Genomic DNA, 64,831 nt, shown 5'->3' on the forward strand with positions numbered 1-64,831 from the left:
GCCATGATATCAAATGTGTGCCAAAGATGATAGGATTTGGTGTGCACCCTATGGACTATTTTAAATATATATATATATTTATGTGGCAGGGTGACATAAAATTCTGGGTAAAACAGCACAATCATTTATCGGCTAATCAAAGCTAAGGGGGAGATTCAGACATATATATTGCAACTGCCTTCCTATTGGCCATCTGTACTCCAGGATCCCACCAACCATGTGAATGAGTAAAGTAAGGCAGCTGGTGGGGAAGAAAGACCAAGGCCTTTTTCTTTAATGGCGCAGAACTGTCAAATGTTGGTATACACAAAATCCGGGGTGTAACTACAGAGGAAGCAGACCCTGTGGTTGCCAAGGAGTGCAGAGGGCCCAGTAACTCCCTAATTAATTAGCAATCTCATTATATCTTGGTAGAATAGGGCAACTTACCAATATTTTTGGCCCCTAAATTGAATCTGCTGTGGGGCCCAGTGACACCTAGTTACGCCACTGCACAAAATACAGCATTTCATTCAGGATTTAAGAGAAATCCTATCATCTTTGGCACACATTTGATATCATGGCTACGATTCTCTTAAATACTGAATGAAATGCTGTATTTTGTTCAGTGGCATAACTAGGTGTCACTGGGCAACCTAAAGTTGAACAACCCCTTTAGTTTTAGCTGATATTCCTTCCATATGGGAGATCCAATTTTTTGTTCTTTATCATGTTCTTTATCATTAGTCTTTGAGACTAAAAAGGTCATTTATGGCTGCAATGAGATGAGTTAAGTGCAATTTTCAGTGCAATCACCCCCCCCCCCCCCCCCAGAATTCCCGTATTGTTGCGGCTGCAAGAGAACACTACACCTAATGCAATTGCTGGCACTATACCAAACCAATGCAACTGCACTTACACTTTGCCATAAATTGGCACAATTGCGCTGAGAGTTCAAGTGGCATAATTTCCAATGTTCAGGGTGATGCTTGTGTCCTGTTCTTAAGGTGAAAGTATGCTGTGCCTTTTGGCGCAGGGTTCTCAGGGAATCCTGGGGCTATGGCCTGTGGCTCCAGGGTTCCCCTACGTCAGTAGACAACTGCACGCTATTCAGAACAGTGAGCAGTAAGGACTGAATGGTGCCCAGTGCAGCTATACCGAAGTGCACATTCTGACACAAGTGCCTTTAATTAATGGAGTTTTACGTGCAACTGATTGCGGGGAAATTTGCACTAAGACAACAGTGCTTGTGGCCATAAATGACCTCTTACATTTTGGTCCGCATTCTAACCCTTTAGGCAACAGAGGTTTGGTTGGTTTATGGTTTTCATAGCTGATTCTGAGGACACAGGCACACACTGGATTTACACCTGCGGCTTTCCTTCCCCTTGGCATCTCTCCCAGTCATTTCAGTTGTCTGTCGCTACCTGGTAATTACTGTTTGTAGATTTCTTCACAACAAGCAGGGAACATCTTCTGTCGATCATAATATATTGTTTGTTTGTTCAGTTGCATTCCGCGCCCTGCATCACTCCACAAGCATATTCTAATTAAGCCATTCCCAGTAACTTGACAATTTAATAGCCATTTCATGCAGATAGTCTATTTCTGATGGTAGGAAAACACCTGCATTACAATACACAGCCACAGGAATGTCGATAGGTACAGCAGTATTTCTTTTGCACTGAAAACATATAGAGAAGAGTTATTTAAATATAATAAGACAGCGCAAGTTAAAGCAGTCCTGCTAGTCAGATCTCAGTTGCTGCCATAATCTCTATCAGTTAGATCCTGTCATGCTATGCATATATGCATTTTTCAGCAATGTCAGTAGTTTCCATACGTGAACTGAACTGAACACTCCCCCACTGCCCTCACTGCCCTCCTTCTCTAATTAAGGGAAATGTAAATATAAGGTGTGTGCATAGGGTGTGCAGGCAGGCGGCATGGGCCCAGTGGGGGTGTGGGAGCCCCTGGGTTATCAGCCCTGGTGAGCCAGGCACACCCCAGTCCTGTTATATTACTTTTTCACATAAAATCCATGCATGTCTGTTTGTCAGCTTATGTTTTGTTAGTCCCTATATGTCCACTGGGTGCTCATAAACCTCTAACCTGTGCAAAGGTTGCCATCAGGGGCCCTGATTATTTAGCTGTTTACATTCCAAAATGTTTCATGATTGCCCTGCAGCCTTCTAGATAGAATCTATGGTCACCTCTGGATCACCCCCATCCACACTCTTCAGTTGGAGCCTCCTCCTGGGCACTACTATCTCTGCTGACAGGGGGAACAGTTATACAAGCAGCAACTAAATCAGGGATCCCTAACCACAACACAAGCATGGAAAAAGTTCCTGGGGGTGCACATAAGAGCTAAAATTGGCTACTTAATAGCCCCTGTGTGGACTGGCAGCCTACAGGAGGCTCTGTTTGGCATTATACTTGGTTTTTATTCAACCAAAACTTGCCCCAAGCCAGAAATTCAAAAATGAGCAACAGCTTTGAGGCAATATCCAAGGGGTTGGTGAGCAACATGTTGCTCACAAACCACTGGTTGGGAAACACTGACCTAAGTACTGCAAGGCTCAACCAAAAGGGGAAGATGGTTGGAAAAAATGAAATGGGGAAAAGGGGAGGATGCTGAACTGAATACTGAGTATATATTTAATACATGTTCCTGACTCAATACTGCAGATGATGGAAGTAAATATAAGGACTCTTCAAAAGTAGAAACAGTAGTGGTAAGTTGGCAAGATGGGGTGTGTTGCCGAGCGCCAGTAATAAAACAATTTACACAAATCGAACAATTAATGCAAAATATAAAGACCGTAGAACCAGTTGAGCTTGTTATAGCTGGGTTTAGCCACCAAATGTAAAGTGGAACAGTTGGTTAAAGGGAAACATATTTTGGGGCTGTGCAACATGCAGCATTTACTAAAAATAACATCTAATATTCAGTACATGCTCAAAGGTTGGTATAGCTATACAGAGGAAAGAGCAGTCTAGCAGCCCCTTCCATGCCCCTCACCAAGTCCCCAGACAGAGGCAGTGTCGGACTGGCCCACCAGGATACCAGGAAACCTCCCAGTGGACCCAGGTGTCCGTGGGCCCTCCTTCTGATCATTAGGCCTGTTTCATGGTCATTCCCTATTTCTGAATGGGGAACAAAGAGGATGGAAGAATAGATGCTAGCATGTAAATAAAAGAGACTAGGAGAATAAAGAGGTTGGGTGGGGAAAGGAGGAAAAATAGTTTGAAGAGTGGGCCTAGGGTCTAAAGTTTTCTTTTGGGCCCCTGAGGGCCCAGTCCGACACTGGACAGAGGCCTATACACGATATCCTCTCTAAAGCTGCTTCCCTCTGCTTGCTATTTGTGGGAATCCTGTCATCAGTCTTACATGGACCCAGTATTCTTAAACATTTTCCTTGGCCAAAGCAAAAAAATCCAACTTAAAAGTGCACTCTTCATTCACGACTTCATTATGATGCATGGAACAGACAGTCCATCTTGGCTCCCCATATAATACACATATACAAAGGTATAACAGCAAGGAAGTGGCCACTACCAGTTACATATGGGTGTCCTGTTTATGATCTCCCATAATGTGCATAAGCCAAATTTATTGTACTTTTATTCTACTTTTGACACTAAATACCTAAAATTCTAAATTACACATTTATAAAGGTGAGTAGGAAAAATGGCTTTCAAATAAAAGTTAAACTGCCACATTAAGGCAACCATGCAGCATTAAAAATTCCATGTAGATATAAAGCTTTATATTGACTTTTTATAGTTGGAATAGCTGAGGGTAACAGCTGGAGTAAAAAAAAAACAGTGTAAAACTAAAAATTTTATGTTTTTGAGGGGACCAGAAACAAAAATGGTGCAAAATCCAGGAAAATGTAAAATCGGGGAAGTTTATTATGTGTTATATATTAGTGGGACCACAAAACAATGGTGTAAAATGCAGGAAAACTTAAAACATTAAAAATACAACATGCAGCATTTACAAAAAATAACATCTAATATTCAGTACCTGCTCAAAGGTTGGTATAGCTATACAGAGGAAAGAGCAGTCTAGCAGCCCCTTCCATGCCCCTCACCAAGTCCCCAGACAGAGGCAGTGTCGGACTGGCCCACCAGGATACCAGGAAAACTCCCGGTGGGCCCAGGTGTCCGTGGGCCGTCCTTCTGATCATTAGGCCTGTTGGACATTCCCTATTTCTGAATGGGGAGTAAAAAAAACCAGTGTAAAACTAAAAATTTTATGTTTTTGAGGGGACCAGAAACAAAAATGGTGCAAAATCCAGGAAAATGTAAAATCGGGGAAGTTTATTATGTGTTATATATTAGTGGGACCACAAAACAATGGTGTAAAATGCTGGAAAACTTAAAATCAGTCCAGTGAGGAATCCACCAAAGGGTTTTAGGTTAAGTTCTATTATCTGGAAACCTATAATCCTGGGAGCTCAAAAATATGTGGGCAAAGAATTCTTCCCTTTGATACTGATTTGATTTTTCCTTGATGGTAACCAAGCTGCATAAATCCATGCTGATGGCAATAGACAATTCTATTTGGTTTTTAATGATTAAATGTTTAGTAGCCTTAAGGAATGGTGTCCTACAAATCTGCCAAAAAGACTATATGATACCAATATTTAAAAAGGGAATAAGACTGCACCTGGGAAATGAGTCTTAGGATAAGAAGTCCCTTCTATGACATAAGTGGTTGCCCCCAAGAAGTAGAAAGCCAGCATGCATATTAATATTACATTGGTAGAAAGAAATGGATACTATTCAGAAATGTATGCACTGCAGGATTACAGAGTGCCAGGGTGGGTTTAAGAGAATTTTTCATGCATATTAATTTCATTCGTTTCTGTGGTGAGGTAAATCGTGAACTAGATCAAGACAAGGCCTTGACGTATAGATATACCTGTATATAGATATTTCATACTATTCTATATACCTCATTCATGCATAATCTTGGGGCCAAGGACTAGGGAAGAGGAACTGTCTTTTGGGTAGAAACTGGATAATTAAGTCAAAGCAGAGAGTCGTTATAAAAGAACATAGGGGACCATTGACTAACACTCTGATTTTTTAGTGCTAAAAGTCAGAGAAAAAAAGGCAACTACTACTGCTTTCCCACCTTTAGAATGGTAAGGAAAAGTGCCAATATTAGGGCAATCGGGCAACCCAGGTCTTTGGTGTCTAATTATTTTAGATTTTCGCACCTAAGCATAACACGATAACGCCAATATTTGGTTGGGCAATGGACACCATCACCTTGGATGCAGAGCGATCCTAATCAGAGCGCTCCGGACAGCCTTGAACTGCCAGATCCACCCATTTGGCAACCCTGCCAAATCTGGGCCCGATATGGGGCCACAGTTCTGTGGCATGAGGACTGCATCAACATATCAAATCAAACCAATTGATATGTGGTTGGTTTTTGGCCAGCTATTGGTCAGGTAGACTCATCATTAAGCTCCATATACGGACCAATAAGTTGGCCTGAAGGGACGAGTCAGCAGCTTTTATCAGCCTGTGTATGGCCATAATAAGGCTAATGCCACATGGGGCTGTTTTTTGGCTTGTGGAAAAATGCAGGGCAAGGATCAGCCCCTACTGCCTTCCTTGCCTGCACCCAGAGCCATTGCATCTGCCTGGGTGCAGGCACACATGGTGGATTTTGACTTGGATATGCATACTCACGTGTTTCCACGCTGAAATCCACCATGTTTGCCTGCACCCAGGCCAAAGCAATGCTTCCAGATGCAGTTAAAAGGCTGATACCAGTCTAGGGGCAGATTCTTAGCCTGTGTTTATCCACAGGCTGAAAATTTGCCCCGTCTGGCACTAGCTGAAGTTTCTAAATAGCATCTGCCAAAACTTGTACACAGTGTACCAACAGGGACATTAGTTTTGAATTAAGTAAATGATGCACACCCTTTTCTTTTTGGATTTGAATCAATTACAGAGTCAATAAGGGCATCACTTGGCACAGGTCCGTTGTAGCTATGAAACCAGGCCACTATAGAACCCTGGCATCACCACCAGATTCCAAAGTTCTTTTGTGTCCATGTACACAATCCATTAGAGGAGGCTAATGAGAGAACTGTCGCTCCCCACAAGTCACTGAGGAGCCATGGGCAGAAAAGTGCCCCTTGTGCCATTAGCTTTGGAGAGTTTATGTACAAAGTGACCCATTGCTCAGACAGTGACTTGAAACAGGAATGAAAGGGTTTTTAGAATCAGAAACAAACTTTTACATTAGAATTCTCTATTATGAGGTGATGTTATTTCACTAGATAATAAAAATGATTGTATGACCTTTTAGCAAGTATGGGCATATTGTACATACTTGTGTTTTGTGCAGTGAGCTATAGCACTGCTATTTGTGGTTTAGGGAGGAAATGACTGCAGGCCTGCTCTGAAATTATTACTTTGTAGTGGGTTTTGGAGAGGTGGAATGTTAATGGTTTATGTCTTTTTTAAAACTCATTTACAATACAACTGCCCTGACCCCTCTACATTCCTACCCTCGTTAGGCATCTTAATTAAAATGTTATGTTACTTTAAAGGATGAAACATTATACAAAACTGGAAGAGTCACAGTCATTATCTTATTAAGGCAATTACTGTTATTAAACAAAGTAATCTGTTTATACCTTGAAAACATAATTGTTTTTATTTCTATATCTGCTGCTACTTAATATTTATGTTGCTAAACCTATATCGGGCACACCTTTGCTAGGCGAAATACCATCGTGGTTAGGCACTAAAGTAATACGCCCACTCGCAACAGAATAAAAAGGGAGATCTGGGTCCACTGAACTCAAAGCCTACTGCCGACTCCTAGAGGTAAGTTCCTCCTTGTATCTGAGCCCTGGGTGCCTATACATGTACAGCCATGCAATGCTTAGCAGGCTTTCAACCTGATGGAACCATATTATGTTTTTTTTTAGGTTGAGTAGTATTGTGTGCAGTGATTTTTATGTCTATCATTGTGTACAGTGATTTTTATTTCTATAATTATGTACAGTGATTTTTATTTCTATTATTGCGTACAGTGATTTTTATTCTATTATTGTGTACAGTGATTTTTATTTCTATTATTGCATACAGTGATTTTTATGTCTATTTGTCTGGTCTGGTGAATTTCCCATAATAGTGATTTTTAGCATTTAGTGTACAAATCTATGGAACTTTGCACTGGGGCTTTTCTGTATAATGGAGCCTTTTCAAGCCCATATTGCCAAATTGCCAGTGAATTGTTTGAATGGCAGACTAGAGTTATTTTTTCATTGTTGTTTTAAATAGTTTTAAGATGGTACTTTGTAAGTCCTTCTATAATTTGACATTCCAGCCTCTAACCAGATCATTTGGTGGACAACCAGACTGTAGTGTTAAACTAAACATGTTCTGTCATTATATTGTACACAGACGACCATTATTATGGCCTTGGTTAGACAAGAATGGGCTAGGTGATTTAGGCCAGACTCCAAGCCTTATATGTGTGTTGCCAATCCTACTGCACTGAAGGAGTCAATGTCTTTTGTCTGATATCAGGCAACTGCAAAAATAGTCCAGGTAATTGATAATGTTAGCAAGGCTATAAGTTCAATATTGCTATATGCCAAAAAACCTTTCAGGTTTGGGCCTATCCCCTCTAATTGTTCATCGGTGGACAGCACTTGATATCCAACCACCTTTACTGACTTATGTTTATGAAGCACATACTGATATTATGCACAGACAAGCTTGACTGTAGCGATATAGTGTGGGACCAACAGCTCTGTGATTTCCCACATTTTGAATCCTTCCCCCGCATATATGTAATGGACTCCTATTCCAAAATATAAAGATAATTGAGTTAATTCTTGAGCTTTGCAACCTATATAAAACCAGGAGAACATTATATATCTCAAGAGAAAATGTATTCTTAAATCCAATATAAAGAATATAAGAGTTGATCAAGTACTATTTAACAGGAACTCAAGTGGCAGCCATTTGCCTTGATATGGTTAATGAATTACCTGATTTTATGCATTAAAGGGGTGGTCCACCTTTAAATATGTTATAGAATGTCCTATTCCTTACAAGTTTGCATTTGGTCTTCATTATTTATTTTTTATAGTTTTTGAATTATTTGCCTTCCTCTTCTACATCTTTCCAGTTTTCAAATGAGATTCACTGACCCCCAACTATTATTCTGTGAGGCTACAATTGTTATTGTTATTGTTACTTTTTATTACTTATATTTATCTTTAGACCCTGTCCTATTCATAGTCTAATATAATTTAAATTACTGCCTGGTTGCTAAGGTCAACATGAGCCTAGCAACTAGATAGCTGCTGAAATACCAGTACAAGTGGAGAGCTGTTAAACAAAAATAATTGAAAAATCACAAAAATTAAAAAAATTAAATTCAACTGCAAACTGTCTCAGAATATCAAAGTTTACATCATTAAGATAAAGGTGAATAACTCCCAAAGGTGAACTTTTCCAAACATTATATATATCATATTTATAAGTAGGGATGTGACAGATCCAAGATTCAGTTGGAGACTGACTGCAGTTTTTGTGCCTCTTGGATTGAGCTAAATTCTCATCACTTTGGAGAATAAAATCTGAACACTAACAGCAAACAAATGTTGACAGGGAAATACATGCAGTTCCATCATAGTAAAAGATAAGGGGTGCAGGGGGGTCAGAAGAAGATGGAAAGCTGCACCTGTTACATAAGGAAAAGTAGTTGAAGAGGATTAATATCTGTTCTGTATTAACAAAATTATATTTAATATCTACTTTGCACACTACATCAGACCAATGTGATTAAAAAAAGCTGATGACATAAGGATCAATTATAGTAAAGTATGGAGCAGGTACGTGAGAAACCAGACACCCATTTTTAGATGAAAAGCCAGATAATTAGCAGTGGCTCTGTAAACTGTCTGTTTTCTTCATTAAATTCAATTAAATACACGATCATACACAGCAGCATCAAACAGATGATTGGACAGACCTTTCTGTGCAATATTGGCCATAGTGTAGGGCTGGAGTGGCCATCTCCCTAGTGACCAGCAGTTAACTGTACATAATGTATATCTCTTGTAAAAAAAATATGAATGAAGTGAGTTGCATTATTTGTAGTGTCACTTTTCAAAGAATGGTATACTATTACTATCAATGATATTTATTTATAATGCACCAAATTGATAAATTAGACATATAAGGTGGTATATCCCATTTGATGCAGGACTCCAATGAACACATGGCGCCTATAACACAGTGTACCTGTAAACAGGGCTGTCTTTTTTTTGTCTAAAAATTAGAAGTTGTCATAAGTCACCCAAATGTTGGGGATCCCAAAACAGTCTGAAGTGGAAAAACTGTAAGAAAGCTCTATAAAGAACCCCATACTTGTCCTGCTGTAGTTAGACAGCAACTATAGTAGGGAGAAATGTTGCCTATAGTAGCAGTGGGGGGATAATAGCCTCTGGGAATGGACTGTGGCTGTGGGATAGCAGGTATAGTAGGGAGAGATGGTGCCTATAGTAGCAGTGGGGATAATAGCCTCTGGGAAGGGACTGTGGCTGTGGGATAGCAGGTATAGTAGGGAGAGATGGTGCCTATAGTAGCAGTGGGGGGGATAATAGCCTCTGGGAAGGGACTGGGGCTGTGGGATAGCAGGTATAGTAGGGAGAGATGGTGCCTATAGTAGCAGTGGGGATAATAGCCTCTGGGAAGGGACTGTGGCTGTGGGATAGCAGGTATAGTAGGGAGAGATGGTGCCTATAGTAGCAGTGGGGATAATAGCCTCTGGGAAGGGACTGGGGCTGTGGGATAGCAGGTATAGTAGGGAGAGATGGTGCCTATAGTAGCAGTGGGATAATAGACTCTGGGAAGGGACTGTGGCTGTGGGATAGCAGGTATAGTAGGGAGAGATGGTGCCTATAGTAGCAGTGGGGATAATAGCCTCTGGGAAGGGACTGTGGCTGTGGATAGCAGGTATAGTAGGGAGAGATGGTGCCTATAGTAGCAGTGGGAATAATAGCCTCTGGGAAGGGACTGTGGCTGTGGGATAGCTGGTATAGTAGGGAGAGATGGTGCCTATAGTAGCAGTGGGATAATAGCCTCTGGGAAGGGACTGTGGCTGTGGGATAGCAGGTATAGTAGGGAGAGATGGTGCCTATAGTAGCAGTGGGATAATAGCCTCTGGGAAGGGACTGGGGCTGTGGGAGAGCAGGTATAGTAGGGAGAGATGGTGCCTATAGTAGCAGTGGGGGGATAATAGCCTCTGAGAAGGGACTGTGGCTGTGGGATAGCAGGTATAGTAGGGAGAGATGGTGCCTATAGTAGCAGTGGGGGGATAATAGCCTCTGAGAAGGGACTGTGGCTGTGGGATAGCAGGTATAGTAGGGAGAGATGGTGCCTATAGTAGCAGTGGGATAATAGCCTCTGGGAAGGGACTGGGGCTGTGGGATAGCAGGTATAGTAGGGAGAGATGGTGCCTATAGTAGCAGTGGGATAATAGCCTCTGGGAAGGGACTGTGGCTGTGGAATAGCAGGTATAGTAGGGAGAGATGGTGCCTATAGTAGCAGTGGGATAATAGCCTCTGGGAAGGGACTGGGGCTGTGGGATAGCAGGTATAGTAGGGAGAGATGGTGCCTATAGTAGCAGTGGGATAATAGCCTCTGGGAAGGGACTGTGGCTGTGGAATAGCAGGTATAGTAGGGAGAGATGGTGCCTATAGTAGCAGTGGGATAATAGCCTCTGGGAAGGGACTGGGGCTGTGGGATAGCAGGTATAGTAGGGAGAGATGGTGCCTATAGTAGCAGTGGGATAATAGCCTCTGGGAAGGGACTGTGGCTGTGGAATAGCAGGTATAGTAGGGAGAGATGGTGCCTATAGTAGCAGTGGGATAATAGCCTCTGGGAAGGGACTGTGGCTGTGGGATAGCAGGTATAGTAGGGAGAGATGGTGCCTATAGTAGCAGTGGGATAATAGCCTCTGGGAAGGGACTGTGGCTTTGGGATAGCAGGTATAGTAGGGAGAGATGGTGCCTATAGTAGCAGTGGGATAATAGCCTCTGGGAAGGGACTGTGGCTGTGGAATAGCAGGTATAGTAGGGAGAGATGGTGCCTATAGTAGCAGTGGGATAATAGCCTCTGGGAAGGGACTGGGGCTGTGGGATAGCAGGTATAGTAGGGAGAGATGGTGCCTATAGTAGCAGTGGGATAATAGCCTCTGGGAAGGGACTGTGGCTGTGGAATAGCAGGTATAGTAGGGAGAGATGGTGCCTATAGTAGCAGTGGGATAATAGCCTCTGGGAAGGGACTGTGGCTGTGGGATAGCAGGTATAGTAGGGAGAGATGGTGCCTATAGTAGCAGTGGGATAATAGCCTCTGGGAAGGGACTGTGGCTTTGGGATAGCAGGTATAGTAGGGAGAGATGGTGCCTGTATAAGTGGCTAAGTCTCCATTTGGGGCTGTGGGATAGCAGGTACAGTTTAAAATGAGGCTATAATAAAGTTTTATTCGTTCCATGAATGGTGACTTATACAATAAGAAAAACTCTCAAAAGAATCAAAAGCATGGCTTACTTTTATAAACATTTCACTATATACAGTGTGTTCTCCTGCATGTTTTATAAATATTTTACTGTAGAAAAAAGCACCATTGTTTTGTAAACACCTTAATTTGTAGCCTTAAATGCAAACTTTGTTTTCTTTTGTCCTCAGGTCTATATTCTCTGCTCTATTGTAAAGAAACCCAAACCCAACCTCAAAAATGGAAGGAGGTAAAAATCAGTTTGTTGCTTTTATCTGAATCTAATATAACATTGCAGTGATTTGTTTAGGTTTCATTTTTTTCCAATATTATCATTTAAACATATATATATTTACTTTGCAGCCCCAACTTCCTCCAAGAAGGTAAGATGATTTTTATGAATATCAGTAATTAATTTTTACTTTTCTCTAGCTGCAACCACATATGAAATTCAAACATTTGAAGCTGGTGGTGGGCAGCTGCCAGTGTAATCCCTGAGGCCTACTGATATATCTGCCCCTACAGTGCTACTGGCAGCAATATGGCACCTAAGCTGGGCACACATGGGCCATGCAGAGGATTATCTGACTGTATTTGAAGTTGTGTGTTGGGGGTGTAACACCTTTTGCAGCTTTAGGTTCTAGTGTCCTCATAGGTTCCAGAACTGGGGGGGGGGGGGGGGGGGGGTTCTATTTTAAACACTCTGGGCAAAAGCATCTTTTACTACCTATGTGGTTGCACCAATCATGCAACACTAGTTCATTAAAATTTGTATACTCAGTATACTCAGTATTCAGTCAATGGTGTTTAGAAAATCAAAGGTTTATAATTTTAGAGATGCACAAAGCAGATACTTGGTGAATTATACCAGTACTACAGATGGGTAATGCTTGTATATATTTGTTTTTGGTTTTTAGCCTTCCGGCAACAAGCAAGTCGTGGTAAGTACAAACACGCACAAAACACAAGTCCAAGGTTGTTTCTTTAGGGGCTGCAGGAGGGATATCTGTACGATATCAGTAACTAGCACAAAGAGCAGGTTACAATTTACCCTTGGCCTTCATATTGACTAATAATATGTTAAGATCTTTACTGCTTTCCAATCAATATATGATTAATTGCATTCTATAAATATCCATTAAAGCAGATGTTCAGGGAAAACATGCCTAAAAGATCTGTAGATACTGATAAAAAGACTCACACATTTTAATAATATGGTATATACTTGTATATATATCAGATCTACTCTTTCTTCTTTATGCGTGGCTATCTATAACAGGTTACAATATAAATGGATTCAAGTGTTCAGGCTATTACACCCATATAAGATACTTTGCTCTGTATTATCGAAGTGCAAATGATGTGCTGCTTGTTTTTTGGAGTGTAATCCTCTATTTGTTTTTTATTTACAGAGCCCACCAGCACAAGAGGTGAAGCCCCCAAAGGGACATGAACATCACAAAGAGGAAAAGCATCACCATGAAGAAAAGCATCAGCAACAAACACAAAGTCAAACTAGTGGCCAGCAGTCCCAGGGCACTGGGGTTTCAAGTGTTAGCCAGCAGCAAGGACAGGGAAGTGGATGTGGTATTCAAGTAACTGGACAGCAGCAAACCAGTGGGCAGCAGTCCCAAGTTAGAAGTCAAACCACTAGTCAACAGCAGAGCAGCGGTCAGACCCAGAGCAGTGGTCAGACCCAGAGCAGTGGTCAGACCCAGAGCAGCGGTCAGACCCAGAGCAGCGGTCAGCAGAGCCAATGCGGTGTCTCTCAGCAGTCAGGGGCTGGGCAAGTGCAAACTCGAGCACAACAAAGCCAGAGCTATGGTCAGACCCAGAGCAGTGGTCAGACCCAGAGCAGTGGTCAGACCCAGAGCAGTGGTCAGACCCAGAGCAGTGGTCAGACCCAGAGCAGTGGTCAGACCCAGAGCAGTGGTCAGACCCAGAGCACCGGTCAGCAGAGCCAATGCGGTGTCCCTCAGCAGTCAGGGGCTGGGCAAACCACTAGCCAACAAACCAGCACCACTCAGAGCCAGGGGAGTACCACCTCATATTCCTATAAACAGGGAAAAGACAAATATTAAAGATGTCCATTATCTGAAAATCTCTCTACTTTGTTGATTGTCACCTACTGTGCTGTATAATCCACACCTCTTTGTGGAAGTATTTGTAACCCCCTCCTCCTAATAAAATCATACTGTCATTTCTGCATGAGAACCGTTGTAAGTCTGTGGTTTTTATACATTAAAAAAACAAAACAGTTCTTGAATGGGAATAAACAGCAGGTGTGGCAGAAGGCGACAACATCTGCAAGACCTCTTCTAGAAGACATACAAGCAGGTCTAGACTGAGATCCAAAATAGGCCCTGGCATTTCAAGTACACAGAGGCCCAAACAGCCCCCCCACCAGCCCAATAAATAGTGAGTGTCTATGGCATCTTACAGCAGCCCCTCTGGCATTTGCCAGAACCAGCAGATTGCCAGTCTGGGCCTGCATACAAGTATGGAGGCACCCAATCCTGTATTTGGTGTGGGATAAGGCAGAATCCTAGCATTTTGTGCAGGATTCAGATTTAGCCTAAACCTAAGTGTTTAAAGGAATACTGTCATGGGAAACAATGTGTTTTTTCAAAACATATCAGTTAATAGAGCTTCTCCAGCAGAATCCTGCATTGAAATTTTTCTAAAACACAGATTTTTTTATATTTAATTTTGAAATTTCACATAGGGCTAGCCATATTCTTCATTTCCAAGGGGGCCACAAACATGTGACCTGTGCTCTGATAAACTTCAGTCACACTTTACTGCTGCGCTGCAAGTTGGAGTGATATCACCCCCCCCCTCCCCAGCAGCCGATGAGCAGAACAATGGGAAGGGAGCAAGATAGCAGCTCCCAGTAGGTATCAGAATAGCACTCAATAGTAAGAAATCCAAGTCCGGCTTGGGACTCCTCCAGTTACATGGGAGTAGGAGAAACAATAAGTTACCTGAAAGCAGTTCTAATGTGTAGCACTGGCTCCTTCTGAAAGCTCAGACTCAGACACAATGCACTGAGATGGCGCCTACACACCAATATTACAGCTAAAAAAAATACATTTGTTGGTTCAAGAATAAAATGTTAAATGGTAGAGTGAATTATTTACTATATAAACATTGTAATTTAGAAATAAAAAGTATCCCATACAAATCAAGACAGTATCTCTTTAATCAAACTAGTGCCAAACCCTTAAAGTCATGTGACTTTGAAGCTCTGGCTCACTGGATAAGACAATTTTTCATGATGCAAATATGTAAATATCCTCAAATTTGATAAAGACTTATTTTTGATTCAGTATTTGACCGTATCTTATGGGGAGGATTCATTATTTGGCTGATTGGATTATGGATTGTGGTGTCATACTTATTTCTTTACATCTGGCAGTGGGAGGTGTAGTTTAACAACAACATCCAAACATATCTTCCACAGAATATAGTAGCTAGTAGCAAGAAAGCTACTGTTAGAGATAATAGGGTCACTATATACCTAACCAGTTGCATTAGCGCCACTAGCCTGTCATTCCAGCAGACTAACAGCACTATCCTTACTGATGACAGCGGGTACAGACAGGCAGCCTGGGCATTGAGCCTCTGACCCTGTATGTAGGCACTGAGTAGGGAAGAGGGGCCACAGCCAGGGACATTCAGCAGCCTCTCTCTGCTTCAGTATGGCGTGTCAGGGAGGGTGTATGTGATATACAGGAGATTGTACTCTAAGGGGGGCTCCAGAGAAGGGGCTATGAAGGCAGCTATTTGATGAACTTGCTGACAGACAGGTGGAAACAATTGCAACAGCAAATTGCAGAGTGACTCCAGGGATCAGGAGCTGGCTGGCCCTATTTGAGGGCAAAATTACATGGGGCCTGCCCCTCTTAGCGGACGCCCATGGATAGAGCTACATATACATGCCTATAATTATAGTAATAATCCCCACAGCCCACTCCCTGCCCTCCTACCAACTCCTAAGGGCTCTGCTAGACTCCTGCTAGTGCTGTGGGCTTGAAGTCAAAGTCATCTGTGATTGGCTGCATTATTCTCACTGCGGGCTCCTATTGGAGGCTAGAGCTCTGTCTCTGTGGGGAGCTTGCAAGTGAAGGCTTCAGGCGGACTAGTCCTTCCCTGCCGTGCGATTAGCTATTGGTTCATTGTAATATAGTCCAGACGGTGAGTTCTGCGCATGCTCTGTGCATCATTCCTCTCTAGCAGGGCTGAGCAGCGCAGCCAGTAGCATCCGGACATCATTTCAGGCTCGGAAGCGCAGCGGCTTCCCCCCCCCCCCCCCCCCAGCGTTAGTCGGCAGGCTGGATACGGCTGGATACGGTTCAGCACCACTGCAGGCTGGACAGCTCCCAGCAGCAGGGAAATCTGGCAGGAGTCCGACCCTTCCTGGCTGCCCAGCTCCTGCCTTCTCATTCCTCGAAGACATTGAAAGGGCTGCCAAGCTGCTTGCCCTCCTTGTTCCCTCTGTTGGAATAAAGCTTCAGCCTGATCATCATGAACAAGCGCCATTGCATCGCAGAACAAACTGCAGGCAGCAGTGCAGGAGGCACCCAAAGGGAGACACCAAGGTAGCCAAGAGACACCCTATATTTGCATGAATCACCCCCCTGCCCACAGCTGATCAGTGCCGTGTGTTGTCTTCCATTCCACATCTCCTCCATGTGTGGATCATCTTCCCCCCATGCATTCTATTATATTCTATTATTATATGTATCAATAAACAGCTCTATTCCTTTTGCTTTCATCCCTGCCTGTGTTCTTTATGTGCAACCCATCTTGTAGCTTCCAACATTAATCAATGTTTCCATTACCTGTGTGTCCTGTTCCATTCATATTCAGCAGGTCAAGTAGGCAGCTGCCAATAAACCAAGCTCTTAGGAGCTAAAAAGGGGACAACAGTCTGTTATTTATATATGAAACAATAATAGCAGAGTTATCTGCCTGTGGGCTATCAGTTATATAGGGCCTCGACTTGTAGCATGCTAATACACAATATCAGGGAATGCTGGGAGTTGTAGTATAATATTAGGGAGGCTGCAGTTTGGACCACCCACCCTTCAACTGAATGCTTCAATAAACTTTCCATACGTAAAATTGAAGTTGGCAATGTTTGTGTGATTATATATCCCCTAAGCATTATAAATCCCCTAACCATAATAGGAAGAAGGGGAAGTTCAGCTTTTCATTAATGTTTAGCATGTTATTGATGGACCGATTATGAGCAGCCTTCCAAATGATCTTCATTATTTCTTTTATGTGGTTATTGATTTATTAGTGTTACTATTCTGCCTTCAGACTGCAGGGGGAAATGCTATATGCTATACAGTTGTCATCATTGGCCCCAGCTAACAAGACCTAGACTGACTGTGCAGCTTCACTTGTGTTATTAATCTTCATTTCTGTTCCTTATCAGTGTATGATTCATCTTCTATTTTAATTTAATCGGTTGCTAGAGTAATTAACCCTGAGCACCCAGAGAACAGTTTCAATTCCATGCCTGAAAAAAATGGAAATAATTAAAAACCACAAACAATAAAAAATTTGATTAGAGAGATTTGGCACAACAATGACTTTATTTTATTGGCTGCGTGACAAAAACAAGGGTATTTCCATGTACAGGAGGTGTTAATTTTGAATTTACTGCTTGGTAAATTCAAACAAGATTCAGTGCTCTCATTGACAGAAGCAGCCCCCAGGGTTAATGTACACAATCATGCATTTGCCAGCAGCTTATAAAAACTAAACAGTCTAATGGATTATATACTTTCATAAATGCTATAGATTAGTAATTCCCTGCATATATGTAGGAATATGTTGGGTGAGTATTTATTCACAACAGTGGAGTAAAGAAAAACTGGACTAAGAAATATTAATGGAGTAACGTCATATTCACGAAACCTGACTCTAGTTCAGTGCTGGCCCCAGTGTAAATGGCACCCAAGGAAAGCATCCTGCCCTTGATTGGGCGGTGGGGGAGCTTGTTACCATTGTGTATTGTATCCATTGCACATTGCATCACCAGGCAGCTTTAGTTAGAGAAAGTAGAACTGGGGGTAGGGTGAAGGGGTATGCACCCAGTGTTCCCTCTCTGTTGTGCCCTTAGAAACATGCCAGTTTGGCACTGATTGGTGTTAAAAACTGAAACAAAAAGTAAATTTGGTCTCAGATGTTAGGTTGGGTTGAAAAAAGCAACTGTCCATCACGTTTCTTATGTGGGTCATAGATGCTTGTGTGAGTAAGCCCTCCTTCTGGCCACCCTTCCCAACTGCATTACAGGACTCTAAAGGGGTCCTCACTCCCCCTGTAACTGGGCTCAAAATGTACAATTGTGCAGCTTTGGGGGAGGCTACAGTGTCTCCATCCTCACCCCTCAAGCTTGGGAATGGGGTTCCATTTTGCGAACATGGTACAACAGTTGGGATGGGTGACCAATGTGAGACCCCTCTTGTGTAAATTAGGGATTGTGTCTCCTTAAATGCCTTTAAGAGGACCTTGGTTTAGATGGTGTGATGCCAGATACTGTAACTACCAATCTTGCTGCACAATTTTATATTTCAGGCCCAAGTACAGGGGAGCAAGGATCCCTTTATAGGGAGTCATATCAAGTCATTAGGGAGAGTGGCTAATGTGTGGGCTTACTTGTATAAAATAGGGGTTATTTCTGCTTAAAGAAAATCTACCATCTCAGCATCATGCGAAGCATACCATAGACTCATGTCCTTCATGTGAAGAACCATTTGCCTTGTTTCAGCTCAAAATGCTTCTCCTTCATTCTTAACGGCTGGCCTCTTTTCCTTTCTTCATATATATGGTATGTGAAAAGACCCCCAGTTGTTTGACTATAACACCCTCTCATATATTTGTAAAGAGTTATTATGTCCCACTGTGAGAGCTGTATAGCCCCCAACACTGAATGTCATTTACATCAGGTGCATTAAAATGGAAACAATTGTGCAAATCGCAAATCGAGTGCAAGTTGTGTCTAACAATCTGGTGTTTGCATCCAATTCACTGGTGGCAAGTCAGTTATTGATGCAACTTATTGGGGGAACCCGGAGCTGCCTCCAGGTGAAGGTGGGTGGTAGTTCAGCCCCGGACTAACAACCTGTGGATTCTGGCAAATGCCAGAGGGGCTGCTGTAAGATGCCATAGACACTCACTATTTATTGTGCCTGTGAGGGGCTGTTTGGGTCTCTGAGTACTTGTAATGCCAGGGCCTATTTTGAATCCCAGTCCAGGTTGCCGGTAGCTCCAGGTTCCCTTCCTGTCAGTAGGTGCAGTTCTACACCATCATCAGAAGAGGCTGAGTAAATTCATTGGCAGCCATGCAGAAGAGCATCTTTGAACACAAGCAACTTAATGAATTGTGTCAATATTGTACTCTCCATTGCATCTATTTTTGAGCACCAACGTATACATTTATAAATAACCCATGACATGGCATGGTACAAACCTCAGTGATCAGCGTTTACTTCCCATTAACTGGCTTTCTGTTTTAACCCTTTAAAACCATTAGACTATTTGTTAATTTTCCCCACCTTCTATCAGTTATATAAATTATATCACCAGGGGTGTTTCTGGGGTCTTTGCCGCCCTAAGGTGGCTTTTTCGCTTATCTTACCTTTACACTTTATACTTTACACTGTAAGTTACCAGGAGAGGTTTTTGCTGCCCCTTTAACTTGCTGGTTGCTGCCGCCTGGGGTCAGTTTCTCGCCTCGCCTCATGGAAGCAGCATCCCTGTATATCCCTGTATGGTATGCATAAAGACATATATCATGCTGGGCATGATAAACCTGGAATTTAAGACATGGTGACACACATCCTACAAGGTCAGAAACCACCAGTCATATCCGGCTTAGTCCATTTATATCAGTTCTGTTCAGTTCTGCCAAGCATTTATGGCCTTGCCAGTAAAGAAAGGATTACTATCTGATGCAATATGTCAAAAATAAAAGGATAATAATAGTTCCAGATTTGTTAACGGAATACTTTAATAATCTCTACCCATAAAATCGCCCATCTGTAAAACTGTAATAAATGCCTGTCATATTTAATAAAAACAAATATCCTATTAGATACGTAAAAAGCTCTTTTAGATGAAGAACATTTTTTGCAACCTGCTCTGACAAGCAAGTATATTATTCTGGATAAGTATTACTAGGAAATGCATATTTGGCTATGTATTGTGTTTATACATATGCCCCGATGGACACACTTAGAACCTCAAATGCAAGAAATGAGGACTATGGGTAGAAATTAGTGGGAATGAGATTAAGATACAGGTGCCCACTAGGTACACAGATCTTTGGAGGAAAGATATGATAGGCTATGTCCAAAAGTTTAGGGGGAACTCCAGCTAAACACAATTAAAGCTTTTCTAAATGAAAACATAATTTCAAACAACTTTGCAATATACACCAATTAAAAAATAGGTAGCCTTTTTATGATTTTTAATGTAATAATATGGTTTGGAACAATTACTTAAGCTCCGCCCCCTGTTCTCCTGTTGATCTGGCTGACTACTTTGACACTCAAATAAAATGTAAAAGTAGTTGACTGTCCTCAGTCTGCCTTTAGCCTGCATCCTCCCAATCCCACAATTCCCTGCACACATGATGTCAATAAGGAAAGGAACATTGCAGTGCAATGCATTGTGGGTTATATTGTTGCTGCATGCTGTCTGTAAGCTGTAGAGAAGAAGTTACAATGTTTAACATTAGTGTTTTAGTTCCTCCTCCACTGCCAGAATTTCAAATGATGCAGAAAGAGAACTGTTTTGCAGCTGGATTTCAACATAGAAAAATAGTATTTATTTATACAGTTTGAAGGATCAGTGTACAGTGATGGGTATATTAGGGATTTTTGTTTGGTGTGGGGCTCTTGTTTTGGCTTGGAAGCTGGAGTTCCCCTTTAATCCAATGGCAGCTGTTGAATATACTCTATTTATAACATGATAATATACCTGATTATTTATAATGGATATAAGCATGTGCATACCGCAGACAAGCAGAATATAAACTCTTCTTCACTAAAGGCACTGACAGTGTTGGACTGGGACCACAGGGGCCCACCAGAAAACATTAGACTATAGGCCCACACTCCAACTACCTCCTCTACCTCTTTATTCTCCTAGTTTCTTTTATTTACATGTTAGCATCTATTCTTCCATCTATTTCTCCTCTTTTTCCCATACAGAAATAGGGAATGACTATAAAGCAGGCCTAATGGTCAGGAGCAGGAGGGCCCACTGACACCTGGGCCCACCGGGAGTTTTCTTGGTATCCTGGTGGGTCAGTCCAACACTGGGCACTGATAAAGTTCTAATGTGATATTAAATCATTATTTGCCTTTATTGATTTGTCTTGAACCTTTACAATTCCAAAACAGACTGAGTGTGTCTGTATTTGGGCTCTGGGCACTGGCACTGCTGCTGCCCCTAAATAAGCTAGTACTGTATATTTGAAGCTGCTGCAGTTGTACATGGATAAAACTGCATACAGCCATCTCACTGGGTCTGAGTTCTACATCTATACAGAGAAAGCCTTCTTACTCATGTGGCTTATGCTACACACCACAACTGAGCCCTGCAAGTGATTCTTGTATGTCCTTGTGGGCCTTTATGATTACTTACAGTTCTGGCAAGATTACCCAGATGATAATTTACCTTCCTACTCATTGATTCCAGATACTGAAAAAGCAGACTTAAAAACAAAAACGTTTCTATGAGTGAAATATACACCAGGGTTTCCCTCTGAGGGGGATATATTTCAATTTAATGTGGTGGATGAAATTGAGGTGTGAGCAACTGTACAGTATAGGGCTAGCAATGCGTTTGAGGGCAAGAGGGACACGCGCGCAGAATAGAGTTTTACTGGCGTCCAGTTTGGTTTTCCCATAGTGAGTCAGGGAAAGATGTTTGGCCAGTGGCATAACTTTATGCAGACCAAGGGGTGGTGGTGTCATCATGGGGGTTTCTTTTGATTTTTTTTGTAAATTATCAGTTTACACAAACTGCTGTGGATGTTGCAGACAAAGGTCCCTATCACATAACAAACACACTAGGGTGAGTTTTATCAGGAGCCAATTAATCTGCCTCTATGTTTACTGGAGTGTGGAGGGAACCCAGAGGAAACCTATGCAGATACAGGAAGAAAATACAGCCTATGCCCTAAGCCTCCAGCCAGGGCTCTATATTCTTTATAGGCACCCAAGGGCCCATGCCTAGGGTAGAAGCTTTAGGGACATCTCTCAGGTGCCTATTAGAATAACCACCAGGACAGCCTGGTCAAAACTGCCTGCCAGGTTTCCAAATTAGGAAATCCAGACAGGGCTCTCCCTGAATGACACAGTGATTGGTCAATCACCAATTACCTCATCATAGCCCGCCCTCTGATGTCACCCACCCACAACATCCCCCCATTCCCACCCCCCTACGTCACCTTCCCCGTCTCTGCACCCGGACTTAGCTAAATAAAAAGATGGCAACCCTAGTTCCCACCACAAGCTATTTTCTTTAAAATCTGAAGGGGGCATACCCCCCTCTGTGATCTGATTGCAGCACCTACATTTATTACATAGACCTGGGTCCTGGCTCCTATACCCCAGTGCTGTAATACAGCAGTGCTTATCACTATGCCACCATGCCGACCACTCTATTTTTACAATACCTTTCCCTATATTTGTAGAAAACCTTTGGTTTTACCAGTTTGCCCACATATAGACAAGCACAGGAACATGACCAATGAAGGCACTAGCCAGCCATTTGCAGGACAATGGGAGTAAGTGCATTACACATACTCAGCGTATAGTAAGGAGACAAAGTGTCTGCTTACAAGGAAGGACTGTGAGTCACTGTACATTGTTCCATCCATTTATGCATCTTGTGAACTGTAAAAAATGAAATAAAGCCATTTAAATCCAATGAAAGCATCATAATGCTTATTTAATGTTTTTCTCCCTAGTAATTCAAACCTTTAATTTTCCAAAATGATGTACATTTAGAGCTCAATATAGCTTCTGTTCTGTAAGCTATGTTTATCTTGGTCCGCAGGAAGGATCCTGATTACACTGTTCACACATGTCTGGTTAAATGAGCCAGGCACATAAAGCGTTGCTAGGCACTTTGTTGCCTTGCTTCAATTTAGCTTGTAATTCTAAAAAGGACTTCAGTTTTTCTACAGAGCATTTTTAAAGGCAAAGAGCCTTAAAAACTAACAGCAGTTCCGTTATTCTGTGTAGGCTCCCTTTCTTGGGATTCAAAATAGGCCCTGACATTTCAAGTACACAGTGACCCCAACCACCCCCACCAGCCCCAATAAATAGTTACTTATAGAGTTTATACTTATAGAAACCAATAAGTGAGTAGCATGTACTGGTCAGCTGTTTTAAAATGAATATAGATTGCTATGGGTTACTAGACCTTTGTAATCTTTGTGCCTTTTTGGGGAGTGATGGTGGCTGGATGGTGGGTGCCCCAGTCCGACTCTGGGCAAGACTCAAACAAGAATAAGTGGTGGGGTCAGTGTTTTAGCAGTACCCACTAGTATAGTACTTTATTGGATACACATAGTGGTTAGAATATGACTTACCCTGAAGACTTAGATTGCAGGGACAGAGAATTTACCTTTAGAGATCCCAAGCAATGCTGCTAAATATATATATATATATACACGCACAGAAGAAGGTTGGTACTCGTATGCACAGAGTCATCATGCAGGTTCAAAATGTAGCATAAATAATCTCAGAGAGGAATCTGCACTTCTCAGGTCTTATGTGCAATATCAAAGAATTTACTGAAGGGAGACTGACGTTTCAACCCACCTAGGGTCGACTTTGAAAATCAATAAATTTTTTGATATTGCACATAAGACCTGAGAAGTGTGGATTCCTCTCTAAGGTTATATATATATATATTTATATATACCTTGTATATTTCTCCCGATGAAGGTCCCTGTGTGGGACAGAAACATTGAGTCTTTACCTTAAATAAAGCTGTCTAATTTTGCATTTTTAAAAAATCCTGTGAGAGTGCTGACATATTTTTACTTATCTATCTATCTATCTATCTATCTATCTATCTATCTATCTATCTATCTATCTATCATCTATCTAAGGTAAAGCTTTGGTGTTAAACTGCCCTAATAGTTCTCCTGTCTACAACACCAAATGAAAAGCAAATTTTTTTTTACTGAGAAAGCTCATTCATTCTGACTTAGCAAGAAAGCTTTGTCTCCATATGTGATCTACCTATAACTAAATTATGCACTTATTCACATTTATACAGGTATAGGATGTGTTATCAGGAAACACGTTATCCAGAAAGCTCAAAATTACAAAAAGCCCATCTCCCATAGACTCCATTTTAAACAAATATTTCTAATTTTTAAAAGTGATTTTCTTTTTCTCTGTAGAAATAAAATGGTACCTCGTACTAAACTGTATGAATCCATATTGGTGGCAACACAATCCTATTGGCTTCTTTTCATGTTTAATTGATTTTTTGCAGACATAAGGTCTGGTGATCCAGATTACAGAAAGATCCCTTATCTAGAAAACCCCTGGTCCTGAGCATTCTGCATAACAGATCCTATACCTGTATAGGTGAAATGATCCTTCTAATGATCCAGGATCCATGAAGGCATAGCAAGCTAAGGAGCAAGGGACCCCTGTTCATTATTACTGCCATTAACTAGAAAGTGTGCCCAGGCAAACAAGCGCCAACTACTGGACATGTAAGGTAATGATGCTCACACATGATGCCCATAATGAACTTGGGCATCAACTTGTGCAACCTTTACAAACAAGCACCAACCTTACGCCCCGTTCTAGCATTGGCTTAACTCTAGCAACAAGCATGACATATTGTTTCAACTTGCAGCAAAGCAAATGTGCTAGAATTCTGCAAAAATTAATTGTTTAAATATATGGCAAATTGCATTAATTTTTCCTTACTTTGTAATTATATTACTTACCACAATGAGTTACTGAGTGCAGCTCATTTAATCTTAAAGTACATTCCCTATAGGACAGCCTAGCTTGCAAAAAATGGTTTCCAGAATCTTGGACAGAATTCAGGCTAAAGAACTGAGAGAATTACACGGATATTAATGCATAGAAGTCGCGGCTTTGCTGTCATTGAGCAGAGAGGATTTTCTAAACAGTTTGTTTCCAAACCAGCAGATTAAAAGCTGGGCATTGGTGCCAGATAAAAATCCCAAGAACTAACGGATGTTAAATTCCCTTTTCGTTAATGACTAAAAACATGAATTCTTTGAAGATTTTGTCTGCCTGTGCTTTAAGACTGGATGTACTGCCCCAGGGAAAGGGATTATACTGTTTCTACATTTGTTCAGTGTCGGTGACACCCTCTGTTTGTACTCGGCCTGCTAATGAAGGAACACAGATTCCAAGCTGATATCATGCCATTAAGCTGATGGCTTAGCAAGACAAATTCCAGCTACGTGCCAGTAGGAGAGCGTTTGGCTTTCCCATGCTAAAACTGCATCTGAAATGTTGGTTTTACTTTGTTACTGTTACATTTTGTGCACAGTTTATCAGGAGTTTGCAAAGACTTAAGCCACCTGGATGTAATAAATAAGTGCACTTAACAGTCTCATTTATAAAGAATTTGCTTTCTGCCTAATTGCTTAGTGTGTTTTTCCACCCTAATCGCATATACGTTACACACATCTTGGATTTAGTGTAGATGTATAGGACAAATATTATAATCCTATGGCCTGGAACCAAGGTTGGGTCCTTGTGCTGTTTAGAATGGATCATCAGCTTGAATATATTGAAGGTTTCTTCTCGAGCATATTTAATATAAAGAAAATTTAAATTTAACAAGTGAATAGTAAAACATCATTAATTATAAACCAAAACCTTTGCTAGATAGCTGGCTCACACATTTTATCTGGGTCCCATTTGTTAGCAGCATGGCACATACCCAGTATCGGGCTGGGGTATCCGGGGCCCACAGGGGCTGCCACCTTTAAAGAGTTGGTTCACCTTTATGTTAACTTTTAGTATGTTATAGAATTACCAGTCCTAAGCAATTTTTCATTTGGTCTTTATTTTTTCATTATTTGCCTTCCACTAACTCTTTGCAGCTTTTAAATGGGGGTCACTGACCCCAGCAGCCAAAAAACTATTGCTTTGTGAGGCTACAATTGTATTGATTTTATTACTTTTACTTTTTTACTTTCACTAACTTATTTTTAGGTTCTCTCCTATTCATATACTTGTCTCACTCAAACCACTGCCTGGTTGCTAAGGTAATTTGGACCCTATTAACCAGATAGCTGCTGAAACTCCGAACTGGAAATCTGCTGAACAAAAATTGTAATAATGAAAAAGCTACAAATAATAAATGGTGAAATTTAAAATTGTCTCAGAATATTACTCTCTAGGTCATACTAAAAGTTAACTCACAGTGAACAACCCCTTTAAACTTCCTAACAGGATTTTCTGCTTATGGCCCCCTGGATCATAGGAAGATTTGTTTCAGGGTCAGAAATGGCTGGATACGGTGTGTGCCTGAGGCCATTTCTGCCCCAATTTTTGCTTTCCCATACCAAGCTAATTTCACTGTGTGCATGTATATGATGTGCCCTTACAGGCTGCTCGTAGATGGTGAACATTGTGTGGATTATGATCAAAGTTCAGGAATTGTGCAGGAGGCTCAGCATAACTTGCTGCAAGAGTCACCGAGCTTTGTGCGAGACAAACTGCCTTCATCTACTTTCTGCCACCAACTGACTTTGAAACGATCCAATGGAGAGGTGGCGCCTCACTCAGGGGACATATGCCAGAATCCAAAGTGTTGCCAATGTAACCATCAAGAGTGCAAAACAAACTACCTTACTCCTCAACTGCCAGGTCACGAAGAGAGAGCAACATTGTGCTCCCAGCACTCCAGTGGAAGTGCTCCTTCTGAAACTTTCCATCAAACTACAGAATGTCTATGGAAGCCTTGGGGCAGCGAGCAGAGAACTGGTCAGCCAATGCAACACCATGTTGTCTCTGTCAGGTACTTTTTCCTTTTTTCCGTAAGACATGATTCATACATACATAGGCTAATGTCTCACAAATGTGATAGATCTCTGCTACAGTGGGCGACCAACCTCTCTGGAATGCCTTTCCACTGGCAACAAAGGAATCACTGGTGGAAAGGCCTACATGTCATTCTGAATGTATATGTGTGATTAGTATTATAAATACATCTAATTGTATAGCAATTCTGATAAATAAATACAGGTATAGGACCTGTTATACAGAATGTTCAGAAGCTAGGGTTTTCCATATAAGGGAATTTTTACATAATTTTTATCTCCATACTATAAATCTACTATAAAGTCATGTAAACATTAATTAAACCCAATAGGATTGTTTTGTTCCCAATAAGGATTTATTATATCTCAGCTGGAGTCAAATACAAAGTACTGTTTTATTATTATGGAGAAAATGAGAATCATATTTAATTATTTGATTATAATGGAGTCTATGGGAGATGGTCTTCCCATAATTTGAAGGTTTCTGGATAAGGGGTTTTCGGATAATGGATCCTATCCATAACATTTCAACAAGGTAGCAGCAAAGACAGACAAAAGACTCCCATGCTAAAGTTGACCTTGCACTGGCTGACACTAGCTGCCCAATCAGCCCCTTTATATTAAATCTGGAGCTTTTTTAACCTGTGTATGGGAGCAAAGAGACAACCTGCCTGACTGATATCTGGTTAAGGCACATATAAAGATTCCAAAGTATGAGGACTGCATTGGTCTATTAATGTAGTCCCCTCCCAACCAGCTTGCATAGTACCTCATTATAATCTAATAGTTGGCCCTGAGACCAATCGGTTAGCATAATATGGCCAACCATGTGGGTGGTGAAATCAGGGAAAGATATGCTCATTTTTTGCCCCTACCAATAATAGGGCCATATTATGATCCAATAGTTTGGCCGGGAGCCAACCCGTCAGGAAAGTCTGTTATGGCCGACCATGTTGGTGGGGAAATAAGGGAAAGATATGCTCATTTTGTGGCCTTACTAAGCAAGCAGATATATTTGTGTACATCCATTCATTACATTATGAAGAGACAAAGCCAATCAAAGCTGCTTCAAAGGCTAAAATGCATTTATTATTTCCTATATGTATTTCATTGTCGCACTTCATATCTCTGATTTATATCATGTTACAAATGAAAGCAGAAACATATGTGAGTGGGCAGAGGATTTTTCTTTGTACACCATATGGACAGGGATTTATGATTAAAGGCAATAGCTGATTAATACCTTTGACACACTTTCCTACAAAGTACTAATGATTGTTTCATTTCTTGTGCCAAGCGACAGTAAATGCCTGAAGATGCCACAAAGGTACAGTATGTAATTATCCTGTTCTGCCAATGAAAGCAATCTTAACACATCGTTCAAATACCAATACAGCCTACATTTCGTAAATGCTTATGTAATCATTGTGTTCTGCCAAGGAAACCAATCTTATATATGCAAAACTAAGAGATCAAACATGTTACAAATTTTCAGTGCATCACTTAGTAGGGAATATTGGCACCTATATTGGCATGCCTTTCTTCCTAAATGATTTTTTAATAAATCCATCTTTACTCTTGGGTTGGATAAAACAAAAAGTTCTAAAGTTTGACTTAAATAATAAGTAATATTTAACCAAGAAGAGAACCCCCAATAGTTTTTAGACGTGTCCATAGTAACTACCATGTTAGTTTCTAACCAACTTTTAGGGCTTGATCAACTAGTATCCAACACATTAGAACTAGACTAGACTTAATTTGAGCCCTAAAGCATTCATAATTCAGAGGTTACAACAGCAAGATCTAGGTGTGAAACACCTCAATACAAAACGATGCTCATACACCCAGCTTCACACCAATTAAGCCGTAAAATAAAGTCAGAATAATCGCCCATGGACTCCTATGAAAAAGGAGGCAAACAAGACAGGGCCAAATCCAAGACATGCCCAGTAATTTAACAGGCTTAGTCTTGTCAGTTATACAAGGAGAAGTAGAAAAGACTGTCCTAACCCGAGGCAACTGTGCCAAATTAAAGACCACAGGGGTTCCTGAAGCCTATGTTGTTTAAAGGACAAGAGAAGTGAAATTCATTGGGTGATTGCCAAACAGGCACCCTCAGTAAATGCCATTGCTTAATTTCATTGCTGTTCCTCCTATTCTATAACAAATTTAGCATTTGGGGTACTTTCCTTTGGAATATTGCAATCTTCACCACCTTCCCAGGGATCCCTTACAGAGGGATCCATGTAGAGGGAAAGTACCCAGGGCCAGTGCATTTTTTTACCGTAGGGGAGCACTGGCCCCCAGGGATACCGCTTGTATTCACTGCTGAACACATCGGCATACCTCTTTTATGTATGTTCTAATGGTGGTCATAGAAAGGTCACATGATGATTAATAATAATAATAATAATAATAAACTAAATGTGAAAGCTGGCATAAAAACATATAGAAAATATCTAGGGGGGGGAATTTGGAATCCCTATGTAGACACCTGCCGCCTGTACCCCAGCAGTGGGTATAATGCTTGCCATTTACTTGGGGTAATAGGCCTGTATACAGCAAATCAATAGGAAACAGCACAGTAGTAAGTTAAAAAATAAGACATAATTCTGTTTAGCCATTGCAAAGCCCTATTTGTTTATTCATAAGGCAAAGAGTCCCCCAGGAGGTTAGCTGCCCAAATAGCATCAAGGCAGTAAGGGAATATCCTTCCTGACCTCAAAATGTCAATCAGATAACTCTATGCCTAACTCCATCCCTAGATATATACCTAAAGCCTTCACTTTTAGCAGTGATGAGTTCTGAAGGATTTGGTTGGAGGCCCTCTAATTACTGGGCTCCCAATAACAAAGAATGACTCCTCGAAGCAGCAAACAGTTTAGTGAGATTGCTTTGGGCAACTCATGCATTTTAACACCCAAAGAGTCTCTGAGATAATTCCCTCTAATACTCAGACAGGGCATAAAATAAAAAATGCTCCGATAAACGTTTTCTTCCCCAGCTTATAGGTTTTACATTGTACCAACGGATGAGAATAGAAATGTTAATAAACACCCTTTTATATAAAGGCATTAGATTTTTAATGTAATTATATACAGATCAATAGGGAGTGTCAAGGTTGCCAGATTAGTGACTGACTCATGATTACTTAATGCAAAGTCATTGCTGCGCCCATCGATTTTGCATGAGGTACAGACATATACATTTGGCATCTCTGATAAATGGAAAGGGCCTAGAACTGTCAACTAGTGAAAAAACCTGTCTGATTATAATACTTAAAATGCTTGCCTAATGGCATACGCTGGCATTTACAATTAGGCGTTATGCCAAGGAGTTTTCTTCCACATGGTCTAGACTTGAAATGCTTGAAATTCAGGTACATGTGAGTGTATCTCGTATGGGTATGGAACCTGTTATCCAGAATGCTCAGGACCTGCGGTTTTCCAGATAAGAGAATTTGGATCACCACACCTTAAATCTACTAAAAATTTAAAAACTAATTAAACCCAATAGTATATTTTTGCCTCCAATAAGAATTAATTATATCTTAGTTGGGATCAAGTACAAGGTAAAATGGAATTATTATTATAGAGAAAATGGAAATCATTTTTAAAAATGTGAATTATTTGATTAAAATGGAGTCTATGAGAGATGGCCATCCGATAATTTGGAGCTTTCTGGATAATGGGTTTCCAGATAATGGATCCCATACCCTCTATAAGTGTATAGATAAATATTAATCTCTAAGCTTCATTCTTTGTAGTTATTCTCAGCTGATCACTGAATGGCCACTACCAGTCCTGGCAATCTGTTTGCTTCTAATAATCATGTGTACTCTGTCTGGGCTCCTGGTCGGACAAATGCCAGACTTCTCAGAACCTCTGATGGTGAGTTTTCCATGGCTGAATTAACCACACACACATATTGTAAAGAGACTGAAATGAAATTACTTGTTGGAATTTGTTGTGCTTGTACATATGGTGGGGTTCATTTATAAACACTGGGCAAATTTGCACCTGGGCAGAAAATCATAGTGACCAATCATTGGTTAGCTTTTTTCAGCCAGCTGCAAGTTAAACAATGAAAACAAACATCTGACTGGTTGCCATGGGTTGCTGCCCATGTGCAAATGACCTCCATGGTATACAGGAGGGATCATTACTGACTGATATGCAGTCTCTTAATTATAAACTAGCCTAATCATCAATATTGGTCATTATATAGAGTGTCCAATGTTTAATAATAAAATCCATCTCCCTGTACAATTAGGGCTCTGACACACGGGGACACACGGGGAGATTAGTCGCCCGCGACAAAACTCCCTGTTCGCGGGCGACTAATCTCCCCGAGTTGTCATGACCCGCCATCCCACCGGCGAACATGCACGCTCGCGAGTCTTTTTCGTCGATTTCGGGAAATCGCGCCTCCGCGTGTGCCATCCCGGCGGCGACTTGCATGTTCGCCGGTGGGATGGCGGGTCATGACAACTTGGGGAGATTAGTCGCCAGCGAACAGGGAGTTTTGTCGCGGGCGACTAATCTCCCCATGTGTCAGAGCCCTAAGTGTGTGATGCGGCACAGATTAAACATCCCCAGATGTTAGTCCTGTTGATTTTTTGGGCAGATATTGAACACATACTCATGAAGCTCATACAATGCACTATGGAACAGAAGTCCCAGAGATAATTTAGACATTCTCTTTCTCCTGTTTATATTGTAAGGATGAGGACAGCACCTTCATGCAGATTCACTGCTTTATGTTTGTATGACTTTACTGTTAAATTCCTTTGGCCAGCGAATACCAGCCTGGAAAATTTGACAAATGCCTGGAGGGCATCTTATTGAGAAATTATGGCCCTATAAGTGTAGTAGGAACTAGTGATGCCCAGGTCAGACCAAACCCTTGGGACCCACTGGGCTTTCTGCTGGTAGGGTGGGTTTGGGACGCTAATTTTCTCCAGAGGTGAGTTGTGGATGGGTGCCACCAGCCCAATCAAGCCCCTAATGACATTGTAGCTCTTCTTAAATACTCGCCATGCAACTCTCCAGTGACATCAGAGATGGGGCTGGTTGGTTGGGGAATGTAAATCAGAGAAGCATGGTGGGCTGGGTTGGTCATGGGTAGGGTCAGGGTGGTTTAGTGTTACCGAAAAATCACCAATACCAACCTATGTTTTTGCTTGAAGGCCCCCAACTACTGGTACAAATAAGAAAGAACTACTCTTCGAAGCAGATAGCAGATTTTGTGAGATTGCTTTGAGCAACTAAAGCATTTAAACACCCATACAGTCACTGAGATAATTCACTCTAATTTCACATACTCTCCTTCTTCATCCGTCTGATCAACACAGAACATGCAGGGCATTGTGGAAATTAAACTCTTCACTGGAGGGGAGCTGATTAGTGAAATATTGTTTAAATAGTACGTGTAGGCGGAAGGAGGCATAGAGAGAATAGCAAAGAACAGACAAATGCTGTTTTTAGTAATTATTGCATTTACAAATAACTTTATAAGCCATTGAACATTTTTTATTAATGCATATTGGAAAACTACTTAGACAACCCCTTGATATACCAAAGGAAAACACTTTTCAGTAGCACTAGGTAGGAGTAATTTGTATGTCAATGCAAATGAATTATGGTTTATGTGAATTCTGCTGAGCGAGTAAATTACTATAGTACAGACAAGAGCTATTATTTCATTGTTGAAACAGGATAATTAATAATACATCGGGACGGATTTATTATACACAGACACGGGGAATCCAGAAATAGGCTGGCAGCTCAATCTATTGCAAGGAAACCACCACTAGCTTTTTGATTAGCTGTACTAATCGATAATGCTTGCAAAAAATATTGATGACTAATAAATTAGACTATACTGTATATTAACATATTTCATTTTATATTGTAACCCAATACTAAAACAAAGTCACAAGGTGTAAAACTTGTCTTTCTTGTACAAGTCAGAGTACATTAGTATTGGCATTGTATGTGCAAGCACCTACTGGACATCTACAATATTTCCATTCCAAATTGGGCACTGCTGCACCTATTGACCATTGGGAACCCTGGAACCTGTGCTTACTGCAACCTCCTGACCAGGTGATAGCTCCAGGATTCCCTCAGCACCCAGTCTTAACTTAATCAGACGCAACATCTGCTTGTGGCTGCAGTGATGCCTGCATTCTGGGAAAAAAGCTGTAGGAAAAAACATGGCAACTGTGTTCAAATGTGCTTACTGTGTCTGTGAACGTATATAAGCCCTTTAGTGCCTTGGGCTAGTCCAGCAACAATATATTGTTGCCATTATAGTTCATCCTTCTTCTTCCCAGGCATCTGTCCTTAATGACCAATCCTGTTTTCAGAAGACCATTAAATATTCATTGAGTCACTTAGAAATTTAACAAAAACACGGGAGCACTTACCGCTCAAAAAATCGTGTGCTGCACGCCGATCCTCTCCCCATGGGACCCAAATTGTATATAGCTGAACACAACAAAAATAGTGGAGCACCACGGGATAAAAAATATAAAAATCAATCTTTATTGCATCCTCAATAATAGGCACGAATACATCCCTCAGGACCTACGCTTGATGCGTTTCGTGGCATCCCGCCACTTCCTCAGAAGCAACATGATGCTTCTGAGGAAGTGGCGGGATGCCACGAAACGCGTCAAGTGTAGGTCCTGAGGGATGTATTCGTGCCTATTATTGAGGATGCAATAAAGATTGATTTTTATATTTTTTATCCCGTGGTGCTCCGCTATTTTTGTTGTGTTCAGTCACTTAGAAATTGCCTGAAGTTGGTTATATAAGTCTCTGCTGCCCCCTAAAAGGTCTCATGGGTAATAAGAACAACAAATTGTTCCTCACTGTTTCTAGTCCTGGGCTTGTTTATCACACTAAACCTCTGATTTGGTACTTAATTTTACTGTTCCTGTGTTTCAGGGATTTGAGCCTAGAGATACAGAAATCGGGAGAAAGTTAATAACTTGGGGGAACATGCAGACCAACACCGGATACAAGAAAACACTGTCTGTCTATCCTCACAGTGAGAAGAGCAGGTAGGGGATTACAGTTTCTACAGTTATTTCCCCATCAATTTGCACTCACTCATGTGATGAAATAAATCTCCTGCACCATTTGGTAGCCATTTCATAACAAAGAATAGAATTCACATGCAAATGCTGGATGAAGGGTAGCATGGGCCATAGAAGTCACAAACAAAAAATAAATAACAATCTCAAGTGAATTGCTTTTTAATTACATATAATGGGCCAGATTAAATTCCAGGAGATATTTATGAGTAAGATTCAATTGAGGTGAAAAACTTTTCTCCTAATTCTATTCCAGTTTGTATCCATATACTTCAATAAAGTGAAATAAGTTTTTCGCATTTAGAATTAAATTAGGATATCAGTCTTTGTCACCTAATTGAATGTGACCCTATATATGAAACAGTGCTCTTTAAGTGTCAGGTAACCATAACCAACAACACCAAGTTACATTGGAGCTCAGTGATGGGTGCCCCTGCAGGAGCGCTAAGGGGCATGGAAACACAACTTGTTGTGCCAGTGTTGGAGTGACCCACCGGGGTACTGGAAAAAAACCTGATGGGCCCTGGTACTTGTTAGCCCCTCACCTTAACCCAATCCCTGGCTCTAGGGATGTCAGACATGGGCCAATCTGGTGCTTCTATATGAAAGGTCACAGCATGGTAATTTGGACTGGGTGGGTTAGAGTTGGGACATACACATACAAATGTAGGTGGTCACCCAGCAGCAGCCTCCATGGGCCTTAGATACCCAGTGTGATGCTGCTTAGTGCTCCTTTACATCCTACTTGTGGCAGGGACAGTGCTGCACTCTGCTCCTCAAACCAAATAAAGTGGCGCACAGTGCACAGGGCAGTGTTGGGGGCACAGGGCAGTCTCTAATCCCCAGGAAGGATAGGACCCCTAAGTGAATTTGCTAGTGCATCAAACCAACCTTCCAATGTGTCCATTCTGGATTTGATGGCAACTCTATTGTCCATTGTTGTTTTTTTGTTTTTTATTTTAAATACCCAACGTGTGTTCTCCATACATTGTGCCAGATTCAATCCAGTGAGATAAAGGTTTATCAAGTGAAAACTCATGGAAATTGTATCTCGCTTTTTATCAAATAAAAACTCTATTAAGACCTAGTGGAAAAAACTGGAATTAAATTAGGAGAAAGTTTTTTCTCCTCTTATTGAATCTTGGCTATAAATGTGATAAACCATGAGATACATTAGCTTTTAACAATTATGACTTTCTGTTAAGCAACAAAAGCAAATGGCACTCAGAGCTGCAAACAAGGGAACAAGCCCTTTGAAAATGTATTGCGGAGGTGCAACGTTTAGGGTCAAAAAGGGCTCATTTTTCCCCAAAACGTTGCACCTCCACAATAAATTTTCAAAGGGCTTGTTCCCTTGTTTGCAGCTCTGAGTGCCATTTGCTTTTGTTGCTAGATTGGATTTGGGAGGGTGCCGATCCCTCCAGCAGCATTCAATTATTTTGGAGAGCCAGGGTGTGCGGAAAGGGTCTCTGTTGTGCCAACTTTCTGTTAACCCTTTCTTGTCAGCTTGGATGATACAGACCTCAACCAAGGGAATGAAAAACTGTTTCAAACCAGAAGAGACCAAACTCGGAACCGCCGCATGGTTGAACAAGAAGATGGGGTCGAAGGATTTTTCTGTGGTCCTCCAGGTAACTGTCCAGGCACTCCTTCCTTTAGATGAAGCAGGGTTTTACATATGAGCAATTCTATGCATTATATTTTTATATGGACCTACATTGTTGAGGGGTATAGTTTGCAATAGTTGGTGCAATAAAGCTACTGGGCCCAACAGTAAAATCTTTTTAGGCCCTACTTGTTGCCATTATGATCTTTTTGGTAAACATAAAGAATGATTCAGTTAAGACCAACACAGGGCCCTCTTTACTCCTGGGCCCACAGCATGCACTAGGTCTACTGCCCCTATTATTAAACCAGCAGCCATTAGACAGTTTTGTTTTGCCCCTGGATAAGTAGACACATTTACACTATAATATTCCAGGTTATAAAAGGAATAATACAGAGGCATGCACCTGAACAACCAAACAAATATTAGTAAGCCCCTTCACGTGAGAGATTACAATACTGTACAAATGAAATTGTGGAGAGACTGAATTTGGAAGTGTGTGTGTGGATGGTTGCACAGCAGGATGCCAGTCTGGTGCAGGAAAATAATAACCCTGAACAATGTAGGATTCTATAAAATATTAGCATTAAACAAAACCCTGCATCATATAAATAAACCTTTTTCATGAAAATATACTTTTTTAACAGTATGTGCTATTGGGTACTAAATAGAAAATTGCCATTTTAAGTATAAAGGGCTGCCACCGGGATCATCAGAGCTGCATTATTGCCTGTCAGGTGATCTCTGAGGAAGCACACAGCCCATCACTAAATGGTGGCTCAAGGGAAAGGATGTAAAAGGGCAATATTTACTGATATATATTTAGTTTAGTTAAGTATTCATTCTGGGGGTCTAGTGTGTTTGGCTTAGCTGCTTATGTTCCATTGCCACAGTCTCTGATATAATGGAGCTCTATATACCCTAACAACCTGATTTATCTGTTACAGAAAAGAGCTACTCGCAACTTGTGTTCATGTCTAAAACAGCAGGGAGTTTGTGGAATCTGCAGGCAATTCAATCCATGTGTCGCATGGAAAATGAAAAGGTTAGTATTAAAGCCTCCGTTTAATTGGAAGGTATATGAAAGCATCAGGTCTAATTGGAGGATATCCACAACTAAAGGGTTCAGATTAGGCATTCTTGTTGTGCTTTTGTTTGCGGTGCACAACCGGTCAAAAGCAGACCTTTTATTCCTAGCCAGCTGCTGTTGAAAGCTGACTCCCAGTATTCCCTTAAAATGGAGGTCTAAGGCAGAACCCAAAGAAGTAACTGTATAATCAAGTGTGACCCAGTCTGATACACAGTATGTCACTGATACAGAAAAATGCACAATAACAACCCTTTAAAGATTTAAAGAAGCTTTAAAAATGTATTTATGCCTTTTTGTCATGTCTGTTATTAAGGAGAAGACTAAGGGGTAGAAAATGGCAAGACATGCTAACACCTAAAAAATAAATAAAAATAAATGTTTCTATGGTGCACAGAGTTGGTGGGCGGAGGCCTGCGTCCATGACTTTCTACTCCCTAACTTGCATTTCTGAATGATGCACACGTTAGGGCCGTGTAGGAGGTGGAACAGGGTAGGACTATATGTATCTCTCTGCCCCATCCTCATGAATACAGTGTTGTCAAATGCAATTCATTTAGAGTAGAAGGTAGAGTACAAAGTGCTAACAAATTTTGTGCCCCGCCTTCCACATTATGGATAGTCTGTTACTATGTGCACGGCAACAAATGAACCAACTTCTTATGACAGATTTTTTTTTTAAAGTCTCTAATTATTTTTGGTTTTCCCATTGCAGATCCGTTCCCACCCCAGCTTTACAGAATTTTGTGAGCGCAGCCATACAAAAGAATGCTGTCCCAGTTGGTCTCTTGGGAACTACATAGCTGTCCTGTACAATCGATCATCATGCATGGAAATCACACAGTCTGATATTTCTCATACTCTAACTCTTCTACGCTCCTGTGCACCGGACTACCATAGAGGCGCCCTCACCCCTTCGTGCATAGGCCCCAGGTCAGAGAGGGCGAAGCACTCTCACTGTGCCAAAGTGCCAGAGAAATGCATTCGATCCAGCGCAGTGTATCAGTTGCTTCACTTTCTGCTTGACAGAGACTTTTTGAGCCCTCAAACGACAGATTATCAAGTTCCATCATTAAAGTACAGTTTGTTATTTTTGCCTGCCAAAAAGGGGTCTTCAATGATGAACATATACCTAGACAATCTGGAGTCCTGGGATCTCTTTGATAACTACACGGCCATTACAGGAATGGACTTGGGGCTAAAGCAGCAACTTTTTCAGCATTATCTAGTCTTGGATACTGTGTATCCAGTGTTGGCGATAATAGCTATTTTTCTAAGCATTTTTTTTTACCTGCGTTCTGTTTTCATAACTTTTATGATCATGATATCTGTGATTGGCTCACTATTGATCTCTTTTTTCTTATACAAACTGATTTTCAGACTGACTTTCTTTCCGTTTGTTAACTTGATTGCAGGTATCCTTCTCAGCAGCATCTGTGCCAACCATGCCTTTGTTTTCTTCGATCTATGGAACCTTAGCAAGATTCAGCACTCTGCCGCTGGGCTCATGCAATGGGTGAGCCACACTATGCACCACTTTGGATATCTTATGGTGGTCTCTTGCTTTACAATGGGAGCTGCATTTTATGCCACATATATGAGCAGCATCACCTCTGTACGCTGCTTTGCCATCTATATGGGTTCTTCGGTGCTGGTCAATATGATATTCATGATAAGCTGGCTCCCTGCCACCATTGTTGTTTATGAACGGTACATAGCTGTCAACTGCTCTTATAAATCTGAAGAATACTGGAATAGCAGCACACATAAAAGGCTCTTGCTTTCCTTTTGCCAAAAGTTTAAAGGTCTCCAGAGCACTTTATCTGAAACCTCAAAACTTCTCTTTGAGAAGCTTCTTCCCTGTGGGGTAATAAAATTTCGATACATCTGGATTTGTTGGTTTGCAGCCCTAGCGGCAGGTGGTGCGTATATTGCTTGCATGAGCCCGAAACTGAAGTTGCCCTCTTCTGAAATGTCATCTCTTCAAGTATTTCGACTAAGCCATCCGTTCGAGAGGTATGATGCCGAATACTGCCACCAGTTCATGTTTGATCGATCAGAGCATGGTGAAGGACAACATATGCCTATTACACTGATTTGGGGCATTATGCCACTGGATAACAGTGACCATCTCAATCCAAAAGCCAATGGAACACTGGTTACAGATGCTACATTTACTATTAGGAATGCTGAGGATCAGAATTGGCTAATGGAGTTGTGCCATAAGGTGAAAAACCAAAGCTTTTATTACTCTGACCAAGGCAAGAAACCAAACATCTGCTTCATGGAAGACTTCCACAGGTGGATGGAAAGCCGACAGTGTTCACAAACTGACCAAAACCTCAACCTTTGCTGCAATCATGTTACATTTCCCTATAAGAGTGATATACTGCTTCACTGTATAAAAATGATGGTGAGAGAACAAGGGGGCGATGGAACAGAGGTTTATGACATTGGTCCCAGATTTGATGCAGACGGTAACCTTACAGCCTTGGTTTTAGAATTTCAGACTGTGTATCATTATAGCTTCAACTACAGCAAAACCAAGAAGTTTTACAACACTTTAAACCAATGGCTGATGAATGAAATGAGGAATGCTCCATCTGGTCTACAGAATGGGTGGTTTACAAGCAAGCTTTCTCTTTATAATCTTCAACACACCCTAAATACCGAAATTATGGTGGTAACCAGCTTTTCCATTGCAATTTCCTTTGTGGTTCTGCTGCTCACTACGTGGAACGTCTTCCTTAGTCTATTTGCTGTGGCTGCAATTGGAGGATCAGTTATGGTCACAACTGGACTTTTGGTTCTTTTAGAATGGCAGCTGAATGTAATAGAATCGCTACTCATTTCAGCAGCCGTAGGTCTTTCTGTGGACTTCACAACTAATTACTGCATTTCATACCATCTTTGCCCACATCAAGACCGCCTAAGTAGAGTAGCATTTTCCTTAAAACAGATGAGTTGTGCCACGGCTATGGGGGCTTCCACCATGTTTTCTGCTGGAATAATAATGCTGCCTGCTACCGTGCTGGCTTACAGGAAATTGGGCATTTTTATAATAATGATAAAATGCATAAGCTGTGGATTTGCCAGTTTCTTTTTCCAGTCACTATGCTGCTTTTTTGGACCAGAGATGAACTGTGGGCAGATAATATGGCCCTGTGCCAGTGCGTTTAAAGAATATCCAAATGATTCAAGATTAAACGGTACATTTGTTTGTGGTGGTACAGAAAAACATAACAGAATAAGGAAAGTACAAGAGTCCAACACTGACAATGAACAATATGAGCTTCAGCCTTTAGCTAGGAACCTCAGTGACAGTTTTGATAATAGCACCTGTACTAGTAAACTCTCCAAACGTCCATCTATGGTTTCTGAGGATATCCAAATCTCAGAGTACAAATACCCAAAGCTTGGAAGCCAGCAGAATGTGGAATCAGAAGGGTTAGAGGCTAATGCCATTGGCCACCAAGCGGTATTTAGTGATTGCCCAGCTTTGCAAACCTCATCCCCATACAGACAAAGTAGCTTTGACAATGAGACAGAAGCACAAAATGAATCTTGCAGAGGCTGCATCTGTCAAAATATGAACAGCAAGAACTGGAATGGTTCTGTGGTTGATCATAACCAAGAAGAAAAGATTCACTGTCCAAAGCAGCCAAACAGCTTAATAAGTCCTACAGATAGTGAAATACAGTCAGTGCTCTATTCTGAAAATAAAAGCATTCAAATGTATGAATATTCCAGGTGCCTTTGTTCTATGGGAAGCTCGTTTGATGCCCTTGATTCAAATGAAACATGTCTTAGTGAGCTTGACCAGAGTTCAAGGTTGGTTGAAACAACAAGTTGCTCTCCTGATTTTCTTGATGTCCCTAATTCCCCATGCCATGATGAAAGGGGTCACTTGAATGGCAAAAGGGACACCCTAAGACTGGCCCTTAAGGAAACAGTGTTTGATTCAGCATCTTCAAAACAGGCATGTATGTCATGGAAAGTCCAGTCTAGTCAAGGCAGTGACAACTCTGTTGTTCTACCAAACAGCAAACCAGATATGCCTGACGTCTGGATAAAGAGGTCTAATGAATATAATTCTGGCTATATTAGCTGAACAGTCGCCTTGAGAAATGTCTAATGGATTTTTTTTTACAAGAACTAGAATATAACCTCAGTGTTTTTCATAAATCTGATCTAATTAATATGAAACAGTGAAGCCGGAAGACAGAAGACAGCGGTGCAAACACATTATTATTTTATTACTTTGTAAATAATGCTATATTTAGATCTTTATGCTTACATGCCTCTCTAGCCATTTAGCAGATTTTACCTATGTACAAGCAAATATTTGTTGAAGAAGACATCATTTTGTGTGTAATACATGACAGCATTATTTGTACCTCTAGAAAGAACTATGATAAACAATGTATGATAAGGAGAGCCTTCATATGCAAAAACCAATTGCTCAATAGGTAACCAATAAAAAAGCACATCTCAAGTCCTATGAACCATGGAAATTATTCTGAACATTCATTTTGCCTAAAAATGCCTGATTGTGTCAGCAGCCACAGTTCTCTTCTGATAGGTATAAGCTCCAGGACCCAAAGAATAGGCAGATGTATGCACCCATTGTTTTGTATTTGATTTTAAATCCTTTATAATATACAGTATAACTGATAATTTAAAAAATATGTGAAGGATTTGGTAAGCCCAGTAAGGTTAAAAGAGTTCACTGTGCTCCCAAAGCATAATTACTGCCACAGTACACACTAGTATATTTCTCATATGTCCCTTTCACATTGTCTTTATTTATCTCTGCATTTACTCAAATGTCCATTTATAAAGACTAAAGGCTATGATACACTAGAGGTTTTGATGGTCTTCAGGCCCAGACTGGCAATCAGTGATTCTGGCAAATACCAAAGGGGCTGCTGTAAGAAGCCGTAGATAGTCCCTATTTATTGGGCCTGTGGGAGGCTGTTTAAGCTTGAAATGCCAGGGCCTATTTTATTCATAGACAGGACCTGCTTACATATAATGAACTAGGAAGGGGAGCAAAGTGTAGGAAGAGGTCTAGGAGTAGCATATCTCTTTACAAAATCTTAAAAAGGCAAGGTGCTCAGTGTGTGTGTTGGGGGGGTCACCAGGTTCCATTTAAAACAGTAAATTATACTAAAAACAGCACATACTTGCCAAATAGGAGCATTAGTTATACAGTTAATTAGTATATAGTCCCAACATGTTCAAAATAGAACAGGGTCTTTGTTAAGGGAACAACTAGGGTTGCCAACTTTTCTGGAAAAATAATACCATCCCTACTATTTTTTACCTTTTTCCCTATTATAAGCAGGAAATAGTGGATGGGAGATGACGTAGGGAGGACCAAGGGAGTGGGACGTAAAAGGGACTGGCGTTGACCTAGATAATGCCGATCAGGCACAGATTGGGCATGTATGAAGGGTTAGAGAGCTGTCAGGGTTAGGGGAGTGGAAAGAGAGAGGTGGACAGGGAAGCGGGGTGGCCTGGGGGCGGAGCCACAGTAGATTCCAAATTTACTGTCAATTACATTGTAATTACCAGCTCCGTCTTTGGCTGGTATTTTACCAGCTAGGCTGTAAATACCGGCCAGGTGGCAACCCAAGTTCAATCAGCATCAATTTGCATTTTGCCTTTGTGGCCAAACCACATGCTCATTATTAGTTTATTCAGCATACAAGTGGAATGAACAGTCTGTAATCGAGCCCGCCTCCATAGGGCCCCCTTTAGGGAGCTGAGAATGTTAAAATATGTTAAAGGATATTGGTATTTGTTATAATAAGCCATAGCTTTTTTTTATATCTGTTAGCTTTATTTAAAAAATATTCTAGTTTAATAGATAGAAGTGTATTACAAAATTGTATTTTCTGTTTCTTTTAAAGTTACAATACTTATTTCCAGTGTATTTATTTTATGAGATATTAGTGTACTATATCAGGGATTAGTATAGCCCAGATTAAATATGGTTCATATACATTGGTATATGGTTTTGTTGCGTACCCACTAATGTCTGACATGCCAATGTTTGCACATAAGGCCTTATTGCCTAAAATAATACAAATACTTGGCTCAATTTATGTGATGATGTCTCATATTTCACTGTTGTATATGAAGTGATAAAAAAACAGTTTTGTTTTTTGTTAATTAATACTGAAATATGCACTTCTGCAGCTCGGTACGATCAGTATTTCTCTTATGATGGTTACCAGCTGTCTCCTGTATATAATTTTAGAATAGATTCATTTTGTCATGCAATCTTCTTAAATGTCTTTATCCTAGAATCTGTTTTCCTTGTCTCTTTTTAAACGCACTTTTATCTGGAATTATCAAATGTATTATGTATGACACACTGGCAGTTTCTACATTGTTGTTCATGCTGTTGGGATATAATATGGGGTTGATGTATGTGTTTTCTGCATTGATCGATTTTTGTTATCTTTATGCAGGATTTTTCTCCCCAAAATCATGTTTTGAGAGTTCATAAATCTGCCCCTTAATATTACTGCTTACCTATAAACATCCAAATTCCAACCACAGCAGCCAAGGCCATGATTTCTGGTGCAAACTCTGCTCAGTTCCTTCAATCATTAGGCTCCATGACTACGATCATTTGTCCTGCTTTGAACTAAAATACAAAGCACTAGGTTTTAAAATTATCTAATGTACATAGGTGGGTTAGAAAGGACACATAAATACTAATTAAACACATATTAAAACACATCAGATACCAGTCGGCCAAAACACCAAAACAAACTCACTGTGTAAGCTATCTACATAGGGGTCTCTTGGTATCTGTATTTCAAAGAGATGTCCACTGGAGATCACATTTTCATGTAGACTATTAATTTTTAGGGCAATTTGCAGTTGGTCATTCTTTTTATTACTTGTGATGTCCAATTATTTAACTTTTTGGTCTCCAGCTCTTCAGTTACCAAAGTTTGTTGGACCATGAACAAAAAAAAAGCATGTACCAAAATAAAACTGTGATAGGATAAATACAACAATCGGTATCTATTTAACTTACAGAAAGAAGCTTTTGGGGGCTTTGAGATCTATTAAAAATGAATTACCATGTACAACATTGTTCAAAAAATTGGTAGAACAAGGCAAAGATATATGCCCAACCTATATGTATACCTATATATATATCTTTATTTGATATTTGCAATGATGTTTAATTTCATGACACTGTATATACTGCACACAGGGAGTGGGTTGGATGCCAATTTACATAATCAAGTGGCTATTATACATTGTGGGATCCTGATGTGTGTTGGGGTGTCTTGAGAAAGGTCCTCTTAGCAGGACCGAAATGTTAATAAAAACTTTTTCACTCTCATTCATAAGTCGCATGAGTGCTCTGTTTTTTCATGTGGAGATATATATATATATATAGCCCATATGTAGAAAGCACTCACGTCAACAGATGTATAAACAGTCCGTTTATTCAATCATTGCATCTATTGCCATTAGCCCTTTCTACATATGGGCTGTGTATGGTTTGGTTAGCACCCGGCCAACTATATATATACTATATATATACCCACTCCGAGGGTATATGTATCCATAACTACCAACATTTGAAAAATGTAAAGAGGGACAAAAATGGATGGCATGTGTAGCGTGATGAACATTTTTTGACCATGCCCATTTTTGGGACCACACCCCCTAAATACCACTCCAATTTTACAAGAATTGGCAGGTTATGTAAAGTTTGAACACATTTCTGGGGGTTTTGCGGCTTTGTTTTATGTGTTATTACAGTTTTGTTAATGAAGGTGAAATTGCCCTTTAAGATGCAAGTCTTACTTACCCCAAGAGACCTGCTTAAGGCTGGGGTATCAAACTAAGCAAAAAAAGTTTAAGAGTGTTTAATTTGGGACCCTTCAGCTATTGTTGGATTGTTAACTAGTTGGAGGTAGAATCCTAAATTCTGTGCCAAAGATGGACCAACTACTAGGTTTCATTCAGAACAAAAGGTTGAACTTCATGCACATGTCTTTTTCTATATTACTATGTTATATGTCGCAGATTTATATAGTAAATATAGCCAAAAAGTCTTACACTGTTACAAAAAAACCCTGAGATACTGGTAGGCTTGCCATCAGGCCAGAATTCTGGTTCATTTGGTAAAAATACCTAATCAATGTAATTATTAGTTGCCAGTGTAATTAATAGTAAAGAAAGAAAACAGAAAATATGGCAATCCTTGATACTAGGGCCCATGGCTAATGCCCTCTATGCCTCAACTATACACTGGCCTGGAGCAGAGTCCTCAGATGTTGGAAAAGTAATTATTAGTGTATTACTATTGCCTTATTTCCGTCCTGACATTGCACCTTCCCACAGACTGCATCTCATGCTTCTTCGTTTATATTGTAAGCTCTAGCATTGGTCATATGCAGGGCCGGATTTGTAAGCCAGGCGCCCCAAGTCCATCGAGGAACTGCCCCCCCCCCCATGTGAATGGTGCACGCGCACCCCCTCCTTCCCGCACGGGCATGAGCGAACGCGCAATCGCTCATGCGTGGGTCTTTACCATCGCATACGGAGCAGTGGGGGAGAGGTCCCCATTGCTCCGTATGCGAGAAAAACTTTAATATTTTGGTGCGGCGGGGTGGCATGCCGCCCCCCAGTTTGTGCCGCCCTAGGCCCAGGCCTTTGTGGCCTTTCCACAAATCCAGGCCTGGTCATATGTTTGTATGTTCTGTGTATACACTCATTTATTGTACAGTACTGTGGAATACGCAACACTATATTTAGGTCCACTGCCACCCAAGGCACCAGACTTAAATGTGACCCCCAGTTTGCAGTCACCTCCCTGTTGTGAGTAATGTTACTTCTGCGTTGTGCACCCCTCACCCCCTTGCTTCGTTGCTGGGTTTATGTAAGAACTCTCTGGCAGACGAGCTGACTTTTTTATTCAATTTCTTTGTAGCGACCTATAGAGTTAACAACCCTTATAGCTTTATACCTTACACAATAGCACTCTGCACTAGAAGAGCCAAAATTCCACTTTGAAAATCAAAATTCCGTCTCTTAAAGGCGACTTGCTAGGCGCTGCTGCCTGAGGCTTGATCCCGACTTGCCTCATGGCAGCAGTGCCCCAATATAAACACCCAAGGGCTGCCCCCCCAAAATCTCCCGCCATAGGTACAGGCCTTCGGATGCCTAACCATACCTCCCAACATTTCATTAAGAGAAAGAGGGACAAAAATATATGACGCTGGTAGTGCGGCAAAATTTTTTTGACCACGCCCCACATGCCACACCCACTTTACATGCCCCAGATGTGCCTGTATAATCACTAAATAAAAAGAATAAAGGACATATTAACTTCAAAGGTGCCAGTATGACTACATTAAATTGATAAAGGGCATATTAACCCCAGACATGCCAGTAAAATTACTAAATGAAACTGATAAAGGGCATATCAACTTCAGACATGCCAAAAGTTCTGTGCATCTTCCAAAGTTATAAACAGGGCCAATTCCAGTGGTACATAAATCTATGTTATTTCCTTCCATTCTTAATCAGTTGAAAGCAAAACAATATTAACTCTTTTACTGCCAAGCACGTATGGCATACGTGCTGGCAGTAAAAGGGCTTAAACGCCAACGACGTGTCTCATACGTCGTTGGCGTTTAAGCGCTGCCCTCTGCAGCGGCGGCATGTGCCGCCGCTGCAGAGGGCTTCTAACAATGACAGCCCCCCTGGGCAATGTGCCAGGGGGGCTGTCATCAGGGTCCTGCGAACCGATCGCTCGCAGGACCCTCCAGGAAGCAGAAGATGCGATCGCATCGCATCTGCTGCTTCCTGCTTCCTCCCTCTCCCCCAGCGCCGGCCCAAATGACGAAGGAGGCGATCGGTCTTCAGGAACAGGTAAGGACTTTTTTTTTTATTGCATTTACACACTTTTACACACTTATACACACATTTACATACATTTATACACACTTACATACATTTACACACACTTACAGCACACATTTTAGCATTTTTTTATTTTATTTTATTTTTTTTTTTTTTTTCATTTTTCACACTTTTATACACTTATTTACACTCATATACACACTTACACACTATCACACAACTTTTACACATGTACACACATGTATACACAAACACTTTGGTTTTTTTTTGTTTTGCTTTTTTTTTTTTTTTTTTTTCATATTACCACTTTGTTTTTATTTTCTTTTACCTAAAAACTGTTTATTTTGACAGCGTAACTATTGGATCAGATATTCTGGCCACTAATTACACTGTCATGTAACTTATTTTGTTGTTTCACTGATTTGCACAATTTTTGTGGTTTTATCACATTTTATCCCTATATAAGTGTTCCTGATCTGTTTTTAGCGTAGCTTTGCCAGGTGTAACTTTGGTGTACAAAAATAACTTTACCTATTTTGAATTCATCAGAATGTGTACTTTCCAAAAATATATGGTTTTCTGGGGGTCACTGTATAGTTAGGGGGGGGTTACTGCACATAATACACTGACGGGGCTCTGTGTGCAAAAGCTGAGCTGGCAGGCGAGAAATCCTTATGCGCTATTTTCATTTAGGGTTCAGTACATACCGCAGACTTTGGTATATCTATGCATATTGGGCATCAAACTGTTCAGTAGGCCTCTGGTGTTCCTATTTGGGGTGACTTGCCTTTGTACGCAAGAAATTGTGTGAGATAAATGCGGCAAATTGCAACATTTTTAGGCGATTTTCTGAAATGTCATAAAAACCGATAACTTTAGGAAAGCTTTGCGGCTTGGTACTTTGGTGTAGAAAGGACTCTTTACCTTTGTTGGATTTGTCAGAATGTGTACTTTCCAAAAATATATGGTTTTGTGGGGGTCTCTGTATAGTTAGGGGAAGTTTTGGCACATAATACACTGACAGGGGGCTCTGTGTGCAAAAGCTGAGCTGGCAGGCGAGAAATCCTTATGCGCTATTTTCATTTAGGGTTCAGTACATACTGCAGACTTTGGTATATCTATGCATATTGGGCATCAAACTGTTCAGTAGGCCTCTGGTGTTCCTATTTGGGGTGACTTGCCTTTGTACGCAAGAAATTGTGTGAGATAAATGCGACAAATTGCAACATTTTTAGGCGATTTTCTGAAATGTCATAAAAACCAATAACTTTAGGAAAGCTCTGCAGATTGGTACTTTGGTGTAGAAAGGACTCTTTACCCTTGTTGGATTTGTCAGAATGTGTACTTTCCAAAAATATATGGTTTTGTGGGGGTCACTGTATGGTTAGGGGAAGTTTTGGCACATAATACACTGACAGGGGGCTCTGTGTGCAAAAGCTGAGCTGGCAGGCGAGAAATCCTTATGCGCTATTTTCATTTTGGGTTCAGCACATACCGTATATCTATGCATATTGGGCATCAAACTGTTCAGTAGACCTCCGGTGTTCCTTTTTGGGGTGATTTGTCTTTATCTGATCTTTATCAAGAAATTGTGAGAGATAAATGTGGCAAATTGCAACATTTTTATGCGATTTTCGAAAATGTCATATAAATCTGCAAACTTAGGAAAGCTTTACAGCTTGGTACTTTGTAGCAATAAGAAATATTTACCCATTATAGATTCGGGGGGATGTGTATTTTCCAAAAATATATGGCTTTCTGGGGTGAATGTACTTTTTTTGTAGCATTATCCCACATAAAGGATGTAAATGTGTTGATTTTGCAGGAGCTGAAATGATAGATCATATGGGGGTATGTTCCCATTGGGGCCCCTACATGCCACATACTTAGGTAAACCTATACATATTGGGCATCAAACTGTTCAGTGGACCCCTGGCGTTCAAATTTAGGGTGTTTTATCTTGGTACCTAACACTATGTGGGAGATAAGATGCTGCAAAGTGGAAGCTTTGAGGGGATTTTTGGAAATGTCATCAAAATTGCTAACTTTAGAAAAGCTGTGCGGCTTGGTACTTTGGAGTAGAAAGACATGGGTACCCATTTTAGATTCGGGGGAATGTGTACTTTCCAAAAATATATGACTTTCTGGGGTGAGCGTACTTTTTTGTAGCTTTATCCCACATATAATGATGTAAATGTGTTGATTTTGCATGAGCTGAAATGACAGAAATGACAGTATATATGGGGGTATGTTCACATTGGGGCCCCTACATGCCACATACTTAGGTAAACCTATACATATTGGGCATCAAACTGTTCAGTGGACCCCTGGCGTTCAAATTCAGGGTGTTTTATCTTGGTACCTAATGCTATGTGGGAGATAAGATGCTTCAAAATGGAAGCTTTGAGGGGATTTTTGGAAATGTCATCAAAATTGCTAACTTTAGAAAAGCTGTGCGGCTTGGTACTTTGGAGTAGAAAGACATGGGTACCCATTTTAGATTCGGGGGAATGTGTACTTTCCAAAAATATATGGCTTTCTGGGGTGAGCGTACTTTTTTGTAGCTTTATCTCACATATAATGATGTAAATGTGTTGATTTTGCAGGAGCTGAAATGACAGAAATGACAGTATATATGGGGGTATGTTCACATTGGGGCCCCTACATGCCACATACTTGGGTAAACCTATACATATTGGGCATCAAACTGTTCAGTGGACCCCTGGTGTTCAAATTCAGGGTGTTTTATCTTGGTACCTAATGCTATGTGGGAGATAAGATGCTGCAAAGTGGAAGCTTTGAGGGGATTTTTGGAAATGTCATCAAAATTGCTAACTTTAGAAAAGCTGTGCGGCTTGGTACTTTGGAGTAGAAAGACATGGGTACCCATTTTAGATTCGGGGGAATGTGTACTTTCCAAAAATATATGACTTTCTGGGGTGAGCGTACTTTTTTGTAGCTTTATCCCACATATAATGATGTAAATGTGTTGATTTTGCAGGAGCTGAAATGACAGAAATGACAGTATATATGGGGGTATGTTCACATTGGGGCCCCTACATGCCACATACTTAGGTAAACCTATACATATTGGGCATCAAACTGTTCAGTGGACCCCTGGCGTTCAAATTCAGGGTGTTTTATCTTGGTACCTAATGCTATGTGGGAGATAAGATGCTTCAAAATGGAAGCTTTGAGGGGATTTTTGGAAATGTCATCAAAATTGCTAACTTTAGAAAAGCTGTGCGGCTTGGTACTTTGGAGTAGAAAGACATGGGTACCCATTTTAGATTCGGGGGAATGTGTACTTTCCAAAAATATATGGCTTTCTGGGGTGAGCGTACTTTTTTGTAGCTTTATCTCACATATAATGATGTAAATGTGTTGATTTTGCAGGAGCTGAAATGACAGAAATGACAGTATATATGGGGTATGTTCACATTCGGGCCCCTACATGCCACATACTTGGGTAAACCTATACATATTGGGCATCAAACTGTTCAGTGGACCCCTGGTGTTCAAATTCAGGGTGTTTTATCTTGGTACCTAATGCTATGTGGGAGATAAGATGCTTCAAAGTGGAAGCTTTGAGGGGATTTTTGGAAATGTCATCAAAATTGCTAACTTTAGAAAAGCTGTGCGGCTTGGTACTTTGGAGTAGAAAGACATGGGTACCCATTTTAGATTCGGGGGAATGTGTACTTTCCAAAAATATATGACTTTCTGGGGTGAGCGTACTTTTTTGTAGCTTTATCCCACATATAATAATGTAAATGTGTTGATTTTGCAGGAGCTGAAATGACAGAAATGACAGTTCATATGGGGGTATGTTCACATTGGGGCCCCTACATGCCACATACTTAGGTAAACCTATACATATTGGGCATCAAACTGTTCAGTGGACCCCTGGCGTTCAAATTCAGGGTGTTTTATCTTGGTACCTAATGCTATGTGGGAGATAAGATGCTTCAAAGTGGAAGCTTTGAGGGGATTTTTGGAAATGTCATCAAAATTGCTAACTTTAGAAAAGCTGTGCGGCTTGGTACTTTGGAGTAGAAAGACATGGGTACCCATTTTAGATTCGGGGGAATGTGTACTTTCCAAAAATATATGACTTTCTGGGGTGAGCGTACTTTTTACTAGCTTCATCCCACATATAATGATGTAAATGTGTTGATTTTGCAGAAGCTGAAATGACAGAAATGACAGTTCATATGGGGTATGTTCACATTGGGGCCCCTACATGCCACATACTTAGGTAAACCTATACATATTGGGCATCAAACTGTTCAGTGGACCCCAGGCATTCATATTTAGGGTGTTTTATTTGGTTACTTTATGACCTGTAGGAGATAAGATACTATAGACTAGAAGCTTTGAAGCGATTTTTAAAAAAAATCACAAATTTTGATAAAAACCAATAACTTTAGGAAAGCATTGCGACTTGATAGTTTGGAGTAGACAGACAGTTGTGCCTATTCTGTATTCCCCAGAATCTGTTCTTTCCAAAAATGTACAATTTTCTGGGATAAACCTTCTGTTAGTGGAATTTTGGCCTTGAAATCCAAAGTATGCAGTTTTTTTGGAGCAGTGCTTTGGGAATTTGGTAGTGTACTGCTGGGAGTTTTTGACCTATACAAGTGAGAAATCTCCATAAAACTATATATATTTGGTATTGGCACGTTCAGGAGACATGGGACTTTCCAAATCAGTTGTATATTCGTGCATAAAATAATTTTTGTTTCTAGTATGTGTGATTATATTATGGAAAATTTGATTTTTTTTGCATTTTTAGACATTTAGAAGCCTATATCTTGTTACAGAATTGGAATTACACAAAAATTCTACCATATTTTGAAAGCTTAGGTTGTTCTGAAAAAAACGATATATTGTTTTCCTTGGTAAACTAAAAGTCCCCCCGAGGAAAGGCCCCTAAAGTGAAACAGTGCAAAATGTTCAAAAACTGTCTGGCAATACAAGTTCCGCTTTGACCAAAATGGCTGGCAGTAAAAGGGTTAATGTACCACTAGAATTTCTTGCCATATTAACAAGGCCTAAGGTTCCCAGACTTATAAGGGCCCCTTTTAAATATCTGCTATATTTTATGAACGAGCAATACTTCTGTCTTCCCCTGCATGCTGTGCTCTGCCAGAGATTCCCAGGAGTGAGAGATATATGTTAGGGGTGGGAAGGTGAAACTGCCCAGCACACAAATAAAGGCAGCAGCCTCTTCTGCCTGATAAAAGCCAGAGCCCCCTCAGCCCCTGACCCACTGAGCAGGAGAGGGATGCGGGGCCAATGCCAATAGTTAACCCTTGCCTGTCACAAATGCTCCTCCCAGGACAATTAAACATCAAGGTAAACCTGTGAGCTTGAGGTAGCAGGGGAGATTCAAGAGTTAAGGGGGCGGGCTTTATTCCTGGAGCAGAGCAGGCACAGCAATCAATTAAATGGCAATGCTGAGAAGCAGGACATCTAACAGTGAATCCGGGACAGCGGGAAGTGCCATAAATATCGGGACTGTCCCGCTGAAAGCGGTATGTAGCCTATAGATCCTATCAGTTCTGTGTCTGTGTTTGAAATGAGGGGTGGGCTAATGGTCCCTGCCAGAAGCACAATGGGAGGGGGAGAGCCAATCACAGGCCTGCAGTCACACAAGAACAGACAAGCTTCAGTTCCCTATCAGGTCAGCCTAGCTGCTGATTGGTTCCTATCGTACAGTACAGTGCACTGAAGGCCGCCGCCCCCCCCCCTGCACATCCAGAGAATTCAGCCAGCAGGAAGTGGAACAGATGGGCGGGGCTAGTGGGATTTTGGTGGAATTTCTCAATAAATCAATCCAAAACAACTTTTTTACGCACAATCCTTCTATATCTAGAGGAGTATAATTCACTGGCACATTCTAAATCTTTAATATATCTCAAGTTCTGTGTGATTTTATTAACTTGAAAAAAAGGTGTATACAGGTACACCCAGGACTCTAAGGCAGTTTTGGGGGTGTGCCCATCATCTGACAAAGGGGCACATCCCGAAACATAAATTGATCCTTTTTGACGCATTAATCACGAGGAACTAGTTCCCCATTACAGGTGCCTTTGAGTGCCGGTACAGGTATGGGATCCGTTATCCGGAAACCCGTTCAAGTCCAGTCCTTCTGGATTTTATCTCCCTTTTCCGAAACCCTCCACCTCCCTGACCCATCTGTTTTTTATCCCTTCTGTGTGTGCGTGCATTTGTGAGTAAGTGTATTACCATTTGTGTGTGTGTGTATGTGCATTTTTCTTTGTGCTTATGTGCATATGAGCATTTGTATATGAGCATTTGTGTGTGTGCTTGTATGTGTGTGTGTGTTTGTGTGTATGTATATATATATATATATATACATACAGTATATATATGTATATGTGTGTGTATGTGTGTGTCTCTGTGTGTGTATATGTATGTATGTATGTATGTGTGCGTGTGTATTTATGTATGTATGTGTGTATGTATGTGTATGTGTGTGTATGTATGTGTCTATGTGTGTGTGTGTGTATGTGTGTGTGTATGTATGTGTGTGTGTGTATGTATGTGTCTATGTGTGTTTGTATGTGTGTATGTATGTGTGTTTGTGCGTATGTTTTTTTGGCGGTGACTTTTTTGCACAAAATGTATGTATGTGTGCGTGTGTATGTATGTGTGTGTTTGTATGTATGTGTATGTGTCTATGTATGTGTGTGTATGTATGTATGTATGTATGTGTGTGTATGTATGTGTCTATGTGTATGTATGTATGTATGTGTGTGTGTGTGTATGTATGTGTCTATGTGTGTTTGTATGTGTGTGTGTGTTTGTATGTATGTGTGTTTGTGCATATGATTTTTGGCGGTGACTTTTTTGCACAAAATGTATGTATGTGTGCGTGTGTATTTATGTATGTATGTGTGTGTTTGTATGTATGTGTATGTGTCTATGTATGTGTGTGTATGTGTGTATGTGTGTGTGTGTATGTGTATGTATGTGTCTATGTGTGTTTGTATGTGTGTGTGTATGTATGTATGTATGTGTGTGTGTTTGTATGTGTGTGTATGTGTGTGTGTGTGTATGTGTGTGTATGTATGTATGTGTGTGTGTTTGTATGTATGTGTGTGTGTATGTATGTGTATGTATATATGTGTGTGTATGTATGTGTGTGTATGTATGTGTGTGTATATATGTGTATGTGTGTATATATGTGTGTGTGTGTGTATGTATGTGTGTTTGTGCGTATGTTTTTTTGGCGGTGACTTTTTTGCACAAAATACATTGGTATCAATGGGTATTTTGTCACCTTGTTTTCCTTGCATTCATTAATGGCACAGAAGGTCTTATTGATTGAGCTTCCACTGTCTCAGGCTAAACATGAGGGGTCATTTACAATATACAACGGTTTAAATTACAGTTTATAATGGACTGGCAACAATACAGTGGTCGTGGAGGTGGGGCACGCAGGGCATATTTATAAAGGTCTGTGAGTACAGGTATCGGACCCCTTATCCAGAAACCAAATATCCAGAAAGTTCTGAATTACAGAAAGGCCATCTCCCATAGACTCCATTATAAGCAAATAATGCCAATTTTTAAAAAATATTTCCTTTTGCTCTGTAATAATAAAACAGTACCTGTACTTGATCCCAGCTAAGATATAATTACAAATTATTGGGGGCAGAACAGTCCTATTGGGTTTATTTAATGGTTAAATGATTCCCTTTTCTCTGTAATAATAAAACAGTACCTGTACTTGATCCCAACTAAGATATAATTACCCCTTATTGGGGGCAGAACAGCCCTATTGGGTTTATTTAATGGTTAAATGATTCCCTTTTCTCTGTAATAATAAAACAGTACCTGTACTTGATCCCAACTAAGATATAATTACCCCTTATTGGGGGCAGAACAGTCCTATTGGGTTTATTTAATGGTTAAATGATTTCCACACACAGGTACTGCTTTATTATTACAGAGAAAAGGGAATCATTTAACCATTAAATAAACCCAATAGGGCTGTTCTGCCCCCAATAAGGGGTAATTATATCTTAGTTGGGATCAAGTACAGGTACTGCTTTATTATTACAGAGAAAAGGGAATCATTTAACCATTAAATAAACCCAATAGGGCTGTTCTGCCCCCAATAAGGGGTAATTATATCTTAGTTGGGATCAATTACAAGGTACTGTTTTATTATTACAGAGAAAAAGGAAATCAGTTTTAAAATTCTGAATTATTTGATTAAAATGGAGTCTATGGGAGACAGGCTTTCCGTAATTCTGAGCTTTCTGGATAACGGGTTTCCGGATAAGGGATCCCATACATGTACTACATAAGAATGAATATCTTGTAAATTATATCCTTATAAATCGAGATTAGTGATGCGATTGGTTATAATCAGTGCTTGGTGATGTCATTTCTGTCACGTGACTCACTGAAACTTGTGTATTATAATAAATAATGTACCCCCTCAGAGCTCCGTGACCTATTTAAAAGGAATTTGCCCTTGTGCGTTTATATGGTCATAGAACTCCCCTGTGACTTAAAATATCCCTATATTTTACAATGGGGGAACACTTCTCACTACATTATATTAATAAAATAACGTTTGTATAACGTATGTTATAGAATTCCCCATTGAAACTGTGCTATTGGTTTTCATTATTTCTTTTTTTTATAGTATTTGAATTATTTGCCTGCCTCTTTCCAGCTTTAAAATGGAGGTCACTGACCGTGGCGGCCAAAAAAACTGTTGCTCTAGAACCCCACCTTATCCCCTCAATATGTACCAGCACCATATGTATTCAATAACAACACAGAGACATGGTTATGGCTAAATCTGCTGGAATCACAGGATTTATTAATATCACAGCCATAAATAATAAAATATTGGGCATTCCCTAATGCCAGCTGTGGCTCCCAAACATGGCTCAGCTAAAGGGCAGGGATTGGGTAGTGCACCCACGAGAAACCTACCTTATCCCTCTCCCTGCCCTTTAGTGTGCAAAAATGGCTCTAGCCCCGCCCTAGGGGTGAACCGATACCTTCTGGCTAGGCCTGCACGATGGGAGGAGCCAAAATGATGCTGGGAGCAGCAGCTGGGTTCATGGGATGCACAGAGACCTAAACAGGCGATGATCCAGAGAAAGGCAAAAACCCTTAGCGCTCGGCCAATCTGCACTGAAGGGGAAAATTCCTTTCTGACTCCAAATGGCAATCGGTATTATACCCTGGATCATGGCTATGCACACACCATGCACACACCATGCACACACCAGGCACACAAATGCATCCATACACTCAGACCTACACATCATGCACACACCAGGCACACAAATGCACCCATACACTCAGACCTACACATTTACACATACAAATGCACATATACACATGCATGATGCAAAACATACAACTATACACACTCAGAAATCCATGCATATAGAAAGGCACACATACACACACATTCAAAAAACACACACACACAAACATACACACACACACACACACACACATACATACATACATACATTCATACATACACACACACACACACACACACATACATACATAAACACACATACACACACATGCATACATAAACACACATACACATACATACATACACATACACACATGCATACATAAACACATACACACACACACATGCATACATACATACATACATACACACAAATGCACAAAGACACAGAAGGGATAAAAAACAGAAGGGTCAGGGAGGTGGAGGGTCTCGGAAAAGGGAGATAAAATCCAGAAGGACTCGTCTGGTGGAACGCTGAAAATAAAAGAAGAAACTGGTAAATGTTTAAAAACAGAATAAATGACAGATATGTAATTTGTTGTTTTGGATATCAAAGACTTATTCTGGGCCTACAGCATATCAGCCATTTGGAATGTCACTGTAAAAATGCCCAGCCTAGTTTGTATTAGAAGGGACAATGACAATAAAACATACCCCTCTGTATGATTTTGTTAATTATTATGGCTGAAAACACAGAATGACTGAGATATTAAAGATGGTTTATGGGAATATGACATTATATGGCCAATGGGTTGTGGCTGCATATTCGTAATTTAATCTTTAGTTATAACTATGAAATCCTAAATGGATTATGTGGTATGATAAAGATGGTCTAAAAGAAAATGACATTAAATAGCTTACCCGAATCCTCTGAAATTTCTTCTTTATGGCTTTTGTAAGCCTCCTCCTGGTGCTCAGCCTGGGCACCACCACCACCACAGGGGGTTCCTCTCGTTGTTCTTCTGATTTGATCCTGCGCAAAAATAAATTAAAATATGAGTCAATGTTGTATTCTGTTTCAAAAGTTTTTAGACCAGAAACACTAATACTGGCGGCATAATATAACGTTTGGACACAAATTTATTGCAATGTAGGTGTTTAGCAAAATGCTGGAGTGACAGCTGACACTCTTTTCAATGTACTCCTATGTGTCAGAAATTTAATAGGAAATGTATCACATGTATAATACTTACTTAGCAGCTTCCTCCAGCTCCTTCTGCCTTGCCACAATCTTATTATGCAAGCCTTCGAGTCTAGATCCCACAACCTGTGAGCAAGGGGGTGAGAAATAAGTTACTTTTATATATGCATTTAACAATGGTGTTAGTAGTTACTGCATTACATTGCAAATTAGAGAATAGGACTTACTCGCCGGGCTTGCTGCGTCTCTTCATATTGGGCCAGAATATGCTCCACGTCATGCTCCTCCTGTGAGAGACAAGACTCTGCATTAAACTATGCTGATTTGTAACAGCGGCACAGTATTAGTACTTAGAGGGCATAAAAGAAATAGCACTGATAATATTATTAAGGGCTGTTGCTGGGGATATGGTGAGTAATAAACTCACAAATTATAATAATAGGGTTACAGTTGATACAATAAATAACCTCACTAATAATAACAAATATAATATTAATGATACTTACTTCCGACAAAGCCAGGACTTTATGGATGCCATAAAGCGTGATCTCCAGCTCCTCAAGTTGTTTCTGTAACATAAAGGAAGGTACCAATTTGAGAAAGGGATCTGTACGTCATAGCTGTTCCCCTTGAAATCAGACCTATAAAGCAATTTTGCTTTAGTTTTACTATTAGCCACAAGTGGCAATTATTTAAAGGGTGGCTTGGCCTTCTGCATTTTTCAGCTACTCCTGGTTTACAGGACACAATAGCCAAAACTCACACATTCTCCTTTCTTATTAGTTTCTGCTCACCCATATTAACTTTGTACACACTGGCACAGGGGTATATTGAAACCCATTATCCTTTAAACTGCATAATGGGAATAGCTTTAGTTGTGTACAGTGAGGGTCTGGATTTTCTCATGTTATTCCCTGTTTTTAATGTAATTTTCCCTATTTCATCATTTAGAGTCACACAAAATATTTGCAATTGAATTTTCTTCTCTGTTTATCTAAACATCTCCTTTGGATTCCTTACCCTATAGGCATCCATTACAATGAAGTGGGCCATGTCCCTCAGATGTTCAACATCATAATCAATATAATATTGATTGATGAAATGATCCCTAAAAAGCAAAATCCCAACAGATCATTAGTGACACTTCCTACCTACTATTTCACTGTATTTATACTGTACGTGCACTTATTCATTTTAACAGATACAATATGGGGCAAAGACAAAATGTGCCACAATGCATTGTAGGGTGCAGAGCGGAATATCACTTGTGTCTGTTTGGGTGCTGCCTATTCTTTGTAACCAGGTTTGAATGATCCAAAACAGTATAAAAATGAGTACAGGTATGGGATCCCTTATCCAGAAACCTGTTATCCAGAAAGCTCCGAATTACGGAATGCCCGTCTCCCGTAGACTCCATTTTAATCACATAAATCAGAATTTTTAAACTGATTTCCTTTTTCTCTTTAGTAATAAAACAGTACCTTGTAATTGATCCCAACCAAGATATAAATAATCCTTATTGGATGCAAAACAATTCTATTGGGTTTAATTAATTTTTTATTGATTTTTTAGTAGACTTAAGGTATGGAGATCCAAATTATGGAAAGACCCCTTATCCGGAATACCCATGGTCCCGAGCATTCTGGATAACGCGTCCTATACCTGTATACTATTAAAATAATAATCAACTAAAAAATAAACATTTTAGGCAAAATAATAGTTTTAGGAAAAGATGAAAAAGAAAAATCAAGGCAAAATTAGAGGATTTGCTTTTTAATTTTCCCAAAGAGCTTACAATCTAATCTGGGAAAGGTAAGATAATTGATGAGATCATTTTCATGTTACTTACCAGTCGTCGATGTCCGGAAATCTTCGAATGTATTGATGTTCTGCAGGGAAACACATTGCCATTAAACACTGAGCTAACAGAAGAAACCAGTCACATATAAGAAACCAGCACAGAGTTTCCACTTTTCCCAATAAATTTTGGGTTAAATGAAACCATCATATACTGGAGTCATGTACTGCAGTGTACTATTCAGTTAAAGGAGAATTAATCCCCATATTATTGGAGGGGTGTGATTTGCTAGATACTACCAGTGACTGTAATTGATAAATAGTGTATAACCTCTCCTTTAATATAGTTGTCCCATCAGCGGTAATAGCATTGTTCTGGTCCCCCTCCAAAAAAGTAAAAGATTCATGGGCCTCACCCCCATCCCATGGTCCCCTGGTAATTACACTACCGTGCCCCTTATTGTATACACCAAGTCATCTCACTGTTTGCCAGAGAATTAGCAGCCCTGAAACTGGACAGGACTTACTAAAAAGTGGGTTGGCACTACACAGATAAAAGGAAAGCATAATTTTAGCAGAAGAAAAGTTCTGAATATTTACAAGGGAATGTTGGGTGTGACACCTTTAAATTTCTGGGGCCAAAAATGCAAAATTACTGATCTTAAGAGCAATACTTACCATAGTAGCCATAAATGGCCTCATCGAAGCTCTGCTGATGAATATAGTCCTCCAGGACTGCGAAAAGCACCTGTAGGTAAAAGAACGTTAGGCACTCAATTCTCAATGGATCTATATGCTGCTAGGGAAGAGGCTAAGTATATGCTGCCAGGGAAGAGGCTAAGTATATGCTGCTAGGGAAGAGGACAGTGCATATAGTAAGAAGTAATACAAAATAGTCTCAAAGAAAGCATTTTTCTGTGGCACTTTTTAGTTTTAGTTTTTTTGGGCAGGGCCCCATTTACCATTTGTATTCAGTATACACTCATACACAGGATACACTCATCTATTGTACAACACTTTGGAATATGTTGGCATTTTATAAATATGTGCTAAATAATAATAACAGAAGGTAAAATAAGGCAAGATGATTTCAGGGCAAGAACCTGTAACTGAAAGATGGGGTGTTTTATTTATGATAGTTTAATGTAAGGCAAGATAATATTGGGTGAAAGACTGTTGGATGGTGTGTGTGTATAATATGGCAAGATGCTATCAGTAAAAGCTGTAATATAAGTAGTAAGTATAGGAGGACAAAATAGAGGAAAATACTGATAGTACGGTAAGATGGTATCAGAGGGAGAGTCTGTAATAAGGATATTATGTCTAGTAAGCAATGAGGAAGAGGTTTTAACTAGTATAGTGTATATAGTAGGGTAAGAGGATACACTTTTCATGGGAATTGACTGTAAGCATCTGGTCCTGTAATGGACACTTATTGCTCACAATTTCTTAACGCTTGTCACTTACCTGCACCAGCCATTGGCAGGCAATTCCCATTCATAGTGTTTGGGGGGTTATATTAAGCAATTTGTCCCCATCTACAAATGCTCCTTGGCAACAAAACCCTTTAAAGCACCCTGAGTGCCATTACCATTAAATTAAAGGACATACAGTATATATATATATATATATATATATATATAAATGATGCAAGGTGTCAAATCGTGTATAATGAGACCAAGCACTCAAAGAGAATGAATGAGAGAGAAAGAGCACTTTAGATGAGTGCAGAGATCCATTTTCCCTTTACTTAAAATGAGAGAATAAAGTTATTCCTTACCTTTACCTCTGGCATTCTGCTGCCTCAAAGTACAGCCACCTAAAGGCAAGTGATACAAAGGGGCATTATATGAGTATTAAATAGTATTCTGGGCAGACTTGCTACATAACAAATGGTTAAAGATCAGTAACATTACCTCTAAAAGATGTGTGCCAGAAGGTGCCGTTGGAACCAGAAGTGCCAGATGTTAAACTCCTCTGGTTCGTATAGTGAGGGGTTCCTCACACTTGAGGACCGGCACAAGGCCGGGGCACCCAAGGGAGACCCTCAGTCGAAAGTGGCTTTTCCCAAGCTCAGACCAGAATAGAATTGATTGAACTAAAGGGGAAGCCACAAAATCGCTCAGGAATAGCAATTAAAGTCGCCGGTCGCACAAACCGCAGGTACAGTAGCTCAGCAGTATAGCAATCTGGATAGAGAGACCATAGAATATAATATAAGAGCAAATAAACTTCAGACAGAATGCATTTAGTAGACTAGAAAGGGAAGTTTGAGAACAAACTTCATGTTGGGTTGAAAAATGTTAAGTGTGTTGTTGGTTCTGCCCACTTTTTCTAACCTTGGACCACAGTTATATAGTAAAAACCATTGTGCCAAGTTTGGGGGCCCTGGTTTTATTAGTGTCTGAATGGAGTGACATCTGATTGGCTGTTGGTGGCTCCACCCCCTTTTTCTAACCTGGAACTGCAGTTGCCCAGTTACACACTCTGCAAAATTTAGGGACCCTAGGATTAATAGTTAAAGAACGGCAGCAGTTTAAATTTAAACCAATAAAAGTCAGTAGGTAAATTGTGATTGGTGGTTGGTGGCCCCGCCCACTTTTTCTAACCTTGAGTCGAAGTCACCCAGTGACAAACAGTGGGCACCCTGGCATAAAAAGTGTGAGAAAGGCAGCATTTTACATTTAAACCAATAAAATTCAAAGGATGAAATCTGATTGGCTGTTAGTGGCCCAACCCACTTTTCCTATTTTTGAACTGCAAAGTTTGGGGACCTTAGTATTAATATGTAAAGAATGGCAGCAGTTAACATTTCCCCACTGAAAACAATGAAAGAAATGTCATTGGCTTTTGGTGGCCCCGCCCACTTTTTCTAACCTTGAGTACGAAGTCACCCAGTGACTGACTGTGCAAAGTTTGGGAACCCTGGCATCAAACCAATAAAATTCAATAGGTGAATCTGATTGGCTGTTGGTGGCTCCGCCCACTTTTCAAAACTAAAACTGCAATCTCCTAGTGACCAACTGTGAAGTTTGGGGACCCTGGGGTTAATACTGTGAGAATGGCAGCAGGTTGAATTTCCCCATTAAAAGTCAATAGGTAAAATCTGATTGGCTGCTAGTGGCTCCGCCCAGTTTAAAAAAAAAGTTTGGGAACCCTGGCACCAAACCAATTAAAATCAATTGGTGAAATCTGATTAGCTGTTGGTGGCTCCGTCCACTTTTCAAAACAAAAACTGCGGCCCCCTAGTGACCAACCATGAAAAGTTTGGGGACCCTGGTGTTATCACTGTGAGAATGGCAGCAGGTTGAATTTCCGCCAAGTCAATAGGTAAAATCTGATTGGCTGTTCACAGCTCCGCCCACTTTTGTGCATCCAACAATCATCTTATTTTCATTCAGGCTCACCCCATGACTGTGTGATTCAAGTTTGGGAAGTGTAGCTGTAAGCTGTGTGTGGCAGCAGTTTCAATATCCCCATTAAAGTCAATGGGTGAAATTTGATTGGCAGTTGTTGGCCCCTCCCACTTTGGGGTCATCCAACAAATGTTGCTGTTTCATTGGGGGTGACCTCATAATTATGCTATTCAAGTTTTGGGGGGTGTAGCTTCAAAGCTGTAAGAGTGGCAGCAGTGTGGGGGAAGGAATCTGCTAAATTAGTATTATGGGGCCCCATCATTACTGATCATCATTACTTCAGGGTTGCCCTGCCCCCCAGCCAACCACTTTGGGTTCCCTAAGGAAACTAACCCCCCAGTTTAGAAACCACTGCGTTGGATTTAACCCCAACTCCAAAACATAGAAGTAGTAAAGCACGCAGTGTTTCCATAGTAAACAATGTGACAGTGACAGTTGGAGAGAGGCATAAAGGGGAAATCATTTCTGCTCCTGGATTTATGAACATAGGCGCTAAATTGGATATTCATGGAATAATAATTGAATATTCTAACACTGTGTATTTACCAAGGCTAAATAGGTCAATTCTGCTGGAAATAATAGCCTTTAGACTACTGCCATTGCTTTGCCTTAGTACCACTTAATACATCAAAGCAGGGCAGCCATTTGAGGGTACAAAGTGCTAAAATCATCATTTCTAGAGAAAAATAAATACTGCCCAGTACAGCACATGGCAACCCAAATGATTATATTAATAATTATACTTTATGGGGGAGTGTGTTTTGCTGCTATCCCCCCCAACTGTCAATATTGGTTGTGTCCCTCAGCCAGAGCCAGCATTAAGGTCATCTCCAAAGCCCATTTTAGACGAATTCTGCCCAAATGAACTAAAATCCAACCCCCACTAGTCTCAGGGGCACAGCACTATCAATATTTCCACTCTTTTTGGAATAAAATAAAGTTTTTTTGCCAAATAATCTCTCAGAAGGGAAGATCACTTACCTCTCACTACAATGCCAACCAACTGAATAACTGTCACAGCGCTGATGTCACAGATTGTAAGGCAGGAGCCACTCTTAAAGGGGAAATGTACCCTGTTAATGAGTGAGGTTTATATGCCATTAGTTTGCCCTTATATGAGCAGTACCTACACAGATCATTGTGTACATAGAACATTGTTTTACTGTTTTGTTGGAATGATCCATTAATTCATCTACCATGGGTTATCTACCTGCTGCTGCTAAATCAGATGGAACTGGGGCTCCTTAGCAGGTAGGGTGTCCCTTCCTTGGCCTGAATAGTGGGCAGAGACGGGGGTTATACCCACCCTCAGGGGTAGGAAGGGGTTTGGCCTCATCTGGTGAAATGTTATATACAAGTTATGTATGGGGGGGGCAGTTTCCTTCTAGTAAGGGTGCAGGTGGGTGTAGGAACAGTGCAGCTCATTGATTATTCTGGCAATGGCCAGGCTGCTTCATTGTTGGTCATCAAACTACTCAGTAAATATAAACTATTGCATCTTGGGAAACAGGAAGTGTTTCTGCATCCAGAGAGATGTGGCAGTAACATAATATGTCACTTATTTTATAGAACTCCCATAACTTATGTCAGGGAACCACCTATACACACTGCCACAAATCTTTACCCACTAATTATATTGACTATATTATACTGTGTATACATACATTTGTGGCTGTTTGTCAGTTTTGCTATATGAATAAAAACAAATTCCCCATGTGGATCTATGATTGCCCAAGGGGCACTGCCTTTGTTAGTTGTATTACTGTATATTTATGTAGCCCAGTGCTGTCCAACTTATTAAATGTAGTGGGCTACATTTGCAACAGCATGTTGGTGGGCCGTATTCAGTTAAAATTATCATTTCATATAGTGAAGTCTATGAAGCCCCTGAGCATACTGGGGGCAATAAGAATCATTTGGTCACATCTGACCCGTGGGCCTCCAGTTGCACAGCCCTGACATAGACAGCACATATATTCAGTTAACCCTTCCACCTCAGAACAATACTGCTTTAGCCAATGGTGCATAAGAAAGCAATATTAAGTGCCAAATATAGGTTGTGGGGCACAAACACACTGATGTATAATTCAGCAAGAATTCTCTGACAGACTGCTACAACAACTAGCACTCAGGGACAGACTGCTCAAGAGTTGGAAAAGACAGTTTTTCATTATTTTTCCAAAGCGCCAATGCCAGTCCCTTGTCTCTGGGCTCCAGCACTGCTGTGCAAACACAACCTTCTTACTTAAAGGGCACCTACCATAATAAAACTGGTCCTCCCACTGGAGGTGTGGGCTCATAGTGCCTGCACTCTGGCTGGGGAAAACAATAACACTTTCGCATGAAAATGCCCCTGGCTGTGTGTTAGGGCACATATAATGTGTGCGTGTGGATCAGGGGACTCATCTAATGAACCTGCATCACAAGTTACAGACTGTGTAGAGGTCTTGATGAAAGGTTAAATAATTTTAATTATAATATATAATGCATATATAGGTATGAGACACTTTTTTTGTGAGTAACTTATGGCTAAAGGTGGCCATACACAGGCAGGTTTTAGCTGCCAATTCTTTCAATCTGAGTTGAGAGCCTGTATACGTGGCACTCTGGCGGATTGTCTTTACAAAAATCGTCCGGACAGGTTTAAATATCTCATTGGAGTGATGACCGCATCAGCTCATTGATGCGGTCTTTGCTCGAATGGCCGGTATCCTTGTTGTTGGGACCCAATGTTGCTCACATCAAAATGGGCATATCGGCGAAAGATCTGCTCATTTGAGATATACTCATATAGATATCCCTTTTTATTTATGCCTTACTATGTGTATAGG

General features: G+C 40.6%; 2 protein-coding genes across 3 annotated transcripts; both read left to right on the top strand.

The window, feature by feature from the left end:
* Window positions 1-6,799: 6,799 nt before the first annotated feature.
* On the top strand, window positions 6,800-13,749 carry LOC100496644 (putative mediator of RNA polymerase II transcription subunit 26). The gene is made up of 5 exons (XM_018096990.2): window positions 6,800-6,843; window positions 11,727-11,785; window positions 11,899-11,918; window positions 12,453-12,476; window positions 12,948-13,749. Exons 2-5 carry the CDS (start codon window positions 11,776-11,778, stop codon window positions 13,614-13,616), a joined length of 723 nt encoding a protein of 240 aa, XP_017952479.2. The 5' UTR covers window positions 6,800-6,843; window positions 11,727-11,775; the 3' UTR covers window positions 13,617-13,749.
* Window positions 13,750-15,841: 2,092 nt separating this feature from the next.
* disp2 (dispatched RND transporter family member 2) lies at window positions 15,842-43,791 on the top strand. Of its 2 annotated transcripts, none has more exons than XM_002940496.5 (8): window positions 15,842-16,136; window positions 26,188-26,598; window positions 27,918-27,947; window positions 30,387-30,510; window positions 33,574-33,689; window positions 35,229-35,353; window positions 36,276-36,373; window positions 37,131-43,791. In XM_002940496.5, the coding sequence occupies exons 1-8, from the start codon at window positions 16,063-16,065 to the stop codon at window positions 40,524-40,526; spliced, it is 4,374 nt and encodes a 1,457-aa protein (XP_002940542.3). In that variant the 5' UTR covers window positions 15,842-16,062; the 3' UTR covers window positions 40,527-43,791. The 2 variants fall into 2 exon arrangements, with proteins under 2 accessions (XP_002940542.3, XP_031747498.1); XM_031891638.1 differs by having other exon boundaries at window positions 27,924-27,947.
* The last annotated feature ends 21,040 nt before the right edge of the window (window positions 43,792-64,831 follow it).

This window comes from Xenopus tropicalis, chromosome 8 (genome assembly GCF_000004195.4).
Source record: "Xenopus tropicalis strain Nigerian chromosome 8, UCB_Xtro_10.0, whole genome shotgun sequence".
Taxonomy (NCBI): Eukaryota; Metazoa; Chordata; class Amphibia; order Anura; family Pipidae; genus Xenopus; species Xenopus tropicalis.

Excerpts from the sequence above, each read along its gene's own strand:
- LOC100496644 (XM_018096990.2), top strand. Across the intron at positions 11,919-12,452 it reads CCCCAACTTCCTCCAAGAAG|CCTTCCGGCAACAAGCAAGT; the intron begins GTAAGATGATTT and ends TTTGGTTTTTAG. Across the intron at positions 12,477-12,947 it reads CCGGCAACAAGCAAGTCGTG|AGCCCACCAGCACAAGAGGT; the intron begins GTAAGTACAAAC and ends TTTTATTTACAG.
- disp2 (XM_002940496.5), top strand. The coding sequence starts at position 16,063 with ATGAACAAGCGCCATTGCATCGCAGAACAAACTGCAGGCAGCAGTGCA. Across the intron at positions 26,599-27,917 it reads CACCATGTTGTCTCTGTCAG|CGACAGTAAATGCCTGAAGA; the intron begins GTACTTTTTCCT and ends TCTTGTGCCAAG. Across the intron at positions 27,948-30,386 it reads TGCCTGAAGATGCCACAAAG|TTATTCTCAGCTGATCACTG; the intron begins GTACAGTATGTA and ends CATTCTTTGTAG.